At 26.3% G+C, this 58,309-nt stretch overlaps 9 protein-coding genes across 10 annotated transcripts; 6 read left to right on the top strand and 3 right to left on the bottom strand.

Annotated features, from left to right (window-relative positions):
- Positions 1-3,030: 3,030 nt before the first annotated feature.
- On the top strand, positions 3,031-3,854 carry Bma-algn-13 (glycosyltransferase 28 domain containing 1, putative; the record flags this gene model as incomplete). Its single annotated transcript, XM_001893551.2, has 2 exons — positions 3,031-3,268; positions 3,379-3,854. The coding sequence occupies 2 exons, from the start codon at positions 3,031-3,033 to the stop codon at positions 3,852-3,854; spliced, it is 714 nt and encodes a 237-aa protein (XP_001893586.2).
- A 460-nt stretch (positions 3,855-4,314) lies between these two features.
- Positions 4,315-9,095, top strand: Bm6568 (MGC83825 protein, putative; the record flags this gene model as incomplete). Its single annotated transcript, XM_043081410.1, has 14 exons — positions 4,315-4,388; positions 4,644-4,695; positions 4,980-5,194; positions 5,480-5,597; positions 5,726-5,779; positions 6,011-6,097; positions 6,338-6,397; positions 6,509-6,640; positions 7,002-7,238; positions 7,634-7,768; positions 7,988-8,069; positions 8,380-8,495; positions 8,658-8,737; positions 9,020-9,095. The coding sequence occupies 14 exons, from the start codon at positions 4,315-4,317 to the stop codon at positions 9,093-9,095; spliced, it is 1,518 nt and encodes a 505-aa protein (XP_042937344.1).
- Positions 9,096-12,423: 3,328 nt separating this feature from the next.
- Positions 12,424-17,088, top strand: Bma-gta-1 (the record flags this gene model as incomplete). 2 transcript variants are annotated; one of them, XM_043081408.1, is made up of 12 exons in its annotated part: positions 12,424-12,487; positions 12,967-13,091; positions 13,296-13,413; positions 13,522-13,571; positions 13,747-13,827; positions 14,283-14,502; positions 14,875-15,023; positions 15,350-15,514; positions 15,734-15,874; positions 16,096-16,242; positions 16,525-16,636; positions 16,970-17,088. In XM_043081408.1, the coding sequence occupies 12 exons, from the start codon at positions 12,424-12,426 to the stop codon at positions 17,086-17,088; spliced, it is 1,491 nt and encodes a 496-aa protein (XP_042937342.1). The 2 variants fall into 2 exon arrangements, with proteins under 2 accessions (XP_042937342.1, XP_042937343.1); XM_043081409.1 differs by lacking the exon at positions 12,424-12,487 and having other exon boundaries at positions 12,984-13,091.
- An 847-nt stretch (positions 17,089-17,935) lies between these two features.
- Positions 17,936-21,085, top strand: Bm10463 (Uncharacterized protein; the record flags this gene model as incomplete). Its single annotated transcript, XM_043081407.1, has 7 exons — positions 17,936-18,044; positions 18,274-18,380; positions 18,945-19,021; positions 19,473-19,656; positions 19,742-19,904; positions 20,074-20,264; positions 20,849-21,085. 7 exons carry the CDS (start codon positions 17,936-17,938, stop codon positions 21,083-21,085), a joined length of 1,068 nt encoding a protein of 355 aa, XP_042937341.1.
- Positions 21,086-22,564: 1,479 nt separating this feature from the next.
- Bm1094 (Uncharacterized protein) lies at positions 22,565-23,692 on the bottom strand (the record flags this gene model as incomplete). Its single annotated transcript, XM_043081406.1, has 2 exons — positions 22,565-22,708; positions 23,462-23,692. 2 exons carry the CDS (start codon positions 23,690-23,692, stop codon positions 22,565-22,567), a joined length of 375 nt encoding a protein of 124 aa, XP_042937340.1.
- A 12,966-nt stretch (positions 23,693-36,658) lies between these two features.
- Bma-clec-1.1 (Uncharacterized protein) lies at positions 36,659-38,969 on the top strand (the record flags this gene model as incomplete). Its single annotated transcript, XM_043081405.1, has 5 exons — positions 36,659-36,701; positions 37,433-37,603; positions 37,993-38,103; positions 38,449-38,597; positions 38,892-38,969. 5 exons carry the CDS (start codon positions 36,659-36,661, stop codon positions 38,967-38,969), a joined length of 552 nt encoding a protein of 183 aa, XP_042937339.1.
- A 6,448-nt stretch (positions 38,970-45,417) lies between these two features.
- Bm17730 (Uncharacterized protein) lies at positions 45,418-46,980 on the bottom strand (the record flags this gene model as incomplete). The annotated part of the gene is made up of 3 exons (XM_043081404.1): positions 45,418-46,092; positions 46,210-46,641; positions 46,918-46,980. The coding sequence occupies 3 exons, from the start codon at positions 46,978-46,980 to the stop codon at positions 45,418-45,420; spliced, it is 1,170 nt and encodes a 389-aa protein (XP_042937338.1).
- A 2,597-nt stretch (positions 46,981-49,577) lies between these two features.
- Bm8206 (Uncharacterized protein) lies at positions 49,578-52,508 on the bottom strand (the record flags this gene model as incomplete). Its single annotated transcript, XM_001897358.2, has 6 exons — positions 49,578-49,715; positions 49,974-50,116; positions 50,805-50,913; positions 51,386-51,568; positions 51,983-52,199; positions 52,492-52,508. The coding sequence occupies 6 exons, from the start codon at positions 52,506-52,508 to the stop codon at positions 49,578-49,580; spliced, it is 807 nt and encodes a 268-aa protein (XP_001897393.1).
- A 1,625-nt stretch (positions 52,509-54,133) lies between these two features.
- On the top strand, positions 54,134-55,562 carry Bm17729 (Uncharacterized protein; the record flags this gene model as incomplete). Its single annotated transcript, XM_001897359.2, has 2 exons — positions 54,134-54,196; positions 54,354-55,562. 2 exons carry the CDS (start codon positions 54,134-54,136, stop codon positions 55,560-55,562), a joined length of 1,272 nt encoding a protein of 423 aa, XP_001897394.1.
- Positions 55,563-58,309: the final 2,747 nt, after the last annotated feature.

The following is a 58,309-nucleotide window of genomic DNA, read 5'->3' as shown; positions in this document are numbered from 1 at the left end:
TTTGCATTGAGAATGATATGAGGTAAACGATTTGCAACTGAAAGTATGTGGTCACATTTGAAAAAAAAAATATCACACAACCGAATGAGAAAATCGTTTCATTGATTCTTTTGTGAGATTTATTATCAGTTTTTAACTTTCTTTGAAGCAAATTTAAGGATAAGAAATTATCAAATATTGAATGGTATAACCTTATTAATTATCAGATAAAAAATTAAAATAGTTGTCGATTTTTTCTAAAACAAACCATTTTCTTCTCATTGATCAATTAATTGATTTCTCATTGAAGAAATTCTTGATCAGGGATCAAATTCGGGGATTTATCGACACAGAATCTTTTTCAGATTTTGCCTCATGGAATTTCATCATTTCCCTAAGCAGTTAACTCTCTTTCCGTGTATAATCGTAGAACAAAGATATAAAATCAAACTTTGGATGGATCTGATTCTGTCATTGATCAACTCTACTTTGTCGCATTCTTTGTTTATCAGCTATTGTTTATTTGATCAGAGGTGTTATGGAACAATAAGAATATACGATTCAAAGAATATAAACACAAAAATGCTATATGGTAGCCAACAAAGCATTTATGATATTTCCTCAATAAATTCCTTTGATTATTTCATAGACTAACAAACATTCATGGAAATTTTCAAAATAAAACAAAACTGTGAAATGGAGCTCATTAGGTTTTTAAAATGAGTGCAAGTTCTTAGTGCTTTAATTTTCATTAACACTTCAAATCTTTTACTGTGTAATGAATTCTTAATCTTATAATTAAGTAAATTTAACTTTAGCAAAGATTAAATAATCATAGATACTTTGAAATATATTACAAGTAAATGTTATGTTAATATATTTTAAAATAAAAGAACAAAAGTACCGTCAAATATGAATTGAATTATTCTTACTATTTCATTGAATAATCTTTCATGTTTTTCTAAAGGAAATTTTGAAAATATGATGAAAATTATCTTTATTTTAAGACACAAAATCATTTCTCTTGCACAATTGATTCGTGAAGAATTGAAAATGAAAATTGTACTCAATTCAAATGCCAATGCATTTGTCGGTTTTTTTTTAGAGATTAGCCAACATAGCAATTATTCGTTTATACATACCTCTCCGACTGATTCCGCCAATGATTATAGCTTATCTCAAAAGCTAAGCTATGTATATCTAAGTTCATATTAACTTATAAAAACTGAAATAACGAATGGCTCAATTCTAATAACCATAACACTTTGTATTGATTATTCTACGAGAATAACTATGGCAAATTCAGAGCTAATAGAAATATCAAAGCAATGACTTTTGGACGAGCGCACCTGTCACATTAAAGTAATCGATCCGTTAATTGGTGACATTGAATATTGTGCCGTGGACAGATCCGTCAACCTGATTTATTAACATTGGGTGGTATTTGTGGATCTATTATGGTTGTGACCGTTAACGGAGGATATGGGTTTGATTCCGGAAAAAGAGACTAGGAAAGACTATCACATCGAAGGAGGAAAGCGCAAATTACCCATGAGAGGGCCAAGGTGTATAGCATTTTACTGATTATTGAATATCTATTTTTCTTGACTGGAATGTAAATGATTGCTTGCAGGGAAAAACGAAGTTTGTGAAATTTGGACGGAATTTTATTGAGTGATATCAAAAAGTAAAATCAGTTTTTTATTTTCATTTCAAAGGAAATGCATTAATAGCTCAGAAAAAGTTAAACCGATGAAATTAGCGCCAAGAAGTGATTGTGTTAATATTCGATATACGATCATTTGAATATGATATCAAATCTTTGAGAAATATTATTCTAATAAGCTGAATTATTGTATTCTAATAATTCGGAGACTAAAAAGTTGCGCACAATTCTTTGTTGTGCAATTACTTAAACAATTAAATTTTGTGAATTGGAAATATAAAACTTAAAATAAGTCATAAAAACCTACTAAATAACAAATAAGACAATGACTTCAATCAGTGTAACTCAGTTTTTGTTGAAGTCGAAAAAAATTAAATTTCCATTTCCCCCTTCTTTTCAAGAATATACCAATCTATGGCAGCGCTATTCCTTATATTCTTGTTTGCTGAACTGATCGGTTGTGATCTGGTTTATTTTTCGCTTATTGTTTATATGTTTGTAGTGAGAATGCTTATTTGTCTGATTTTCAATGATGAAATTTTGAAATTTTTCAGTCAAATTATTTTATTTCTCTGTTTTCTCTTGCTTTTCTACCTTTTATATAATCATTTGAACATAATGAAATATTTAGCTAATGTGATTTATGCATAAGCTTATATAATATATTAATACGAATTTCATACTCTAAAACTAATAGATCAATTATTTCATATAGTATTTGTTTTTTTTTTTTTTGTCGACTAGTTATAATTCATGTGATTATCATGTGTGTTATAGCAAACATAATAAATGTCCATATCTTACAGATTTTATTTATTCATTCATTCATTATTCTATGAAGCAAATTTAACATTACCATGTTTTTTGATTATTTCATTACATTAATGCTTTGGTTTGTAATGTTTTTTTTTTTCTGTAATGAAATTATGAAAATCGGCCATCTTCATCTTTCTTCTTTTACTATAAACATGCTATTTTTTATTTAGATAGTGAATGTTTGCATAAATATATGTTATTCCATCGTTTCTTATTGCTGTACAAATTCCCCTTAAATGGTTCAGCGGAAAATACATAACTTTATTTTGGAATTTTGAATTTTCCGTTCCTAGAAAGTATGTATATTATTACAGGAGTGAAAAAAATTGGCCCGTAGTAGTTTTAAACATGTTTTATCTTTTGATGTATGTTGCCGATAATCAGACATTATTGCTTTTTCTTTAAATATTAATTGTTTCCTCTGGCGGATATTAAGCTGGAAAAAGCATAGGTGGATACGCCACTATTCATGAGCTTTTTTTGGTTTTCTTTTATATAATTTAATAAAATAGTTGAAATTTCAGAAGGTTTTTCTTGACGATTGGCCGGCATATATTGCTGCATTTTTGATGTCCGATCCTCATGATTTGACAAAAACGTGGGGTGACATAGATTCGGCGGTTCGTCGGATAGCAGCACGCTGTGAAGTTTACAAGGATCCTACCGATCGGGTATTTTCTGAAGCAACAGAAGCAGGAAAGCTAGTAGAAATTAAAGAATCATTTGAGGAAGAAGCGTTACAATTTCGTCTAGCTGTTATTCGTCAACGCTTGAAACAAGAAAAACGTGACAGCTGGCTTCGACCAAGTGCTTACTATTATATGGGTCTAGTGAAGTATTAAATCTCCGAAGTTATTAACTGACCTAAGCTATTTACTTATACATCCTGCATCTGGCAATGCGTTGTTTTGTCACAGTTGGAAGTACAGAATTTGATGCATTAATACGTGTGGTAGTTGAACGGAAATTTTTGGAATCGTTGAAAGAAATTGGTATTACCGATTTACTCATACAAATGGGCAAAGGTAAAATAGAGCTTGAAAAAGGTAATCATTATGGTATAAATATCAATTACTATCGTTACAAAGATGATATTTTACAAGATATTGCTGAAGCAGACTTGGTAATTGGACATGCTGGTGCTGGAACATGTCTTGAAGTGCTTCGATATAAGAAACCACTTGTGGTAGTGGTTAATGAAGAGTTAATGAATAATCATCAGTGGGAACTTGCTGAACGCTTACAAGAGTTGGGCCATATTTTCTGCACCAGACCAAACGATTTAGCTGAAGTTATCAAATCACCTGAAATTTTCAAACGTAGACCATTTGCAGGACCTGATTATTCAAATTTAGCAAATATTATTCTTAGACATATTGGAATAGACATATAATTAATTTCTTTTTTCTTTTCAGATTTTCCAATTTGATACCATTTGCCTACCATTTATTGATTCAAAAATGACTGAATTTTGTAAAATTCTTTGTGTTCACTTCCATTCCTCTCCAGTACTTATTCTTTCAATTTTATTATTTAAAAAAATATCAATTAATCATTTATCAGACGAAAATATTTGCTTCAAAACTGCTGATTTTGTGCTTTGTTAATTTTGATTAATTTTCACATTATCTTAATTTTTTAAAAAGTATCCAGATGAATTTAAAGATATGAGCAGTTGTTTTTATCCTGAACTCGTTGTCAATTTCAATGCTTTGCACTGTTATTAGCCATTTATTTGAAATTTTGCTTTAATTCGGCACGTTGTCATCGTTGTGATATGTTCGTCTGATTGAATTTGGTTATTGTGTCTCAATATTTTGTATTTTATGAAATAAAATTATAGATAAATTTGAATGGTTCAAACATTATTTCACGATAACATCACTGTTTACTCCACTGATACAAATGGACAGACAACTAGTAAAAGGTTTGATTTCTGTTTCATTCATTTTTTTTTTTTTATTTAATGTAATAGATATTACTAGTATGATGCTAACAAAAATATATTGAGTAGTGGAACGTAAAATATTAAAGTACACTTACTTTCCCAATAAGTGCTACGTTTCTCAATTATTTAAATTTCTTATGTATATACATTACACTTGGTTGTTAGATTTGAAAGTGGGATATAATTTACAAAAGAGGATTCACCAAAACTTTGTCAGATATTGTTTTTTTTCAGTTGCATAATTTTGAATCTGAAAATAGATGAACGACAGAATAGAGCAGAGAAGGTTAGAATTTCTTTTTTTTTTTTTTTTTTTTAAATGATCATTCTGGATTGTAGTTCTAGTAACCAAATGTTTATTTTTCTTGATTATGTCGTCATTGTTATAGTTCTGTTTAATTAGATTCCTTATGTAGGTCTGAATTTAGATTAGAGTTTTATGTGCACGAGTTGGGATATACCTTATTTTCAAGTTATTCAAGTTTAAGAAAAGAAAGATGTATATATCAAGCTACTTCATATCATATGTTCTGATTAGTTCTCACAAAAATTGTCCACTTGAATTTTCAGGAATTCATATTTTGTATATCGCGAGATGATGATCCTTTGTTTATATATACACTGTCACTTCGGCGATCTGAATATGAATTGCTGAAACGAGAACAAGAATTAGATGCTGAATTCGATGCATTTCCTAAGAAAATAATCGACTTTGTTTCTTGCCTGGATAGTAGCAATGGATCTCATCTTCGGGGAGGCCTTAACGATAATAATGCTTTATTCAAGTATACTTTTTACTTCAGTTTCACCAAATTATTTACAATAAAAAGATTTGCTGAAAATATATATTAGATTATTAAAACATTAATGTGGTAAAGGAAAGATCAAATCAGCGCCCTCAAAAGTCATAATTCATTGACCATAAATGTAAGAGCAGATAATAAGGAATATTTCAACACATTTTTTGAGATACTTTGAATTAAATAAATATGATTTTTGATGATCCTGTTTATAAGCTGAATAATAAGAGCTGCATTTAATAAAGTTGATTTACATTTTCAGTATTGCAGGTTTGATCTAGTCGGAAAAATGGGCTTTAAATGGGTTACGGTTCTTTCTTTACCTCTTCGAAGAGTAACTGATAAAGCTTTAATAACGTATCTTGTTGAAAAAATCATGAAGTATAAGGTGAGTACTGGTTCGTGTTTTAATTAGATGTTTTTTTAAATTTGATGCTATTGAATTTTTTTTCGTTTCTTTATACATTCTAATCGTATAATTTAATTCGTCAATTTCTTTTGTTGCTCAGTTTTCAGGCGTGTTTAAAAGAGCTGGATACTTTGCGTGATTTGTTATTATCGGAACAAGCGGTATGTTAATATTTCAAATTATTAGCATATTTGTTTGAATTACTGGGTGTTTCTTGTTAATGTTTTAAAACTTTTTTTTTTTTTTTTGAATCATATCTAAAGTAGGATATAGGAGCCTATTGCATATATATATATATTAATATTGTATCTTTTCTTAGTTGGTGTAGTCTCTAGACAGACATTAACTGTCTTTGGAATGAACTAGCTTCTAAATATTAATATTATTTATAGGAAAACAAAAATTTGCGAAATTCACTGCTTTCAAAAGAAAAGATGCATTCAGATTGCCTTCAGAAATGGGAAGAAGAGCGTAATGAAGTAAGAATTTGGTTTTTTTTTTTTTTTATCAATGAAGTGTATTCGGTTTTAATATGTTTTCTTCAGAGTTAATCTTGCGTTTACTTATTGAGAGAAAGAAGAAAAAGGATAAAGAGTTGTTTCCACTGGAATGACACTAATATATAATCGTAATCATAGATGGAAGATATTTTCATTCGATCAAAATTTCTTTATTTTTGGTTTACATCATACTTTTTTTTGTTAATCTTTTTTATTCAGATTATTGAAAGCAAACATAAGCTTAAAGAATTGAACGAGGAACTCGAAGCAGATAAGCAGGTATCGGTTTTTTTTATACCTCTGGTGTTTTAATTATTAAGATTTTCTTCATTATTTCCATTTTCTCTTTCTGTAGTAAATTTCTTACTATAACTGATGTGTGGTTTTTAGATGCTTACACAAGAAGTAAGCACTTTAAAGGAAGAAGTAGTCGATTTTCGTGATAGAATCGATGATCTGATTGAACAGGTTAATCACTTGGAAGATAGAGTGCATGTCCTGACTGAAGAACTCGATGTTTCTGTATGTTTGCTTTATTTGGTTAACTGACTGTATGTTTTTTTTTTTTTTTTTTTTTTTTTTTTTTTTTTTTTTTTTTTTTTTTTTTTTAGGAATATTTATCATATACACATCAAAAGTTTAGTAGGAAACTGCAATAAGTCTTTTCTTCAAGAAATGATAGAATTCTCTAGGAATTAGAGAGGACATAATATCTGAAGATTTCAAATTTAAGTTGTAGTAGATGGAAAACACCTTTCAGTAAGGAATGGAGTTTCTTTGTTGATGCAAAGAAGATAAAATAGGTTTTCAGAATATTTTCTTGATTGGTTCGACGAAATATGTTTTTGATAATATTATCATCCTTTGAATGATTTCCGTTCAGGAAAACCAGTTACATGATTTGGAACAAAAAAAAGAAGAGTTGCAACAGGAACTAAATGATAGAGATGATCAAACGCATAGCTGTATAATACAGATACGTGATCTGAAGGATGCAATAGATGATGCTGACAGAGTGAATAAAGAATTACGCCAGAAATTACAATTTGTTAACGAAGAGATTAATCATTGGAAAAGCGAGCATGATAAAGCTGTTAAGATTATTAAAAAACTTTATAGTGTAAGTTTTTATCATATATAATTTCGTCCTTTGTAAGAGAGGAAGTCATTTTTCATAATTATTGGAATGCTACTGAACACTTTTTTTAGAGATATTGGACTATTATTACTGAGAATTTTTCTCAGGAAGGAAATAATAGTTATTGCTTGTAGGTGGACTAAACTGATTGAAGGATTCTAGTTATCATTAATATCTTCATTTTCTATCCATAAATTTTCTAGATGAGAAACGAAATTTACTGCAACAGTGAATATTTTTGAGAAATGCGTAGTAAAAATCGTAAAAATGTAGTAAAAAAGAAATAGACGCCTATTAATTCTATTAATATTTATCTTAATGTAGTTTTATTTATACTGATAAAAATATTCAGACAAATGTTTCCGTTTATTTTGTAGGAAAAAAACCGTCGTGCTGCTATTGGTGATGGTATAATGATAAATGAAAAAATGAATGATATGGAAAAGGATTTGGAGGAACGTAAAAGAGCTATTGATGCTTTAACTGACTCAAATGCACAGTTAAGAGCAAAGGTTTCATCTTCTCTTTTGTTTTTCTTTGAAAACTGACTGTTTTTTTAATTATCTAAATATCTAAAAGTTTTTTTTTTAATTATCTAAATATAGTTTAGATAACTTTTATGGTTTTTTAAGTTATTTCTTTGATTGTTATATGTCAATCGTAAACATTATCAAATATTTTTTGTTTATGGAAGCCTATACCTTTATATATTCTTTAAATATTTTTTGCAGATGGATAATCTGACAACGGAATGCGAGCAGGCAAAGAAAGATGCGGAAATGTGGAAAGTTAAATGTGAGAAAAAAGAAGCATGTGAGTTTGTACTTTACTTGTGAACACAAGAAAACCTTTTTTGTGGGTACTTTTTCATCCTATAATTTAATGAGTTTCTGGACAGCAATGAGTACAGTTGAATTTTCGACAAGACTAACTTATGTACATTAATTTTATTATTTGTTATTTCTCAGGAAGTTAGATTAATTCTTCGATTGATCAACTTTTGCATTGCGGATAACTAATCATTGATTGATAAATGCAGCGAATTTATTGCTTTTTAAATATTCTCAAAGAAAATGTTTTGCATGTTATCTCTGAAGCTTTGCAAATTTGAGATGTATTTCAGTAATCAGTGATCTTATTCAATGCCGGCGATCACCTATCATTACTCCACCACAGCAACAATCAAATTTAACTTATGCAAATACTCCGCCCACTATCTATCCTCGTGTTTTAGGAGTGGTATGCTAATTCAGACTTTGTAAGACCAGTCGAAAAAATTTTATTATCTGAAAGAAAAAAACTTGCCTTCAGTGGAATATTTTTGAAGAAAAAAAAATTTTTTTAATTTGAAAGAAAGAGTTTCCTTGTCATGCTGTTGTTTCTATAATTAATAAATTCCAGACAAATTGGACTGCTCAAATAACTACACCTTTACGAAATATGGGAACTACCATAAAAACTTCAGATCAGCAGAAAGAAAAGTACATTTTGGATATATAAATTGAATATAATATGCTATCCGTTCATGATTCTTAAAGATTGGATAAAAATAGATTTTAAATGGTCAACTAAAAATAGAACAGTTTGCGCAAATTCTGATATTTTTTCGAGATTTATGATGAAGGAGGTAATGAAAAAAAAGAATAGTTCTGATATATGCATTTATTTTTTTATATATGATTATTTTTGATTTTGTTTGTGAAGCTATTATGAGACTGTGAGGATTACATTTTTTTTTTTTTTTAAATTCCATGTATTTTCAGTCAGCTAAACTCATTGGCTATAACACCACCAACTGAAGTACAAACGTCAGCAGGAATTGGAAGAGCTAAAACTTAGATATTAATGTCGAAATTGTGATTACTAATTGCACTGATTATATTTATGCCTGAATTGTGATCTATTGTATGATATTTTGATGGTGCCATTATTTCGGATATCTTGCAAAAATAAGATTTAATCCATTAACTGATTTTCAAATACTTTCCTTTTTACCGTTACTAATGTTCCTTGAAATTTGATTGCATTCGTTTTCTTAAATACTTTTGATAAGCCATATCCCAATGATTGTAAACATTTTTGGGTGTAGACATAGCGATTCTTCCCTTAATACTCGACTTAAAGCTAATATTCTTTGAATTTACTTGGAAAACTTTTCAGTGTCACTAATACCTGTACATTTATATTAAAAATTGCGCGTTATGATTTCACTACACTGTATAATATATGGAATGAAACTTCTAGAACTTTTAGAAATATTTTAAATGCATTAATATCTTTCTTCATGTTATATCATCAAGAAGACGTTTAAAAAAAGTAGGTATAAACGCTTATTCTGTCAATGTAAATGTTGTTAAGATTTTTAAAAATTCAAATTACAAATTCCAGAAACAGTTTTGAATTTCTATATTTTCAGTGTATGATGCATAGAATGACATATAGTATCTTTAAATTTTATCATTTCCAGATTATTTATCATATTAGCTATTAGTCTAAAATATCATCAGCCATCGGCTACACATTTACTTTTTAGTATATTTTAAATGATACAGAAGAAGTAAAGGATAAAATCATTTCGAATCTTTTAATCGTTTCAGTTTAATTGACTGATCTTGATTTTTATTATGATATCAGAATGATAGTGTTGAATTCTAATTCTGATCATTCCAATATACTATTGCAACAAGATTCAAATGATTAACATTTTATTTCCTTTTTTTTTTTTTTTTTTTCAAATAAAATTTCATGTCTTTAGATATTTAGTCTTTAAAAATATCGAATAAAAATTTTTCTTTTTTTGTTGGGAAATATTTAAATTTTCTACTAATTCCTGGAAATATGTAAAAATATGAGAGCAATAGTAGTATTATCACAATATCCACCAGATAGCACCGATAATTATCAAAATTGTTATTGTAGTCTTGATAGTTTGTCATACTTCTTCCAATACTATTGGTATCATTTCAGCATTCTTAAATGTTGAAATATATTTGGATTTTATTTTTCTTACAAACAAAACATTCTCCAACAACAAAAAAAAAAAAAAACTTTATTTTTTTCTTTGCAACTCTTTTTTCGTTTCTTAATTTCATAGTAATTATCAATTTAAAAAAAAAAAATGAAAATGTTAATGCTATATATTTGATAGATAGATTACTTCGAATCATTAATACCTTGCTAAAGATATATTCGCACAAAAAAATCTAACTTAAACTTATAACTTATCACTACCAGTTTAACATTCTGTACAGATAATGCTATCCTACTAATTCACTTTATCATTATTACTTATTAAATATCTGTATAAAGTTGTTTCTTAAAAGAAAAGATGAAGTAATTTGAATGAAAATAGCAAGACAGAAACTGAAATTTGCATTTGTTATAAAAAATTGAAAAAAAATAAAAAGCAAAAAAACAAAAAAATAAATCAACTGTTTACAAAAATAATAATCAGAAACTCATTAATAAAATATCTGATAACTGTAAAAAACATATTTTGCTAGATTTAATCAACATATAATCCTTTGACATTATTACCATAATGAAGTAATATTTTTGTATGATTTTAAATCCATTTTTATAATTAACTATCAATAAATATATAAATTCTTTAATTGATCGATAGTCACCAAAAAATAAAAATAATAAAAGTAAAAATCTAACAAAAACAAAAATTATTTTGGCACATTATTTGAGTTTGGATTCTTATCTTTCTAATATTTCTATCATAAATTTATCAGTTTTAAAATATTTCAAATGTAAATAAAAGTGAAAGTGAAAAAGAAAAAAGAACAAAAATTTGTTTTGAAAATGAAAGTAAATCATTGAAAACAAAGTGAAATATAGGAATTTGCTACTACTAAATTAAATATTATTTTATTTCTCACTTATCTCCTATAATTATCCAAATGATTTTCAAGATTTAAATCAATAATAACAAAATAGATAAAAATATTGAAAGAAAAATTAATAAAAATACTGTAAATCTTAAACATATAAAATCAGTAAGCAAAAACGATGTTTTTTACTACACAATTTCATTTTTAATTATTATAATACAAAATTTTTCGTTCATTTTTAATTTCTCTTCCATATCACAGTTTATTTCATTTAATTAATTGATATTACTTTAACAAATATTCAAAAAATATGAAATATATATGTGAGATTCTTGAAAATTTTGCTTCTTTCTCCTTTTTATGCTTTCTCTTTTATTTTCTGCCAAGAAAAAACGCTTATTTCAAGTGAACTACATTCCTTTACTTTAACTAATTAATTAATTAGCCTAATTAATTTATCTAATTTATCAAGTTATCATCATCATTTTGCTTATAGCTTCATAAACAACAATTCCGAGAATGTAAAAGTGCTAAATGTCAAAGTTTTGTTTATAAAAAGGCATAGGGTACTGGGAATAATTAATTTATTTCGAAACCTTATCATCAGATCTCCCATATTTACTCTCAGTAGTTTTCAATCTCAGACAACTAATTCAACTTTTAATTTATATCTGATAATGCACTGATGATGATAATCTTCATGTGATCATCTTTACATTATCATTATCATTATCACTATATCATTATTATCATCATTTTCTTGTGATATTATTAATAACACATTTATTTATTATGTTTAAAAATGAATATGTAAAAGATATGATTTAATAAAAAAAGAAGTTACTTTCTCTTTTGTAATTTCTTGAAATATTTTGATATATATAATTCAATATTATTGTTGTTTGTTTGTTTAATTTACTTATTTATTTATTTCAAATCAGTTAATTACCTCCTTCTTAAATGATTAAATTAATTAAACTCATTCCTTCCAAGCATTCCAATTAAAATTAGCGGAATAAGTAAATAATTGAGCAACTTGGTAATTGATGGATGGACGAACTGATAAGAATGATAAGGATGATAATGACTGCAGCAACGGGGTCCACTGCTTATAATGTTATTGTTATTGTTGTTGTTGTTGTTGTCGTTATTGTTATCATAGACTATTAAGACAGAAGATGGGAAAGAGGGAGAGAAAGAGAGAAGCTCTGTTCCTTATCTTATATTAATCTTTATCTTTCTTTTTCATCTCTTCTCTCTGCTTTCCTCTTTATCTTTTTCTCCCTGTCTTCTCCCTTTCTCTCTGCTTTTTTTTTTTTTTTTGCAGAATGAAAACAATTCTCTGTCCTCTAATATTTTCGCGTGCTGGTGGGAATTTCAACTTGTTTTCAGGTAGTTTCTTTCTTTTTTTTTCTTTTGTTCTTCAAGTCTTAATTAACGTAGAAGACTACACTCCAAATTACAATAATTAAAATTAAAGATTAGTAACATTAAACAATGATTATCAAAAAATAATGTTCAGTCATCCTTTCTTCATTTTCACATCCTTTTCTCCCTTTCTCCTTTGTCGTCCTGTTTTCCTCTCATTTTTTAAATGAATCTTACATTTTCCTAAACAATAATACCTGGGAAAATGCAAGTTGCTGAATCTTTTTTATCGGACAATCCAAATTTACTGTCATCGTTAAAAAAAATTGGTCATTTTTTAAACATTCGGGAAGTTTTTAAATTCTGTCTTCTTTTTTCTACCCTCAACATTCCAAATTGCTGATTATAATGTAATACTTGTTAAGGTTAGGCTTAGATCTTTTTTTTTTTTTTAAATTTTGCAATATTTTATAGATATTTGGAGTAATAATGTTTTACTTTAGCTAAATGGATACGTTATATGCAAACAGCAACGACAGTATTAGGCGAACCACCACGACCAAAGATCTGTGGTACCTTTCCAGGTCCAAAGTCAAAACGAATGCAAGTTGAAATGGATTTACAACATGTTAGTTGTTAAATTTAATTATTTCCTAGAATTTGATTTTATTTGTAAATTATCGATCCTTTTTGCATTATTATGTGGATATTTTGTTATCTGTTTGTATAAGAAATCTGCCCATTAAATGTCTCTTTTTCCCCATGTTCTCCACAACTTTTAACTGATCATTAAAATTTGTTGCTAAAATTGCTTAACATTTTACCGTTCCAGCAAGCAGCTTCGGTGAAATGTTTCATTGATTACGAGAAATCAAAAGGGAATTATATCGTCGATGCAGACGAAAATGTCCTTCTTGATGTGTATATGCAAATTTCTTCATTAGCACTTGGTTTTTCTTTTCTATTTATTATTTTTTTGGACTAATTTTTAGTTTCGAAATCATCCAAGGTCAGGAATTTTGTTGAATGCTTCATCACAAGTGCGCTATTTTTTTCAGGTTATAATCATCCTGATTTGGTCAAAGCTGTTTCAGATCCTCGCTTTGTGGTATGTTAATTAACATTTGTTGTAATTATGAAAAAAGCTCTTCATTTTATATTTAAATCGTATTTGTCAATTCTTGAAACTATTTCAAAAATCATAAATTGATTCAGTTGTTACGTTTTATCCTCGAAGTTGGCGAGTTTATCTACGTGAAACATAAAAAAAAAATGAATTTCAGACAACGGCAGTAAGCAGACCAGCACTGGGATCTTTTCCACCTACTTTTTTTGTAGATGCTATGAAAAATTCTCTAAGTTCGGTTAGTGATTTCTTTCATAATAGCCCATCAACTAAAATAATTCCGAAAAATCGGTAATATCCACTACTTTAAGAGATCAAATAAAAGTAGCTTCGTATTTAGAAAATGATAAAGCAAACGAAGCCTAATTAACTCACAGAGATGTTTGAATGTTCATTCGGCTAAATGCTAGGATCAGCAAGGATCACTGCACACATATGTAAACATTTCAGTTACTGGCACCTAATTAATTTTCGTAAATGAGATTTGCTAATAAAGTAAAGTTGAAATTATTAATATAGGTTAGTGGCCGTGAAGTTAAGATTATTCGGGACATGCGTTCTGTCCCCTATTAACAGTATAAGTTCAATGTGCTTTCATTTTCCATGGGCACTTCTGAGTAAGTTTTAAAACAGTATTTAAGAAACTAAAACTTCTTCCGTTTTCTTTTTTATCTAATAATTTCATGTACTTAGATAGCACCAAAAGGATGTCCTGGCGTACAAAATGTATTGTGTGGGACATCATCCAACGAGAATGCAATTAAAGCGGCATTTATGTGGTATCAAGCGCAAAAACGTGGTGGTAGTCCACCAACCAAAGACGATCTGGATTCATGCATGAAGCATGAATTGCCTGGTACACCAAATTTGTCAGTCTTGTCATTTGATGGGTCATTTCATGGTCGCTCATTGAGTAAGTTTTCTTTTTTTTTGGAGATTTTGAAGATCGAAGCATAAAGCACAACGAAATCTAATTAACGTATATTCAGAGTATGTTTAATTATTCGTTCGATTCACCGTACGTTTTGCCTTGAATAATCTTTTTGCTCTATGTCATTTCTGTCGCAGATATTTTTAAATAAAATTTAGGCTACATAAAAGAGATAGTAAAATGGAAAGTTAGAAATAGTGTCATAAGAGATCAAAATTTGCATAAACAGAGAAGTGGTAAAAAGAATAGAACGAAATAATTTCTGAGAAATGTAATGGCTTTAACTTAAAGCCAAAGTTATATATAAATTAACATCATATTGTGATCTGAGTTGAACAGCTCATCGCTTTTCAGCGGCTCTATCAATCACTCATTCCAAAGCAATTCATAAGGTTGATTTACCAGCTTTCCAATGGCCTGTTGCTGAATTTCCACGTTATAAATATCCGCTTGAAAAGAATGTTTCTTATAACGAACAACAGGATCAAAAATGTCTTGCGAATGTTAGTAGATTTTTTTACTTAACTTCAGCGTATATTTGTTTAAGTGGTGATCTCTGGCAATATATGTCATATTGATACCTTTTTTTTTCTTAATATATGAGTAATTAGTTTTATCAAGCCAGATACTTTAGTCATAACTGCATATCGAAAGTGTATAATATCGTATTAACAAACCACTTATTTTCCAAATCTTCTATAATAAGACAAGAATCAAATATTTAGTTGAATTAGAATACATAGCTAACTGACGTATGATGTCACAATATCTAATTTTTGAGTTTTGTCAGAAATGAAATAAAAGCGATACGAATTATTATATGCTGCAGGTAGAAGAATTAATAAAAAAATGGAAAGAAACGAAGCACGATATAGCTGCTGTGATTGTTGAACCGATTCAAGGTGAAGGCGGTGATAATCATGGATCTCCAGCTTTTTTTCAAGGTCTTCGCGATATAACTGCAAAGCATGGCGTTGTTTTTATTGTTGATGAGGTGTCTCATTTTATAATTTTCTCTTTTGTTATATGTTTTAAAGTATTATGCAATAGCAAAATGGAATGGCATAAATAGTTATGTTAACAAGGAAGGTCAGAGTTTGATTTTACTATTTCTTAAATCGACCAATCGATTATCCTCAAAAACTGACAGCATTGGAAAACTAACAACTCATATCTTGACAAATTCGAAAAATGACGAAGTAATATGTTTAAGGTTCAAACTGGTGGAGGTGGGACAGGAACCTTTTGGGCACACGACTCATGGAATCTAAGCAGTCCACCGGATATTGTTGTTTTTGCGAAAAAATTGATGGTTGCTGGTTATTTCTATGCGAACCATTTACAAATGAAAGAGGTTGGTATTATTTTATTATGTACTGTGTTCAAAATGTCATTTGTGACCTACAAAACTGTTAGTAATATTATTCAATTTAATTCTTCATAATCGTAGATTTCTCAACCGTCTTCTAATTTTGTTCGCTCAAATGGTACACGTGTTTGGTAGTTCTGCAAAATCTCTAATTACTTTGTCGACTCAGATTTTAAGTATGTTTATTTAATTTGAAAGCTTTTTAGCCGTACAGAATTTACAATACATGGCTAGGTGATCCAACAAAGGTGATTCTTCTTGAAAAGGCATTAAAAGTTATAGAAAGAGATAACTTACTGGAACAGATGCGAAAAGTTGGAGCAACAATGCAGAGTGAACTACGAAAAATCGAAGTAAATATTTTAAATATTTGGAACATATGCTAATAATAATGGTGATAAGTAAGGTTATGTTACCAGTAAGCTTATAAACCATGCGGTTGATAATATAATTATAATGAATAAAAGGCTTTCATGATATTCATAACTTTTCTTAACGGTAGTATTTTTGAAGTAGAATCTTTGAGTTATATAATTTACTTCGAAAGATGGAAGCGTAGGAATAAGAAAGGTGTACTACCAAATTGGATTATTTTCCATGAATATTATTTTTATAACTGATGATTTGAATTTAAGAGTGCTAATAATTCTATGGTACAAAATGTACGAGGTCTTGGAACATTTTGCGCATTTGATATGCCTGACCGTGTTGTTCGAGATAAATTCCTAGAAATAGCTGGAAATAATGGTATATAAGTCTGTTTGAAGTTTTCCATTTTTTTCTTTTATTTTTTAAATTTAGTTCATGACTGACCGCTTTATCGTTCGAAAGATTGCCAACTTGCTTTATGGATTATGTATGGATTTATATGCATCATTCAGTTAGTAGGCGTAATAATAATTTTAAAAAAACCCTTCAGTTGCTCACTGAAGGGCGTCTTTGTATTATTCTATATATTATAACTAAAAGAGACAAAATACTATATGAATTAAGCTTGTATAAAATGAAATCAAACTTTTGATGAATTTAAAATCTCTTCCAATTTTCTCTAGAATTTAACACAGTATGTATTATTTTCAGGTTTACTTATTGGTGGTTGTGGAAAAGCCACAGTTCGATTTAGGCCTGCACTTATTTTTACTGATAAACACCTGGAAATAACACTGGATATTATTACTAAGTCATTATCAGAACTGTGAACAGTGCTGTCTTTCAGGTAGTTACTTTTCTTTCAAAAAGGAAAAGGAAATATATAGAAAGGATTATAAATTATTCTTGATTCAGTATACATTTATAACGTATTGCTGTTATATAAGACTTATTGGGCATTCTTTTCTACTAATATAATTTCAGAAAAGGAAACTAGAATGATCTCTCAGCTGAATATTACTCTCAGGCTGTAACAATAATTAGTGGGTCGAACTTTCCATTTGAATTATTACACTAAGATAGTTATAGATATTTAGATGATTGTGGCTATCCAATATTATTTCTATGTTTTCATAAGATAATCTAAAAAATTTCTTTGGTGCATATAATGTTGTAATTTTTATTTGCATCATACATTTATTTTGGAATTTTGGTTGATTTAAGCTCTTCACTTAAACATTTATCATATTTATCATTTATTTCTTTGTGTTTATTACTTTCGCTTACAACAGTGGTTGTGATTGTTTCTTTGTTGTTGATAAACGATAATTCTTGAAATGCAAATTTGATTGTTGTTATGGCTAATTCAATTAATGGTAGATAACTTGTATAAGACGACAGTATCTCTAATGTTCTCCATTAAAGAAATTATGCACAGAACAAGTAAAAATTCTTGAAATTTGAACGAAGAAAAGTAAGTGAAAGGAATTTTGAAAAGCTCATCAGTTATTCATCGAATCATTTGATTGTTTATCATATGATATTACAAAAGTAATTTATTTATGAATGTGGTATGGTTATATTGTTATGAATTACACAGTAATTTCAGCTTATAGCCTCTATACAAAAGAAAAAAGAAATTAATTAACTTTAGGATAATTTATAAATTTTGTTGAAATGGTCGACAAACAGCAAAATGCTTCATTTTTTTGTGCAAGAAGTGGTGAACCGTTGAAATGTTTAGAATTTTTTGCTGGAATTGGTGGCTTTCATTATGCTTTAAAAGGTAAATAATTGAACATTATAGAAGTAAATATAACAACTAATGGCAAAGCTAACATTTTTGTAACATAAAGATGAAGTAATTAATCATAGTAGAAATTTTAATAAATCATTTGATTGATTAATTGTGTAAATAAAAAATATATATTAGGAATCTTCTTATTCATTCAATTAATCAATCAAATGATTTATTATATTAACTATAAGTAAATTATATTCTAAACAATTTTCAGAAATTGGATTACATCTAGTCATACGTGCGCTTGATATAAATACAGTTACAAATGCTATTTATAAGTATAATTTTCCCAATACTGAAATTCAGCAATGTAATATTGAGGTTGGTCAATTTTTTTTTTTTTTTTTTTAATTTCTTTCCTAGAGTTATTAACATTATCCACAAAGATATTTGCTGATAAAATTAAAAATGGAGGGAGAATGAATAAATATTGGATAGTATAGTGATAAAGTTTACAATAAATATCCTTCCAAAGTGTTAATTAATTTTGAAAAATTTGATTTTTTCTTCTCTTATTTGAAATATGTAAGTTATATAATAAATGCAACATTTTATCTAGCAAATTTCAATTGGTAAATGCTAATTAAAATTTTTTATCTATTATATCACTCATCCACATGTAAATTTCAGAGTTATAATATAAGATTTTGATATTGTTTGTAATATCACTGTTCATCTAACTTTTATTAACAGCAATAAGAAATGCAATGTGTTATTTTTTATGGATTGATCATTCTGATTTTACTTTTGCATGTTGTAATATAATGCAATTTTAGGTTGAAATAATACTGAACTTTGTCAATTTTCATATAAATACAGTTACAAATGAAAAATAATTCTAATATCGAAATGCATTATTTTTCATTATAGTTAATTAACTTATAGAAACTTACGACTGATTATTATGACGACTACAATGCTGATATATGGACATTGTCTCCACCTTGTCAACCATTTACAAGGTATATTTCTGATTTTGTTTGTTAATTTTTTATATAATTATATATAAGTATATAGAAAATTCAATTATTTCCCTGATCTTTTTAGTCTTTTTAACTTCTAGTTGTTTATTTTTAGTTGGTTAACACATTTAACATATGTAGTGATTGATTAAATGATTAAAATGATTATGTTTAATTCATAATATTGTATTATCTCAAATTCCAAGTAATAGTCGTTTCAAAATCCTTAGTCACTATCGTTTCTTTCTTTTTTTTTTTTTTTTTTAGATTTCTTTTAGTTCTGATCATATTTAGAGTGTATGAAAAGTTTCTAAGTGGTGCTCTATCGTTCATTTTTTATTCCATTTTCAGAAATGCATTACTTTTTTATCATATATATTTATTAAAATTAGAAAATTACAATATACCTATTTGTTGAAAATCAAATCATACAAGTGATAATTATAATCAGGAAAGGATTGAGAAAGGATGTGGCAGATCATCGTTGTAATGCACTTAAAAAGATTTGCAATGCTTTAAAGTCTATGAAAAAACCTCCTCGTTATATTATTGTTGAAAATGTTTGTGGCTTTGAAGCATCTGAAGCTCATCATTTACTCACTGATACGTTGATAAATTTATGTTACAATTTTGAGGTTTGCATTTTTTGGTTAATTTAAAACTTTGATGATGCATAGTTTATCTGAATAAACAGATTTTTATCAATATTTTCTTTTTCAGGAATATATTATTTCACCAACCAAAATTGGCATTCCAAATTCAAGACCTCGATATTACCTCTTGGCTAAACTTGCAAATAACTGTATTGCTATTCCAACAACCAGTAAAATTATCGATAATTGGCCAAAGAATGATATGACAGTTTTGCGCTCAAAAGTTATCGGTAAAATTTGTGCAAAATAATTATCTAAAATGAATATAGCTATTTCTTTATTGTGTTATATTTGTTTTCTTCTTTCTTTTTTCAACATGAAAATTTAAATATTTGACATACTAGCAAAATGATATTTGATTTGTAAATAGTTGTAAATTTAGAAAATGTTTTTTTGAAGGTGAATATTTATGCAATGAAGCTAATGAAGATAATTCTTTGGTCATTTTACCTGAAATAGTTCAACGTTTCGGAAATGTTATGTCATTTGTAACACCATATAACATTCATTCATCATGTTTCACTAAATCTTACTACCGTTATGTTACTGGTACCGGACCTATTCTACTACAATTTTCCAACAACATTCAGGTATGTGCATCAGAGTTTTTGCTTCTTAAAATTTAAAGTTAATCTTTAAAATAGTTGTTGAAATGTTAGCTTTTTAATCATATTTTGTGAAAATACTTTCAAATATGCTGATAGTAAGCTGTAAAAAAATAATACAGTGATCAAATCATTTAAAGTTTTTTTTTTTCTTTTATAAAATGTTTTAAATGAATATACAATTAGCAGCTTCTTGTATAGATATTTAATTGATTATTATGCGCAAAGCAATTAAACAATTTTGGAAATATCATACTTTTTGTAGCATCATATAGTCATTCTGATAGTAAACTATAAGTATGAACTATTGGTTGTATACAGGAATTAATATCTGTTATCTAACGTTAAAAAATTAAGTTGCATTGATACGATATTTACTTTCTACCTGACAGTTATACATTTGTAAATACTTACCATTCAATTTTATGTGCAATGATATTGTACATTTCAATATCGATTGACATTATAAAGTTTAATTTTATTTTTAGAACAAATATACAATTTAAATTTAATTACTGCAACAAAATTATAGTTTATCATTTTGTTTATTGTTATCATCGTTATTTCAGGATCAGTGTATAAGCATCGAACAGTTAAGAGATTTTGTACTCTATGATAATTGTAAAAATTTGAAGTACTGTCAAATTCGCTATTTTTCCTGGCGTGAAATAGCTAATTTGCTAGGTTTTCCTAAAACTTTTGCAAAACCATATGAAATTTCATCGAAACAAATGTATCATGCACTTGGCAATAGTATTACTGTTTCTGGTGTTGCTTTACTTATTCAACATTTATTGAAAATTTAATGTTTTTTTGTTTTTGTTTTTACTTCTATGAAATAAATAAATAATATTTTAATATTTAGTAAATATTTGTAATACATGGCTCAACAATAAATTGAAAAATGTTTCATTTTATATCCTTAAAAATATAAAATTAAATTAAATTAAATATAAAATAAAGAAAAAAAAAATATAATGCATATTAACAATAACCAACTTATCATAAAATTGTTATACATTAAAACAATAACGGTAATAATGTATGGAACTGCATTACTTCAATGAAGGTTTTCTTTTCTTTTTTGTTTTTTTCATCAACCATTAGAAATTTGGATTTTTTTTTTCGTAAATCAAACGGAATTAAAATTAAATAAAGCTAAGTTAGAATTTCTAATAGCTGATATTTATTATAATTACATGATTGTGAATACTAATACTTTAGTATAATCGTAAATATTGCGTTAAATGCATCTATCGATTTCTTTTTTTTTTTTTTTGATTTTTTAATCATGTTCAGCGGTCAAGAAAAAAATTAGTTTCCATCGCGAATTTAATTTCGTCCTCCAGAAAAGTTCAAAGTAATAAATAATTGTTTTTTTTTTTTTTTTACTCTTTTGTAATTTCAAAAATTGCTCGTTCATTCGTTTCATCGAAAATTTATAAATGTCTTTGATCATAACGAGTTAAAATCATAGTGAGATATTATGTTGATGTAATCATAATTTTTTATTTATTACTTTTTCATGTTTAACTGATCAATTTATTTTATCATCTATTAGTCTAATTATATACATAATTATATAAATCATAAGAACATCTCAAGCAGTTATTATATTTAAAGATAGAGTACTTTTTGAAAAGTGTTAAATGATAAAATTAAAACTTAATAAAATAAGTGTTAAATGATAAAATTTAATCTTAGTAGAATGATTAAGGTGCTGATTTAATTATGTTGAAATTGTCGTACAAATTTGTTTGTGAAATATTGCACCCCAAAATGTTACGATTATTTGAATTTAAACAATTAATCAAAAATTGGAATAAATTTGGAGGAATCGAAGAAAGCAAAAAAAGAGAATGTAGTTATTATGAATGTTATGAATTATTTAATTTATTCAAGACATTCATTACTGCTTAATTATAATGATATATGTTTAACGCATTTATGAATTTATAAACAGTTCATTAATGGATAATCAAATTACAATAATATTTTAAAATAATAAATTAAAAAATATTTCAACGACGTTTGTACGATTTACGAATTAAAAACATTTTTTACGATTTTAATAAATTATAAACCCAACAAATACAAGCATATACGCGTCATTTTCTTATACCATAGATGTGTATAAATGATAATTAAAATGAATAATAAAGTCAATCAAATATGTAAACTCTCCTGTCATTATTGTCATTATTATTATTATTATTATTATTATTAATTAACAACTAGTCTTGTTACTATCATCATCATTAATATTATTCATTCTCGTAAATACATTAATCTTTTTTAACTTCAATGGAATACTTTTGTGGTGCACCATTGGGTCCTTCAAAAAGTAGCACCGTTGAATCACGCTCTTGAAAATTTCGAATGCGAAATTTGCCACGTGAGTAATACACTCGTCCCTCATAAAATTTTATCTAAATTTAAAAAATTAATTTTCATAAAATGCATTTTCTATTGTGTTTTACAAATGATCTTGCATACATATATATTATGATGAATTAATATATAAATTATGACTGATCAACTAATCAAGAAATTTTAATAATAATAAAAATAATAACTGATAATGGTAATAATAATAATAAAAATAACAGTAATAATAATAAATGATAATGGTAATAATAATAATAATAACTGAGAATGGTGACAATAATGATAGTAATAACTGATAATGGTAATAATAAAAATAACAATATAGAAATGATAATGATTCTAAGAATGTAGGAAAGGTTTCATGTCTAAGATGCTAATTGATTTGAACATTTGAACTTGCTGTTGTTGTAGAAGATATCTTTTGGAGAAGAAAAAAGAAGCAAAAAGTTTTGTTAGAAATAAAATTATTTATTAAAAATGCTAAAATTCAATTAAACTAACTAAAGTTAAAAGCACAAAAACTTTTAAATAATTTCATTGCAATTCAAGAATAAAATTAAGTTAATTATTCAAAAAAAAATGAGAAAAAATTATTTAAATACCAAATGAAAAGTATTAATTTGAAATAATTCACATTATGTCAATCAAAAAAAAAAAACTAATAATTAAAAATTTTTTGCTAATTATATCAAATGAGAAATAATTTTGGTATTGTCAATGAAGTTATACAATAATTGATAATTATGCTAATGAAATTTAATTAAGCTAAGCAAAGAATTGAATAAATTCATTACCGCTTCTCGAACTAATCGTCCATTTCGAATAATCATCATTGATTGTTCATTAAATTTATCATTTTTTGGAAAAAATGCAATAGCATTACGAATTTTAAATCCAAAATCAATAATTTGTGATCCATTAATTGGAATGTAAATACGAACATTTCTTGCACCTTTTAATTGCTTCTCATTTTCAGCCAAAACAAAGAAAAAGCAAAAGAATGAAATAATAATTATTTGAATCATTTAAAATTTCTGAAATAAAAATAAAAATGAAAAATAATAATAATTGAAGTAATGATTTTTATACAAAATTGAGAAATTTTAAATTAATTAAAACACAAAATATAACAAAAAAAAAAAAAAAAAGAGCAATGCTATAACAGAAATCAAAAAGTTTAATTAATATATTTTTGTGATATTATTTGAATAAATAAATTCATTTTTTTAAAAAAAATTTTTATGGAATTGTTTAAAAATTTTTGTATAACTGAAAATTAGAAAAATTTTTTCGAAATAAATAGTTAATAGTTAGCTATTATTTTTTGAACAATTTGTGATTGTTTATTATTTTATTTATTTTGTTTGCTTTAGTTTTTCTCACCAATAAATGATTGATTCATCATTATAATCGGATGAAAGAAAAATAAAAACAATTTTTTTGAATTTTTGAAAGTAATCAGAATTTTTTTTCCTATTCATACAATTTTCAGATATTATAAATATTGCTGCAATGATTAATTATACTTTTAACTTTAACAATTAAAACTAACAAACACAAATAAATTAATTATAATTTATTAATTAAATTGATAATTACATTTATTTCATTACCAACTTTCTTCCTTTTTCATTTTAAATCAGCTCTTCAAATTTTTACTAAATTAATTGCTTTGTTTTCTCACTTTTCAAATAAAATTTAATTAAATTAAATACATAATTGCATTTATTATCAATTACATATAAATTAGATACACAATTGTTTTTATCAAAAATACAAATTTTTAAAAACAATTTTTTATTGTATTTTTTCTAATTAAATTGGATGCATAATTACATTTATTTGAATTACATTTATGTTTTTCATTTAGAAATTGAAAATGATAAGAAAAATGCAATGTTTGATTTCTTATTCAAATTTATGAAGTTGCAGCAATTTTTAAATTTGAGATATATATATTTTAATTAATTTAATTTATTTTACATTTAATTAATCAGACTAATCCTTAAAAAAAATTTTTTTTTTTTGATATTAATTAATTAAAGGAAAAAATTTTAAAATTTTCACACTAAATGATTGAATATGCATAAAATTACTGTGATATTTATTAAATGTTTCCTGTTAATTTATAAAATTTTAAATTAGTTGAAATCAATTTAAATTTTTTTTTTTGTAATTTGATGTAAAAATAGTATTTATACTTTTTCGCAAACAATAATTATTAATTCATTTTGTATATATTAAATTTCTTAGACTAACTTTATTAGCTTATTTTAGCTTATCGTAGATATTTATACGTTTTAATTCAAACATAATATCCGATTGAAATTTTATTTTTAAATTCTAATCAGAAGGTGGTGGCAAAATGAGCAAATAATTTTATTTCATTTTTTTTCTTTCCTTCTTTCTTTGTTTTTTGCTTTTTATTATTACTGCAATAATTCATATATTTCTTTTTTTTTAGTTAAAATACTTTTTTGTCATAATTTTTCGATCATTTTTCAAAAAAATCAAATGAAATTATTTAACAAAGTAATAAATTTCAAAATTACAATAACCAAATTTAAATTCATTCATTGTTACTAATTTAAATTTGATCCCAATTAAATAATTTTTAATGTGATGTTTTTGCATATTTTATTTTTTGTTTATCTAATTTTTTTTTTCTTTAATATTTTATTTTTGATATTATAAAATTTATTTCATAAAATTGCAATTTCTGATAATAAATTTATATTTTTAATTTTTAAGTGAATTTTTTCTCTGCAATTTATTTTAATTTAACTATAATTTCTTGTGTGTTTTTCGTTTTCTTGCTTTCATAAATTTAACATTAAAAAATTATTATAATTTTCCCATAGTTTAAAAAAAAAACAATCATTCCTAAAAAATTATGATTTTGATAAATTTGAAAATTTTGACACAGAAAACTAAATTATATTTTAAATTATATTTTCAATTTATTTTAATTTGATGTAATTCCAACTGAATGGAATGAATTTAGTTTCCTTTTTGAATATTTATTTAATTTTTCAAAATTTTCTGCTACGTAAATTTTTTTTAATTGTATTAATTCTAACTTAAGCGTTGTTAAATATTTTTATTGAACAAATAAAATTTTTGCTCAAATATGCAATTTTAATAAAAAAGCTGATTTAAATTCAATTTTGTTGAAAAAATCAAATTTTTAATTAGGTTTGGATTATTCATATTTCTTATTTAAACGATAAATATTGGTTTTAAGTTTGGCAATTTTGAATTTTAAAAGTGATTTATTGTTTAATAATTATAAACTGTAGAAGGTAGTTGTTGGATTGAGATGATAAATTGACAAATATAAAATTTTTTAGGCAATAAAATGATTTGAAAAGAGCACGAATGGATCAATAAAATGTTTGATAAATGTAATTGAAATTAACTGAAAATTCGAAATAACTATAAATTAAAATAGTTGGTCAAAGTACTTTATTATCTGTTACATATTCAGAAGAATTATGAATGAAAATTATTAGTTTCAGAATATCCACAAATTTCACTTATTTCTTTTTCTTTGACATTTTAAATGATTATTTATTTAATTTTTTTTTTCAAATTTCAAGGTGCATTTAAATAATTTTGTAATTTAAATGAACTAACTGTGTTGTGGCGGATATTTTTGATAGAAGAAAGTACATTTTATTTGTAAGAAAAAATTTTGAATCCAAAAATTCAAATTATTTACATAGGTGCAATTGCTAGTTCATTTAATTGACGTCCTTCTTCTCAATCCTACTTTTTCAATCTTTAATTTAATTTCATGAAAGTTTCTAAAGTAGAAAAAAAAAAATTTACTTCACAATTTCTCTTTTTCGTTTCTTTTTTTTTTTTCTTGGCAAAACTGTAAAAAGATTCGTCATTATGTAAAATGGAGAGAAAAAATTAAAATTAAAAAATGAATTTATGCTGAAATATGTCAATTTGTCAACTGAAAAGAAGAAAAGAAAAAAAAAAAGCCAATTTTTTTGTTCTTTTCAGTCATTTCATTTGATTATCTTTTGAATAAAAATGTTTATTTTTATAAAATTAATTTTTGTTCAAATCAAATATTTTCTTTTATATTTGTGCAAAAATATATTCTCAAACTTTTATATATTGATTAATTATTGAATTATTATAATTTAATTATAATATATATTGAATAATTATTATATATATTGATTAATTATTATTAAACTAAATCTATAAATGTACTTTTATTTGTAAAAAGCAAAAACCAAACAAATTTAAAATGAATTTTTAAAAATTTTAGCTTATTGAGATAATCTCATCAGCAAATTTTCATTAATAATAGATGAAAATAGCAAAATCATTGTTATTATTATATATTTTTTTGCATTTTCTCACAGATTTTTTTTATTCAAAAAATTTTTTCACACTATTTTGTAATATATTTTATTTTTTTATTTTTTATCATTATTTTTTATCACTTTTTTTTTTTTGAAATGCGAAAATACTTGAATAATAGATCAAAATTATAATTGTTAAATTTCAATTTTCAATAATTATTAATACTGTAAATAAGGCTTGCTTTGTAAATTTGAAATTTGAAATTTTAAAAACTTTTTTTTTTTAATTTATTATATTGTTATACGATTATATCAAATAATTGGCGACATAGACAGTAAACAACAGGTGTAACTATAACTTTGATTGAATTTATAAATGTGATTCACTTTTAATAATAAAAATTTTAACAGTTAAATTTCTATCATAGAAAAATGCTTTAAAATATCAGTGATAAAAAATGCTATGAAATGATAACTTTACATTTGATATTTCATGAAATGCTATAATAATTAAAAATATTATTGAATTTTCACAATAAATAATTTGTCATTATAAAAGTGAATCAATAATATAACTATTGATTTTTTCAAATAATTGTATAACTTATTGATATAATAAATGATTAATTAATTTGTCAAATTGCCTTTGCATCTATCAAATTTTTAATCTAAATCAATTAATTTAACAAATCACGTATGAATTACTTTTACTTATTTAATATCAATTTCATTTTATTCTTTTCGAATTAAGATTAAATTGAAAAAATTCTGCAAGAAAAATGACCACTTGTTACTAATCACTTGCTATTAGTTATCTGCTACTAGTTATCTGGTACAAGTTACCTGCTATTAGTTACCTGGTACAAGTTACCTGCTGCTAGTTACTTGGTACAAGTTACCTGCCATTAATTACCTGATACTAGTTACCTAATACAAGTTACATGCTATTAATTGCCTGCTACTATTTACCTGGTACAAGTTACCTGCTACTAGTTACCTGTTACTGGTTCTTGCTACTAGTTACCTGGTACAAGTTATATGCTGCTAGTTACTTGGTACAAGTTACCTGCCATTAATTACCTGATACTAGTTACCTAGTACAAGTTACATGCTATTGGTTGCCTGCTACTATCTACCTGGTACAAGTTACTTGCTACTAATTACTTGGTATAAGTTACCTGTCACTAGTTACCTGCTACTAATTACCTGCTATTAGTTACCTGCTATTTGCTACTAGCTTCCTATTTGTGTCATTTTGATCAAAGAAGCAAATCGCTTTTTTTTTCCTTTTAATTGTCAAAATCATTTTAGCCATTAATACTGCAAATTAATCAGAAATTGTTTTTCAAGAAAAGAGACAAAAACAAAGTATCATTTGTGTTTAAATCAATGTACTGCTATTAATTTTAATCCATTTAAAAATTCAGCAAATATTTTTAGAAATATTTTGCAGCAATAATAATTTTATCACTAATAACACAAAGGAGAGCGAAAGAAAAGTCATTGAATTACTTAAATTTACTTAAATTTAATTTTATATTTTAAATTTCAATCAAATCATTGTTACATTAATAATAAATTTTAAATTTCAATTTTTAGTTCAGAGGTCAAAAAAAAAAGTGTAATGCAAAAAATTTGCTTCAAATTTTTATTTAACTAATTGCATTTCTAATTTCTGATCATGTAATTAACCAGTTCTTTGTTGCATTTTGTGCATTGTGATAAGAAATGTTTTGCCACTTGTCAGATAATTTAAACCAATTTTTTATTTCATTTACTGAATTTCTTTTTTTTTTTGATAATTTACTGATAAATTACGTAAATTTTAAATAATAATAAATTATTTGAAGACAAAAGCATTTACAACAAGCAATAAAAATGACAGAGAATTGATTTCAATCAATTAAATTTTATTTTAACAGTAAAATAAAAAGGCAAATTTAATGAAATATTTGGCAAAGTATTTTTGTTAAATATTTTCTGCAAATAGCAAAATGGAAAATTTTCATTCCATTTTCTTATCATTGATAAATTACATTGATAAGCTGTATCAGTCATTTAAATTTAAAGAAATTTTTCTTTTAAAAAAAAAGAATAAATTCAGATGAAAGTTTAATATTTTGATTTTTTTTTCGAAAAATATTTTGCATTTTTTTTTTTTTTGTTCATGAAAACTTAATTAATACTTATTCCTATTTAGTACTATTTGCTTTTGCTGTTTTTTTTTTTTTGCAGAAAAATTAAAAAAACGATGAATAAAAGGAAATATTTGAAAAAAAAAATTTGTTGAAAATTTGTTGAAATCAAAACCACTTGTGAAAATTTTATTTAATCTAAAAGTAATATTATAATGATTTCCAACTTTTAAATTATACTCATAAAAAATGTTGAGATTGAAAGAAAAAAAAACGGAAATGACTTGCGCTGAAGTAATTTTTTTGACTGATTTTAAATTATTGTAAATTTTGATATTCATATAAATGTATTTTATTTTTCAAAAAAAAGTTTTAAATTAATATTTTCAATTTGCAAAATATTATGAAGCAATTACAAACTGAAATATTACAATATTTTTCAAAATTACTATTTCAGGATATTTCTGTTATGGATTAATTAAATAAACATATACAATTCATTTCAAATTGTAATTTGTAAAAATATTTTACTTTTAATCATTGATTTGATTTTTTTTTATTTCTGCTCGTTTCTTTCAAACCATAATTAACTGATCTAATTGTATTAATTGATCTTAATAAATTGATCCAATTGATCAATATGTGATGATCTAACTGGATGATCTAATCAGTATTATTTGATATAATTAAATTATTGGCATATTTACCAGAAAAAAAAAGTTCAATGTATCAATATTTTAAGTTACTATTTTCGGACACAAAAAAAAATCCAATTTCCGCCATTTGTTGCAAAAAAAAAAAATGAAATTAAAATTGTTGATTGAATTAAATCAAAATTGCTTTGCAATTTTACTTAAATAGGTAGCAAAAAAAGAATTTTTGTGTTGCTTTCCGATAATTTTTTACTTTTATGTTATTATTTTTTTTTTTTTTTTTGTTTTAAAATTCATTCCTTTCTATTAAAATTATTTTTTTTGCATATAAGATTAAACAATTAATTGATTCATTGTTTCATGACCAAAATATTTCATTAAATTCATATATTAAAAAAAAAAAAATGAAAGCAAAAAGGAAAGGAAGAAATTTAGTAATTTTTTATAGAAATATCGAAATAAGTAAATCATAAATTCATTCACTTTTTGTGTATCTATCAATAAGAGAAAAATGTCATATTTTGATAAATTTTCTTCAAATTTTCAAAAAAAAAAGCTTTTCGAAGTTTTTTTTTTGTTTTTTGAAAAAAAAAATTCTTTCTTAAATTTTTAAGTTTTTGAAAGTTATCGTAGCAAGCAGTAAACACCATTTGAATAATAATCAATATAAATGCAAGTATATTTTATTTGTTTATAAAATAATTAAATATTGAAAATCTCTGTTAAATTGTTCCTATGCTAAAAATTCAAATAATTAATGTATGGAAAAGTTAATTAAAATTTATTTATAATTTTTTTTTTATATTAATATATCAATATTTATTTATAATAACTAAAGTTTATTCATAAAAAGTGTGCTTCAAATTAGATTATCTAATTATATATCATATTAAAATTATTAAAGGTGTAAAAATTTTCAAGTATTAAAATTTTTTTAGCAACATGTATGCATTAATTAATTAATTAACTTAGATGTTAATTACTTCACAAATTTTATGTATTTTTTTTTGGTTGATTTTCTCATACAGAATAATTTATATTTAATATGACATATATTAATTTTATTTCCGGAAAATAAAATTAAATTAAAATGCAACTATTGTTTGCGTAAAAATATTTATTCCATGTTAATTAAATAGAGTTAATTAATAAATATTAATTATCAAATAAAGTTAATTAATATATATATATAAATATTGATTTAATCATTTTAATCTTTATAATTTGCACTTATTTTATTTTGAAAATAAAATTTAAATTAATAACTGCAAGTATTTTGCAAATATAATGGACAGATTTTTGCACGAATAATCAAAAGATATTTTTGCAAAAGTAATCATTGTTTTCGTTTTTTTTTTTTTTTTTTTCATTTTTAAATATTTAATAAAAGAACTGATAAATGGGAAAGTAAATGAATTGTGATAGAAAAATTTTTCAACTAAATTTATTTTCTATTTTTTTTTTCTTTTTTTTGATAAAAGATGAAAAATTAACTTTTACTATTGGAAATTTTTTTTAAATTACAAAAAATAAACTGATACTTTGAGAAATATAATAAGAGAAAGAAGCGCAGACGAAAAAGCAGAAAGAGAGGAAAAAAAAAATAAATAAATAACAATTTCACATTAAATTTCTCTGATAATTTTTTTTTTTTTTTCTAAGAACGGAAAATTTTTTGGTTAAGTTTTAATTTCTTTCGCATTTTGTTTTATTTTTTATTTTTGTTTTTTTCTTGAAAAAAATTGTAAGGAAAATAATGATTTGAGTTTTCAACTTGTTAAACTTGCTGCATTTTATTTTTGTATGACAATTGTCATAGTTTAAATAAAAATGAAAAAAAAAAAAAAAAAAAAAAAATCAATCAAAAAATTGGGTAAACGGAAGGAAGTGAAAAAGAAAATTAAAATACAGTAGAAAAATTTAAAAAAAAAAAAAAATTTTTTTTTTTTTTTAATGAACGGATTGATCAAATTAAAGCACTTAATCAATGAACAATTTTTTTTTTTTTCGTTTTTTAATTTTATTTTTGCTGTGCTGTAATCTACCAATTTTGCATTCAAAAATTTTTCACCACCGGAAATTCAAGTTGACCTATCTTTTGTTTTTTTGCTTTCTTTTTTTATTTTTTTTTTTTTAATTTTTTATAAATCATAAAAATTACTGAACATTTGATAAATACACGTACTCATCAAAATAAATAAATGATAAATGCATTCATTTCTTTTTTGATTATAATATATTTCCAATTTTTGATTCGCATAAATAAAACCTAAAATTAAACGATAAATAAATATGAATGAGGATATGATACATTTATCGAAATAGTAATTTTACACTTTAAATTTGAATTAGTGTAATCATTTCCGTTTGATGAAAAAAAAAAAAAAAAATTTTGTATTAGAAATCATTTGGATACGGTAAATCAAAAATTAAAAAGGAAAAAAGCAAAGCAAAAAAACGATGACACACTTTATCGTTTTGATTTTGTGCTGAAATTTCATGATTTAAAAATTAATTCATAGCTAAAATTTGATGCTATTGTTTGCGAAAAAAGTGATAGCATATCATTTTATCAATTTAATTAGGATAAAAATTTTTAATTTTAACATTTCATTCATTTTTAAAATTTTTTTTTAGCTTTGAAAATTCAAAACAAGTGACTTTTATTTTAATTAAAAAAACTAAATAGCATAAATATATGCTATTTAGTTTTTTCAGTGATAATGTAAATTATTTCAAAATTTGTAGCGAAATAAAGATTTAGTGTTATAATTTAAAACGTATTTAAAAAAAAAGAATTACAGAATTATACTATTCCAAGCCATGTAAATGATAATAGCACTAAAAATTTAATGACAGCACTGCTTTTATCAGTATTATCACAATATTACAAAAAAAAAAATCATTATTGCATGATCAAATTTAATTTTTTTGGAAGAAATTAACACTAAATAAAAAGCATTTCAATATTTGTTGTTTAAGTGAAAATAGTAGTGATAATGATAATGCTGATAAAGTTTCAAAAGATTAGTAGCACAAATATTTTACTTTCATCTTTATCTAAAATGTTGAACAAAATTGATATGTTTCAATATTTACTACAAAATATTTTTGAACGAATTTTTTTTTTACTTCGTACTTTATTAATAAATAATGATAAGTTTATTTTCAAGTCTATTTGTCTATTTTATTAATAAATAATGATAAGCAGTGATAGTATTGATAATGATGATAGCAATAATAATATTAATTGACAGTGATAATAACAATATTAATGATAATGACAACGATATAATATCATTCTATTCAAAATACATATTATTACCAATAAATATGAAAAATTATTATATTCCTTGGAGAAAAATAAAACTGAAATTTAAAATTTATTTCAAAACTTTATTTTACATATTTAATAAATATTATTATTATTATTATTTATGTGATTTATGGTCGTATGGTAATACAGATTATTGCATTAATTGATAATAACTCTTATAATTATTATTAAAATGAAGAAATAAAAACAAATCGATTAAGATTTGAATTTTAATCAAATCAATTAAAATTTAAATTTTAATTTTGCCTTTCTGAAATAATACAAATGGTTAAATTTAAGGCCAAAATAGTTTCCTGCATTTAATCATAATTTGTATTACAAACAAAAAATAGGAGATGGCTTTATTATAATTGTTAATAAATTGTTAACAAATAACAATGACATTCGTAGTAAAATTTTTGATAATTTCATCTTTTAAGTCTTTCAAAATTAATTTTTAATTCCATAAATTGTATCGTTTTTAAATTTTAATGATAGTCCAAAAATGGATGCAATTAGAAAAGAAATTTTTCTGGAGAAATTATCATATAGAAATTATCATTTGAAAATATCATTTAAAATTTCCAAGCAAAAAAAAAAGAAAAATGAATATAATTAAAAAAAAGGATGCAATTTCTTTAGTAATAAAAAGAAGAAATAATATTAAATATATATAAAAAATAAATATCAAAAAAAAAAAAAAATTTAAACGCGAAATAATTACCGTTGCAAATTCAAGCAAAGATCAAAAATTTTTCAGCGATTAAAAGTTGTAGTTTGTAGTTTAATTAATTAAACAAAAGACTAAAGATTAGTTACTTTTCCTATAAACCAGTTTGTTTCATTTCAGCTAAATTATTATTCGTTCATATACAAAAGCAAATACGAAAAAAGAAAGCTGAAAATTATATTAATTATAATATATTAATTATTGTATTAGTTTTGATTTTAATTTAGCAAACCTTTTTGAAAATATTTTTCGTCTAATTTCAAACCACAACTTTTAATCACAACGTTATGTAGCCAATGTAAACAAAAAATTATTGTTAAAACAGGAATTAAATTTAAAAGTTACTCATCAATATGAGACAGAACTGGAATTCAAACTAAGAAATCAAAATGTATTGAGACAAATTTGAAATTAAGTTTGAAACATGATTAATGAAGTACAAAATTTCAGTTATATTTCCATTACTACTGAGTGAATTGATAAAAAAGATGATTTAGATCCAGATCAGTATTCATTATTGGAATTGAATAACTAATTAGTTTTATATTTAGAACTAATTATTTTAAATAATTTGATAAATGCTTTGGAAACATAGGCGCACCATGTTGTTCTTAATATTTCAGGAATTACTGAAGCATTGAATTTATAAAAGTAAGATTTGAATAAATATAAATCGAACTTTTTAATGAACTTGAGTTAATCAACCTTTTGACCTTTCAAAAAATCAACCTTTTGACCTTTCAAAAAATCAACCTTTTGACCTTCCATTTTCCCTTTTATGCTGCAAGTGTTTCTTTTGTTTTTCGAGAAAATAATAGTAGTAATCAGGATAGAAAAAATTTACTTTTATTTACTTAGCTTATTTACTCAACCAAATTTACAGATCAGAACTTCATTCTACATAAACAAAAATAAAAACAAAGAAAGATTCTAATTAAAATGACTAATTACTAGTTAGTAACTTATGATAAGTAAAAAAAAAATCAAAGAATGCTTATAACATTTTCCACTGATTGTTTATATTTATGTCAAAATAATTTAATTATCATAGCAATTATCATATTATTGTTAGTATCGTAATTATTTTAAATATTATATTGTCTAAATTCTGATATAATGGCACTTCATTATCAATGATATTATTATTATCACACTGATAATTCCTACCATCTCATACTTATCATTAATTATAATCATTATGCTAAGAGTTTACATTAGCTGATAAGTTGGTATTATTGTTCAGTAAGTCGTAAAATCGTTATTATTGTTCATTAAGTCATAAAATCGCTATTATTGTTCATTAAACCATAAAATCGTTATTATTGTTCATTAAGTCATAAAATCGTTATTATTGTTCGGTAAGTCAATAAAATCGTTATTATTGTTCGGTAAGTCATAAAATCGTTATTATTGTTCATTAAGTCATAAAATCGTTATTATTGTTCAGTAAGTCATAAAATCGTTATTATTGTTCGGTAAGTCATAAAATCGTTATTATTGTTCAGTAAGTCATAAAATCGTAAGGACAAAATTTTCCAACAAAATCAGCAAATTATTTCAAACTTACTGATTTCTTTTGAATTTGCATTATCTTTCAGAGAATTGATAAGATTTTGAATATCAGATAGTCTTCGCATATTATAATTTTAAAATTGAAATGATAAGAGAGAGAGAGAGAGAGAGGGACAGACAGGAAGATGGGAAGGAAGGGACAGTAGGAGAGAGAGAAAAGAAAGAAGAGAAAAAAGGCAGAAGAAAAAAGTTTATTTAGCGAAACAAGGATTTACATCATTTTTTGACAAAAAGAAAGCAATTTAAACAATGTGGAAAGTGCAGAAGTGAATTAGAGAAATAGATAGTAGCAACGATAATGATGATAATAATGATGATATTGATAGTGATAATAATGATAATGATGAACTGAACAGCAAGAAATAAAATTTCGTAAGTATTTCCGGCTAATAATGATTGTAGCAATAGAAATTATCAAATGGCAAAAGAAAAGAAAGGAAAGAATTTTTTTTTTTTTTGAAGAAAAATTTTTGGAAATGATAAGAAAAACGAAAAACTGGTTCTTTTTTTTTTTTTTTTTTTTTTTTGTTGAGAAATTATCAAAATGAAATTAATGTTTAACGTCGATCACTGATAAATGAAAGACAAAAATTGGACAGGAAAAATCATTTCCGTCCAATCATCTTCTTCCATCTCCTCCTTTTTTCTATCAAATAGATTAAAATGATTTCTACCCGGATATACTATTGGAAAAAAAAAAAGAGAGAGAGAGAGGTGAAAAGTAATAAATAGCAGGTAACGAAGAAAATTAATTCAGTTCATCCATTTCTGATGATGATAGTTTTATGAAATGATTAAATTTTTTTTTTTTTCTTTCAATTAATTCATTAAAATTTACACTTTAATATTCGAAATATATCTTTCAAAAATTGCTACAGTTTTATTTAGTTATAATCATTTGTTATTAAAATTTTTGTATTACTTTAATAAAATTCAAGTTTAATCTAGGTTTCATTGCTTACAATGTTTTTCGATATAAGAATTCAAATATATTTTTTATAGTTTACAAAAATTTTTAATTTTAAATTAATACAATTTTGTTTAATTGCAGTTTTTTTTTGTATTAAAATTTATTTTTGTCAACAAAATATTAATATATTTATTGTGCAATATAAATAGATGTTTCGCAGCAAAAAATGACATATTTTTACCAAAATTTGTCACTGATATACGTACATTTGCGCATTTATAAATAGTTTTGTCAATTTGAAAATTTAGTTTCAGCGAAATCAAAAAAAATATTTGTAAATCAACAAAACGATGAATAATTATAGCATTGCCTTATTTACGATATGTTTTACTGGTAAGATTTTTTTTTTTTTGTTCACTTCTTATTCCTTTACAATTCATAACTTAGAATTCTTTAGTCAGGATAACAAAATAATAGAATATTTGAAAAAAATTTATTCAATCATGCTTTATTCAATGTTTTTTTTTAAAACACATTCAAAAACGCAACTTATCCATGAATAATTGATTAATTAATTAATTTGATCTTGTATAGTGATATAATTTTATTTATTTAGTAAACAATTAATATTCCGAGAAACAAATTTTTTTTTGTTCATATAAATAATAAAAAAAATCTAAATTTGTTATTTAAAATATTTATTTAAATTGTTATTTAAATATTCATATATGGGAGTAAAGTAAAGTTATGTACATGGATTAAATTTCATGTCCACAATTTAAATAATTCAACTTTTATTATTAAATGAAAAGTCAGTACTCCGTTGTCATGCTTTTATCAGCTAGAACTTATCACATGTCACACTGATACTAAAAAAAAACAGTTATTCCGGAAGTGACATCCGGAAGGTCAAATTTAAATAATCAAATTTTATAATAAATCATTTTTATTGGACATTTATGAAACATGTCATTCAATATTTTCACTATTTTATTTCTGTTAATAAAACACTTTGCACTTTTTCATTATAATTTTTTTTTTGAATGACTGATTGTAAAAATTGCCAAAGAATAAAAATAAAAATTGGAAAATTTTTGAAAAATCGATTAGTGAATTATTTTCAGTTGCATTATGCGCTATATGTGATGAAGGATGGCGATTTTCACCACATTCCAAAAAATGTTATAAATTTTTTCCTAAAAAAATAACTTGGACTGAAGCTGAATTTCATTGTCTAATACAAAATGGACATCAATTATCAGTACATAATTCGAGAGAGAATCGATTTGCTAAAGGTAATACATTTGTTTATTTTTTCGTTTTTATTTATTTATAATATTGATAAAATAATTTATAAACCAATCTGAAATACAATACTTGTAAAATAATATAACTACAAAATAATCTTTTTTTTTTTTTAATTTTTCATTTTCATCTACTTTTTTAATTTTTCATTTCCATTTGAAATGAATTAGAAATAAGATCGATAATGAAAATTCAGATTAACGTCATAATTTTAAAAAATGAAAAAAATAAAAACAAAATTAGTGAGAAAACTTCAAAATTTTCAAACTAAAATTATTTCAATTGACAAATATATCATTTCCCATTGATATAATCCCACATTTAAATTTGATTGTAAGATTAAAAATGTTAATTTGATTTTAACTGTTAATTATTTTAGAAATAGCTCGTGATGCGCCTGAAGTTTGGCTTGGTAGTGCAAAATTTGGAAGGACAGCTCAATTTGAATGGTCTGATAAAACACCATTCAATTTTAAAGGCTGGAAAAATGGTTATTTTCAAATTATTTATCGTTTAAAAGTTTTTATTCACCATAATTAATAAATATAATAAATTCGAAAGTTTTTTTTTTTTTTTTTTTTTTTAATATATTTCATAAAGTCTTTGCAAATTTTTTTTATTCTTCATAGTCAAAAAAATGGTTGAATTTTTTATGAATTAATAATTAATATCTAATAGTTTTATCTTATTTATCATGTGATTAATACTGCTTTGAGCGTTAGCTTATAATTTACTAATTTGAATTTATTTTGTAAAAATCAATGTGTCTTTTCTTAATTTGAACTGTAAAAAATTAAAAAAAAAACCTGAATTAAAATATTGGTAAAACTTTTAGGTCAAATACCAGTAAGTAAATTAATTAGGCCATGCACAAAAATGAATGTCACAAGCGGTGAATGGTTTCAAAGTTGTTGTCGAATAGTTGCGCCATACATTTGCCAAAAAGATTCGCAACCTAACAAATCTTATACTAGCAATATACAGGTAACAAATTAATTATCTCAAAATTTTAAATAAATTTTTTAAATTTTTTGGCACAAAAAAAGTTTACAATTGTAAATGCTACAAAAAAAGAAAAAACTATCAATTCTATAATTTTTTACATTATAGAATTATGAGATGTGTATTAATTATGAAAGTTAAGAAAGTATGCGTTTATTTCATTTAAGAAGGTAGCAAATTAATTATCACAGAATTTTTGATATTCAAACTTTAAGAAATGATATTTAAGTGATAATACTTTATCACAGTATAATTTATAATATAATTCTGTTGCAGAAGAGCTATGATACGATTCGGACGAATGACAAATATTCTATTGTAAATCAACAATGGCGATTTTTAGTACGGAAATAATAATAATAATAATAATAGTAATAATAACAATATTAATAACATATTAGTAATAATAATAATAATAATATTAATAACATATCAGTAGTAATAATAATAATAATAATGACATATATTATTAGTTGATTTATTTTTTCTTTTATGTCTAAAAATTTGCTTCATGCTTTAATTCACTACTGCATGATTAATTTATCATTTCTTTTTCAGCCAAATTTATTAGCCCAAATCAAATTAATTTCAGCCTAAATTAATCAGCATAAATTTTTATCAAATATTAGTACAATTGGAAACAAAAATCAAATTACAAAAATTTATGAACAAATTCTAGCAAAATGAAAGAAAAAACAAATAATGGAAGTAGAAATTAACAAAAGCTATTAATTATATTGTTAAAATTAGCAATAAAACTATTTCATATGATATAGCTGAAAATGAAACTTTTAAATTTTCTATTCTTTAATAATTTATTTTGCTAGCAATTTTATAACATATCATTCAATTAATAATTAGTAACGGGTTTTTTCTTCTTTTCTTCGGTTGCCATATTATTTGACAAAATAAATGTACCATAAAATATTATATATCTTTTCTTGATTTTTCTAAATTTTGTGCACGCTGAAAGCTCTTTTTTTCTTAATGCAATTTTAATTTAGCAGTGAAATTGTTAAGTCCTTTTAATAATTTTATTATTTGTTATGTTTGTATTTTTGTTTTATTACTTAATAGTTATATACGATAAACATATTACTTAGAAAGAAAATGAATATATATGTGTATAACACAATGTTTTGTTTTATATATATAATATAAACAATAATATTGATATGATAATATTTGATAATATTATTTATTTTTTTTAGGTGCCTTACTTAGTTAAATAGTGTTGACAACTAATATTTTTACTGTTATACTGGTTACATGTATATTTGTTATCGTTTTTCCAATTTTCATTCTTGTGTCTGTATTTGGATTTGTTTACTTAATGGATATATATTATATTTAAAGGATCTGACATTTTCGTCTTTGTTGTACTAATTATTATGACGAAATGAAATGCTTAAATAAGCCATTATCACCGTATGCTTCGTTTTTAGCTTAGCTTCATTAGCTTCGAGAATGAAAATTTGTGTATTAATCTATGTTTGTTACAAATGCGCCAGTGGCTAAAAAGGACACTATGAGATAAGTCAAATTATGTTGCAAAAAATGCAAAGAAAAGTCTCATCGGATTCAGTTCTTAATGCTTGTCCTTCCGTCATGACACTTAACGATATTCATTTTCAAAGACGGCGACGTCCTTATGGGTGACAGTTTTCATGTGTTCTGATTTGAGGTCGGGATGGACTACTGATGTAGTCAATATAACTTTGGCCAAGAGATTTCTTCAATGATTGTTAGCACCTGTTTTTTGGGATATATCTACTACAGTGTGCTGACTGATCATATAGCAAAATCTTAGGGAGAGGATATCTGTCCTCAAGACTGACTTGCTAAATAAGGATTCATATCCTAAAGTAGGAAAACTTCAATAGTGTGGTCAATTGCTTGTTAGCGTAATGAACTATTAAAGGAGATGGTGACAAGTGGTGACAGAAAACCATGATTAGAATCGATATAGAGAGTAGACGATGAACAGCTCTGTAAACATTGATGGTACTTCTATTAATCAAAAACTGCATTGGCTCTTTGATAAAAATGCTTCTGCAGTAGTAGATACCATTCTAAGTGCATAATAGCTTATGGAAATTAAATAATTGACCTCTGCTTTCAGATTTCACATGGAATTCCATCAAGCCTAGATGTTTTGGCTGTTATGTGGATTTGAGAGTTGTTTTGCAAATTTTTTTTCACCGATTATTATATGTTATCTTTAATTAATAGGTCTTCACTTGGACTGAAGAGAAATTGAAAGTGTCCAGCTATCAGTTCAGAATGAAAATGAAAATGAGTTGAGTGGAAGCTTTGTACCTTACCTGTCGTGAAATGGGGTCTGATTTGAGTAATTTATAGAGCCAAATAGGGAGTACTTTGTGAAGTAGCAATGTTTAACAGTAATCTTAATTTTATTGAGATAAAATTATCATTAATCGAAATTATTATTAGAAAAATTGAGGAAGTACATCTGAGGGAGAGGAGAGAGTGTACAACTTCCGAAGTGCAATCGAGAAAAACTACCTTCATTCCTCTATTTAACTTGTAGAATAGGAGTGGTTTATAACCAAGCACTGATTACCGTATGTAAAGAGCTTCCGTTCCGGATAATCTTTACTCTCTCATTACATCAATTACTCATAAGACTGAATGTCAAAATAGCAGACTCTTACAATTTTTAGATGTTAAAAGTTAAGTCTAAGTTTGGCTGTTAGGTTCGAAAATCTTAGTAATAAAATTGGGAGCAATTTTCAACATCTTTGTGAATACAGTAGAATTCCAAACAATTTAGATGAGTTTTAGATAAAGAATTTCTTAACTGAAACATTTATCTAAGAATTATTCAAATAAGACAATCTTTAGTCTTATGAATTCAACACAAATTTATTTCGACATATTCGATTCTTTCTTCAGGTAGTTATTCAATGCATTTCAGAACTCTCTAGAGCCTTCTGCAATTAGAATTCATGTTAGAATATTACTGACTCATCATCTGTTCTTGATGTTCCGAAATATCTATAAAGCTTGCAGTATGTAAGGTTGCTTTTCTTGCAAGACGGGTAGGTGAGCAAAGAGTTCAGAGTACCTGGACTTCTAGGTCCTTTGAATTCCTTTGATGAGCACTCTAGGCATTTTATGGTGAACTAAAGGATGCTATTTTTAATTTGCAAGTTTGGGCCATAGCAGCGAAATATTGAGGTAGTAGGTCGATCTGTTAGATGAATAACTTTAAAGGGTTAAATGAGTTCCATCTGCCCGCATCCGAAATTGTCACTGTTTAAAATGACTGCCCAAGGGCTGCTGGTTAGTCCATTCTGCCCGACACGGTCGTAAACATATTACATATATTTGATAACTGTTTTGTTTGCATTACTAACTGAAATAATACAAAAATATTTGATTTTATTCATATTAAATGATGAGTAGTAATGTGAAATCAATCTTTGATTATAAATATTGAATTACCATTCTGATTCACATGCAAGGAAGTATTCTTCGGTAATACTGCTGGACAGATTTTCAATGAATTCTTTATGGAGAACTGCTGATGCTACTTTTTACGTTGTCAAAGTGCTGCTGGAAGGGAATACATTGAGTAATCTGTATGTTTGGTTTAGAGTTTAGACTGGGAATTATCTCATTGCAGCAATTCTGAGATTGTTGCTAGTATTGAAAACAAAGGAAAGTTTATTGAAAGACAAATATCTTTGTGTCATTTATGTTCATTGTTTTACATTTGCACCAGCAGAAGCCGCCATAAAGAGACTAATTCTTGTGATCTTATAGCGAGACTGTTCATTTATAGAAATTTATTTGGGTTGGATGTTATTATCGATGTCGTTATTACAGCTGTCTTATTGAGATCCTAATTGCCAAATTCATTGCAGTATTAAGCATTTTATAAGAATAAAGGTTTGACAAATCGAGAACTAAAAGGGAAGAATTGACTCTCTCAGTCTTTCCATCACGATAGAAAGAATTGTTGACAAATTTGACGTCACAAGCCAGGAATGAAAGCATCGGTAAGTAATTCAACCAGATGCATAAACAAGGATGAAAAGCTCATGTTATACCTTATTAGAACGAATTTAAACAAACTTACGCCGATAGATAAATTAGTTTTCGAAAAGATAGAAAATGTTTATGCAGAAGAAATACAAGAATTAAGTAATCAAAATAAGTCGAAATCTTTAGAAAGAAGAGTACTCATGAATAGAAATTTAAAAATAATTGAAAGAATCATTTCCAAGGCAAATATATTAACAAAGAAATGCAAAGAAGCATTACGATCTGTTAAAGACAAAAAAGTTTGCGAGTCGAATGCTTATTCAGTAATTGTCACAAATCGCTTTCTATTCGATCTTTTCTAATTGAAATAGATCGGATACGCTCATTGTGTGAGAAAAATCAGCAAATAATGGATAAAACGCAAAATTAATTAAAAACTTTAATTGAACTAATCAAGAAATTAGTAACGACAAGTAAGAAACCCTCCAGAAATGAAGAAAGGATTTGATGGAAATCATTTGTAAGTCAATTTGAAGATGCAATTGATAAAAGACATTACAGCTATAAATGAATTTGTACACTTAATTGGAGGTTTCAAAGCAGAGACATTAGAATACGTAAGTAACTTACTGTCAATGATTATTGGCTTAGAATACGTAAGTAACTTAGCTGTCAATGATTATTGGCTTAGAATACGTAAGTAACTTAGCTGTCAATGATTATTGGCTTAGAATACGTAACTTAGTTGTAAATGATATTGGCCATGAGAAATTTGAAAAATAGTGGAATTATGCAGTTGCGTTACAGAAATTGGGCAGGATTAGACAAAAATTTGATAAGGGAACTACCGAATATTCTCTCCAAATTAAAAACATTAGAGGAGAACAATGAGATAAATAAGCTGTGGACTACCTTAACTGATAAGCTGCCGGATTATCTCTTTTGCAATCCTGATAAAGGAGAAGTGGACGAAGTCTCGATAATGGAAGTTATAGTAATATTAGAAGGGTAAATAAAAGTTATACAGTTCTAGAAATCACGAAAAAATCCAGCAAATGGAAATTTGAAAGAAAGACATCATGAAATGAGTTTTTAGCTTTCAGAACACAGTCTAAATTTATTTATCAATAAATAAAAATGAATAACTATTTGTGCGACAGCACTCAAACCCTCAGTATATAAGATTATGTAAAACGACCGGAAGAAAGGCAAAAAGTCTTTGGCATTTTCTGCTATTTATCAGTTCAGTTGAATGATAACCGAAAAGTAGTAGCGAGACTAGAAAAGTTAAAGGATTCGAGATGATGCAAGCAATGCTCAAGTTTCATCCAAAGAAAAATACTATTAAATACTTAAATATTAAATATTTCACAGATCAAAACAGTACGCTGTGTCGCGTACTGAGAGAGATGCAGCAAGACGGAAATTCCATCGAGATGGAGAAGCAATCTCAAGAAAAGTCGAAAATAGAAGTAGAATTTGGTTAAGAGGACAAAACATGAAGAAACGATGTTAGTTATTCCATGCGACCGAGAAGGACATTAATGATTTTGGATATGAGAAGCGATTGCAAATTGGTCACTGAAATAATGGCCAACAAATTAGGTCTGTTGTTAGACAAATCTAGTAATTAAGTAAAGATTACAGGTATTGTTAGTAACATTAGGAACTAGAACATCATCGGGAACTATAAAGAATACTCAAACAGATACTACAGAATTGATTATAATCTGGAAATGGGCCAAGATGAAAATGGCAATCAGTAAAATAACGAAGTCTGAAAGATAGATTAGGAGAATGAAGAGAATCATGATAACTCAGTGAACTAATAAAAGGAAAAGTGTAAAGTAGAGATTATTGCAATCGAAGAATTGATGACAAAACAGAGGGAAGCACTGAATGCTTTCAAAGGTTTATACTATAACTAAAGATGAAAAAGGAAGATGTGTGAGATATGGTTCATTCTTAGAGTATTCCATCAATGCATTAGGATTCATTGAAGTTTAAAAGTGTTTGGTATTATTCATGGCACAAATTAGAATGAACAATTGTTGGTCATTAGCATGTACACTTTTATCTTATAGAATTAAACTAATTGTTTGAAATCGCTTTTGTTTTTCCTTTAGTTTTTATTTGCCATCTAAGTTACACAGAGTTACTGAATATGAATATGAATACTAGATATATACGATTTTTATATCTTTAAAAGAAATTAGTATATTTCCAATATTCATATTATTAGGATCAAACCGATTTTTAGTTGGTTTACTCATAGTCAAAGTTTCTCATCAATTATATCAGCTCGAGATACTGTGATATTAGATAAAATTATTGTGCTGAAATTGCTGAACCAAAAATGTTACTAAATAAACAAATTATATTGCACAAATGATATCTTTGCTGTTATATAATAAAACTGTCAGATTGCTTAGATCCAATAGCATAAACTTAAATTTAAACAACACACTGAAAATCACATTCAAATGTAAGTTTTCTTTCATCAAAATTTCTACATCGAAAAATTTTATATTTCTGTATAGATTGCTTATTTTTTTCCATTGTAAAATTTTATTACAGAAAGTTAGTTATTGTTTAGATCAGCTCGATACTTCGGTTAGAAATTAGTAAAGCAGGAAATCACTGAACAAGTTCATGTGGAAATATCGAAAAAGAAATTATAAATTGCGGCATGTTGACATGTGAATTTGATTTAGAGGAAATGAAAACAGAATCAGATTTCCCAGAAAAAAAGAAATCATTTATTGTTGATGCTTGGTTGTTTGAGAAATGATTATTTTTGGAACTGGACCAAATAGTTCAATTGTTGTTTTAAACTTTGGAGAAGACTTTGCTTGCTTTTCAGAAGTTCTTCAAACACAGACTGTTGTTGTTGGAGATCCTGCTGAAGTGAAGGCTGCTTCTGCTGTAGTTGTTGGAGAAGTTGTTGTTGTTGTTGCATAAGTTGTTGGAATTGGACTTGTAGCTGGAGAAGTTGTTGAAGAAGATTAGGTATTTGCTGAGGTTTTAGAAGCATTTGTACAACAAGTTGTTGTTGTTGCTCCACAAGTTGTACTAGAAGTTGTTGTTGCTGGAGGAGCTGCTGAATAAGTAATTGTTGCTGTTCATATTGCTGAAGAAGTTGTTGTTGTAGCTGTAGAAGTTGTTGAAGAAGAGATTGTTGTTCTTGAAGTAATTTTTGATAATAAGGCGGCTGTTGTAGTAATTGAATCAGTAGCACTTTATGTTGAAGCTGTCGAAAGAGTTGTTGCCCCTGTTGTTGAAGTTTTACAGATATATTACGGAGTTGCTGAAGCAGTTGAAGATGTTGTTCTTGCTTCTGAATTTGATTTTTAAGATTATTTTGATCTTGATTTCGAGATTGCTCGTGATTTTGTTCCATTTGTTTTTGAAGGTTAAGCGCTTCTTGATGCAAAGTCGATGGCTGCAGTGTTTGTTTTAGTTGCTGCTGCAAAAATTGTTGAAGAATAGGTTGTTGTTCTTCGAGTAATTTTTGCTGATCAGGTAGTTGTTACAGTAAAGATTGGACAGTTTGTTGTCGTTGAAGAAGTTTCTGAAGAATAACACGCTGCTGGTGCTGAAGTTGGTTCAGAAATGGTTGATGATATTGAAGTTGTTGAAGGATAATCTGCTGTTTATGAAGAAGTTGTTGTATATTTTCACAGCCATACTGATGTTCAAGTTTCTTACTAAATTCCTGCTGCCGTTGAAGACGCTCCTCAAAGTGCGAATGGTTTTGTTGTAGTTGTTCGAGTAGCTGTTGAAGTTGTTGGTGAGGTGCAGGGTTTTGTTTTTTTAGAAGTTCCTGGAGAAGAGACTGTTCATTTTCTATTTGTTCGACAAGTTGCTTTTGTGTGAGAAGTAGTTGAGAAGGTGATTTTTTCTTATTTTCGGTTGACAATGCTGTCATTGTTGTTGAAGAAGAAACTGTTCTTGCTGCTACTGTCTGAGTTAATGTGAAAAAGGTTGTTACTACCGTAATTCCTGGAATTGTTGCCTAAAAAAAAACTAGAAAATAGAAATTACAAAATTAGTGAAAGTGAAAATATTGATTTATAGAAACTCACAAAAAGATACCTTAATCTTCTATGGAACGCATGAAACTAGAGCCTATCTCAGTGGAAAAGATCATAAAAAAATATTTCATTCAAAAAAATCATTCTTATTCAGATGTGAGTTTACTAGAAGTTTTACTGATTGAATCAAGCTATTTCAAGAAATTACTATTTCAGCTGAAACATAGATTCCCAAAAAATTGAAATAAATTTAATACCTTTGTACAAGATGAAAAAGCAATGATAAGAAGGAAAATGATTCCTTTCTTCATTTTCACCATCTCGACTAATCAAATTTGAACTAAAAGAAAGTAATGGACTGTGAATCAAAACAGTAAAAACTTGCATCTTTGATGTTTTCAACTGAGTGTAGCAATTTTAAACATTGACTAACAATCATTCAAATCAACAATACAAGTGTACTATATGGATTACCAAGCACCAAGCAATTTATGAATCGAGAAATCTCGGTCAAATTCTTTTCTTACTTTTTAAGGCAGTGAAATTCTCCCTCCAGAATCGCATAATATTTCTAAAAGGGTTTCATTCTACAAAAGAACCTTCTCCTTATGTAACTTTGAGAAAGTATGAAGAAGCATTAAGTTTTCTAATTTTTGCCCAGTGGGAAAGCCCTGGAATTGTTGTCACACTGAGTAATTTGATTTTTGTTGCAAAATTTAAAGACATTTATGTGTCACTTGTTTCATTCTGCTTCTACAGAATTTTCTAGTTGAAATGGAAATTGAATTGAAGGCTTTGTGTTCCGAAATTATATTTCTCATCCAAAACTTGGGAACAACATGCATTGCTTTCAGAAGATTCACCGCATTATTGTTCTTTCTATTAAAATAGATGAATTTTTTTACAATAAAATAAATTAAAAGAATGCTTTGATTTCTTAGTTTGTTATAATACAAACTTTTCTGATATTGAAAAACGGTTTTTGTCTTTACTCAATGCTTCTGCCTCTTTCTTTACTTTAAAGGTATTACCAAAAACGATTAAACGGGTCGCCCATCAATTTTGGCATATCGGTGACAGACTGTTAAAGGTGAAATAAGGTTGCTAATTCTGAAATAGTGTTGTACATACACATTACATTAGCATTACACAGGTGTTTGCATACTTGCATGCAGTTGAATATTTAAAATTTATTATGGGCAGTTGGGATTTATCAAACTGTGCGTAAGTCACTAATAATTTGGAAATGAAATGGGCGATGTGCTCTACACAAATTGAAAATTTGAAAAAAAGTTATTTGTTTCTTTGAGAAGCTTATTTCATCACTGATCAGTTCTGAACTTTTTCCTTTCTTAATGTACTGTCATTTGAAACATCTTTTTCCGTTTCATTTGCTGAACGACCGATACTTACTACTTGCTCTCCTTTTTTCTTATGCATTCTAGAAAGTTCAGTGATAGTTTGCTTTGTTCCCAGAAGTGCATAATAGCTTATGGAAATTAAATAATTGACCTCTGCTTTCAGATTTCACATGGAATTCCATCAAGCCTAGATGTTTTGGCTGTTATGTGGATTTGAGAGTTGTTTTGCAAATTTTTTTTCACCGATTATTATATGTTATCTTTAATTAATAGGTCTTCACTTGGACTGAAGAGAAATTGAAAGTGTCCAGCTATCAGTTCAGAATGAAAATGAAAATGAGTTGAGTGGAAGCTTTGTACCTTACCTGTCGTGAAATGGGGTCTGATTTGAGTAATTTATAGAGCCAAATAGGGAGTACTTTGTGAAGTAGCAATGTTTAACAGTAATCTTAATTTTATTGAGATAAAATTATCATTAATCGAAATTATTATTAGAAAAATTGAGGAAGTACATCTGAGGGAGAGGAGAGAGTGTACAACTTCCGAAGTGCAATCGAGAAAAACTACCTTCATTCCTCTATTTAACTTGTAGAATAGGAGTGGTTTATAACCAAGCACTGATTACCGTATGTAAAGAGCTTCCGTTCCGGATAATCTTTACTCTCTCATTACATCAATTACTCATAAGACTGAATGTCAAAATAGCAGACTCTTACAATTTTTAGATGTTAAAAGTTAAGTCTAAGTTTGGCTGTCAGGTTCGAAAATCTTAGTAATAAAATTGGGAGCAATTTTCAACATCTTTGTGAATACAGTAGAATTCCAAACAATTTAGATGAGTTTTAGATAAAGAATTTCTTAACTGAAACATTTATCTAAGAATTATTCAAATAAGACAATCTTTAGTCTTATGAATTCACTACAATCAAATTTATTCGATTCTTTCTTCAGGTAGTTATTCTATGCATTTCAGAACTCTCTAGAGCCTTCTGAGGTTAGAATTCATATATTACTGACTCATCATCTGTTCTTGATGTTCCGAAATATCTATGAAGCTTGCAGTATGTAAGGTTGCTTTTCTTGCAAGACGGGTAGGTGAGCAAGGAGTTCAGAGTACCTGGACTTCTAGGTCTTTTGAATTTCTTTGATGAGCACACTAGTCATTTTAAGGATGCTATTTTTAATTTGCAAGTTTGGGCCATAGCAGCGAAATATTGAGGTAGTAAGTCGGTCTGTTAGATGAAAAACTGTAAGAGGTTAGATGAATTTTATCTGCCCGGATCCGAAGTTGGCTGCCCGAGGTTAGTCCGTTCTACTCATCGACACACTTCGACTTTCGATTCTTTAGTTGAAGACTATCTGGCGTGGAGTGAAAGGTACGTAAGTTCCTTTTGCTAGCATACACAAGGAGGAGTCCAATGAGGATATATATATTTGATAATTATTTCATTTGCAACAATATTTAAAATAATACAAAACAAAAATATTGGATAATTTTATTCATATTAAATTGTTAATAGTAGCATAGCAGCAATTTTTAATTGACAATTATCAAATTACCATTTTGATTTGCATACAAGAAAACATTCTTCAGCAGCACTGTTATGATATTTCCGCATTTCATCCAATATTTTGATAAGCTCTATGCGATGCTTTTCTTTTTTAGATTGAATTGTACCTAAAGCTTCAAAAACCTGCAACAATTTAAAGTTATTATTTAATAAAAATTTCCATAAGATTATTTTAAATGATAATAAAATAACTAAATTTGAAATTTGTTACGCATGAAAGGAAGGGTTATTAATATGTCATCCATTTGATCTAATAATATTTAAATAATAGTAATAATCATACTCCTTATACTTTGCCTTAATTAAATTTCAATTTAAATGTGAAATATTTGTTTATTTAATTTTATTTCAATAAAAATATTTAAATTCCATTTCTCTAACCTCATCTGATTGTTCCTTAAATTTTGCAATTGCTTTATTGCAACTTTCTTTTTTTTGTTCCGTTGGATTATTCGCATATTCATGTTTTGCAAAATCCATTTCTTGTCGACGTTTGATGAGTTCTTGACGCTGATTATTTAATACTAAGATCATTATTATTTAATAATTACTATTTACGCAAAATATTTTAACAATTTTTTTTCTTCCTTATCAATTATTATTATTTTTTTTTTTGCTTAGGTATCAATAATATAACATTCATTTAATAATTAGCAACTATTTTTCTCTACACAAATTATTCACTAAATAATTATTAATCATTTATGTCGTTCAATTTTTCATTGATATTTTTTTGTTTAACCTAACCGTATTTCTTGGTTTAAAATTTTTGTTTAATTAATTATTCTCATCCATTTATTGTTTTCCAATAATTTTCATTTATTTACCCTATGTATTTGTTGTTAACATCCAAAAATTATTTATTACTTATGCAATAACTTTAATTATTCTATTTCAACATTACTAATATGACAATTAACTTATTGCAGATGACTTTAATGCTAATAATTCCATCATTTGTTACTCAACCCTTTCTTAATAGTTATAATATAATGTCATATTAGAATAATTATAAATCAATGATTGATATAGTAATTAAAAATCAATTATTGGTAATGAATAATAATCTTTATTATTATTCATCATCATTCATCAATATTATTCACTATTAATCGTGATTTCATTTTTCAGTAGAATATTATGATAAATGATTATAGTTAGCATATAATTATTAAACTTATAATTAGCAAATATAAGAAACGCATATCTTACACACATAATCAACATTAATAAATGTTCGAATAAAATGAATAGCTCGACGTCCTCGTTTGCAGTAAGATCGACGTAACTCGGCTAATTTTATGCATGCACGAATGCATGCCTGAAATTATAATTAAACTTGCAAAAGTTCAAAACAAATGCCAAAAATTGTAGAAAAAAGCAAAATGCAAAATTATTATTATTATTATTATTATTATTATTATTATTATTATTATTATTATTGAAATATCTTTTTCTCTCTGTTCTAATTGAAGAACTACTAACGAGCAGTAAATAGCATTAAGTTTAAAATTAAAGCTCAATTAGTTATGAACACTTATGCTATATTGATTTCCTTTTTATCGTATTTTAAAATTTTCTTTGCTGAATTTATAAATTATTTTTTTGTAACTATACGAAAAATATTTTTGATTTTCACTAAATTATTAAGTTATCAAAAGTGCATCTAGCATATGTAATGATAAATAAACTTTAGTGGCATAATTAAGTTTAAAATTTTTGACATATCTAATAATTAATAATGGTAATTATAATTATATATGATTCTGTTAATTATTTTAGATTATAGAAACCTCAAGTGCTGGAATATGAGCTGAAAAATTTTCTCTCATTGCTTCTAATGAAACGCTTAATAATTCCGTAGGATCTTGATTTAATGGACATTCAAATTCCATTTTTGATTCTGCTTCAGGTACTAATTTCGGATTTTGTTGCAACACATGCATAATGCTTTCTGCTAATTTGCATAACATTTCCTTAATTAATAATACTGAAGGCAATATTTTAGCCTAAATCTGCGTTTTTCTTTTTTTTTTTTTTTTTGTTTTTTAACGAAAATATATTTTCGAATTTAGCTAAGCTAAAATGATTATGTAGATATTGATTAATTATGATAAGAATTAATTTTTATATGGATAAATGGAAAAACCATTCAAAATTGCTTAAATTAGCATACAAATATTAAGCATACAAATATATATATATATCTAATATTAAGTTACTAAGCAAAATAAAAAAAAAAAATATTTTTAAATTTTTTTGAAAAAAATGAAAAGTTCGGTGAACATTCTTTGAATTAGTCATTCGTAATTGATACATTATGGTAATTAGTAAGTACATCATTTTATGTTATATGAATCAGATAAAGTTATTGCTGAAAGTTTTTTTACCTTATAAGTGTCTGCATCTTTCACTTGATTCAAATAATCCGGATTAAGCTCAGAAGTCTTAATGGTACCAACTTTTTCGCCTAATTTCATAAATAGCTTCCGGAATGCACCTCGTCCTTCTGGTTCCGTTAGTGGTGAAGCCATTTCCATTGGTTCTTGAATTTTATTTGTATCCTTATCTGATTGCTTCTTATTTTGGTCATATTTCTTAGTTTCGCTAAAATTAAATTTTTCATTCAAAAAAAAAAAAAAAAATAAATAAATAAATAAATAAAAATTGATAAATTACTAATTTATAAACGATATCAAAATTGGAATTTATCAAAGAATATTTAACAAAAATTTAACGAAAATCATGCAACGTTTATCATAGATCAATTAATTTGAATCAATTTACACCAAATAATGACTCGGAAACCATATCATTCTTCATTTAATTTTAGTAAAAAAGTTACTTCCATTTGATAAAAATTCAAATCATTTGATAATTCAAATCAATTATCATTGACCTTCTTTTTGCTGCCATTCCGAAAGCAACCGAATCGTTTGATGAATTTACGCAAAGTATAAATAATGATAATAACGGTTGTTTAGTTGTATTTATAGTAAAAATTATTTTAACCAAAAAAAAAAAAAAAAATTTATAAAGAAATTTTTAAATGGAATCATTTTTTATTTAAACAAACAAAACGGTTTATCTAGTGTTTTTATTACATTCTGATCAACTAATCATTAATTTCTGTTCATTTTATCATTAAAGCTTAAGCAATCACCAACTAATCAGTGTCACAAATAATTCCTTAGAATTTCTCTTAAAAAGTAGCCTGGATAATGAGATAAATGTTAGGTGTTAAGAGATAAACCGCATGAGCATTAAAGCAATTTCAATAAAAAGAAGAAATAAGAGTTTGTATTTAGTATGCTGAAATATGTTAATTCGAATTTCAAATACTTATTTCGACTTTATAAACTTTAGTTCAAAAAAATGGCTTAATGGATTGGTTTAACAAATTATATGAAAGTTACAATAATAAACCGAAAAGATTGTTTCGAGTAGCAGTACACTGAGGAAAATTTTATTTATTTTATCTACTGATCAAAATTGATGGCAAAATTTTGGAATTTTCTTAAGTCCTTTGCCCACTTCATTTTTAAATCATTAGCGATCCAAATCACAATTTAACAAATTCCAACAATATTGTCAAATATTCAAGTCCTTGTAAATTATTAGTATTTTTGCAAATATCTAATTTAATAATCAGGAAAAAAAAACTGTAGTGATGTTAGCATTTAATTCACACTGCACTTTCATTCAAAATTAGCATCCACCTTCAATAATCGAACATAACCGATTACTATTGTTGAAATGCTCAGACTGGTAAGCAACTTGTATAATTAGTTTTTTTTTTTTTTTTGGTAATGTCTTTCTTTAGAGAAAAGAAAGGAGCAAAAGTTTTGAATAAAGACAAAAAGCTGTTTTTTTAATATCAGCAAAGTTTCTATTATACAATCAGTATGCTTATTTTAATTTTACAAAATAAGAAAACAACCCATTCTTTTAATTTATTTTATTGTGACAAATTCATTCATTTAAATAGAAAGAACAATAATATGGTGAATTTTCTGAAAGCAATGCATGTTGTCCCCAAGTTTTGGATGAAAAATACAATTTCGGAACACAATGCTTTCAATTCAATTCAATTCAACCCATTTCAACTGGAAAATTCTGTAGAAGCAGAATAAAAAAAGTAACACATAAATGTCTTTAAATTTTGCAGCACAACTCAAATTATTCAGGCAACAATTCCAGGGCTTTCCTATGGACAAAAATTAGAAAACTTAATGCTTCTTCAAAGGTGGCATAAGGAGAAGGTTCTTTTGTAGAATGAAACCCTTTTAGAAATATTATGCGATTCTGGAGGGAGGATTTCACTGCCATAGAAAGTAAGAAAAGAATTTGACCGAGATTTCTCGATTCATAAATTGCTTGATGCTTGGCTAATCCAAGTAGTGTACTAATATTGTTGATTTGAATGATTGTTAATTAGTGCTTAAAATTCTATACTCAATTAAAAACTTTAAAAATGCAAGCATTTACTATTTTGATTCGCAGTCAGTTACTTTCTTTTAGTTCAAATTTGATTAATCGAGATGGTGAAAATGAAGAAAGGAATCATTTTCCTTCTTATTATTGCTTTTTCATCTTGTACAAAGGTATTAAATTTGTTTCAATTTTTTGAAAAACAATCTGAAATAGGCTCTGGTTTCACGTTCCGTAGGAAATCAAACTGCCTTTTTGTGAGCTTCTTTAAATGAACATTTTTATTATCACAAATTTTGTAATTTTTATCTTCCAGTTTCGTTTTTTTAGGCAACAACTCCGGGAATTACGGTAGTAACAACAGCCTTTTTCACATTAACTCAGACAGTAGCAGCAAGAACAGTTTCTTCTTCAACAACAGTGACAGCATTGTCAACCGAAAATAAGGAAAAATCTTCTCAACTACTTCTCATACAACAGCAACTTGTCCAACAGACAGAAAACGAGCAATCTTTTCTCTACCTTCTGGAACAACAAGATCCTGTGCCTCACCAACTTCAACAACAACAACAACTTCAAGAACTACAACATAAGCAGCCGCACCTTCAGCATCTTCTCCAACAACAACAACAACTTCTTCAGCAACTTATACAACACCAACATAAGCATAACTGTAAACAACAAATACAAAGTCTTCTTCAACAACAGCATAGTATCCTTCAACAACTTCAGCATCATCAACCATTTCTGAATCAACTTCAGCACCAACAACGTGTCATTCTTCAGCAACTTCTTCAGCGACAAAAAATTGTCCAATATCTACTGCATCAATTGCCTCATCAACAACAATTATTTCAAAAACAACAACCTATTCTTCAACAATTTTTGCAACAGCAATTGCTTGCTGTCCAGCAAATGCTTACTGTTCAACAACAAATGCAACAAAATCTCCAGCAGTTTGAACATCATAATCATCATGATCATCAAATTCAACAGCAACAACAACTTATTCAACTGCTTCAACAACACCAAACTGTATTAAAGCAACTTCAACAACAGAAACAATTACTTCTTCAGCAGCTTCAACATCAAGTGCAAATACTTCAGCGACTGCAACAGCAACAACCTTTTGATCAGAAACTTCAAAAACAACAATCTCTTCTTCAACAACTTCTACAGCTACAACAGCTCCTTCTTCAGCAATTCCAACAACAACAACCACTTATTCAGCAGCTCCTCCAACAACAACAACTTCTTGTGCAACTTGTACAACAACAACAGCAACTGCTTCTACAAATGCTCCAGCAACCTCAGCAAATACCTAATCTCCTTGAAGAACTTCTCCAGCTACAAGTCCAATTCCAACAACTTGTGCAACAACAGCAACAACTTCTCCAACAACTCCTGCAAAAGCAACCTTCACTTCAGCAACTTCTTCAACGACAACAGCCTGTCGTTGGAGAACTTCTGAAAAGCAAACAAAGTCTTCTCCAAAAGTTACAACAGCAATTGCATTATTTCCTTCAATTCCAGAAATAATCATTTCTCAAACAACCAAGCATCAACAATAAATGATTCTTTTTCTTTTTTTCGTGAGATATCTGATTTCTATATTTTCATTTTCTCCAAACTCACCATGTCAACACACACAACATCACTTACAATTTCTTTATCGAAATTTCAACAAGAACTTTCTCAATAATTTTTTTTTTTCAGTAATTCCCAGCCAAAACAGTATCTACTTGATCTAAACAATCATTAACTTTAGAAATAATATTGCACAGTGGAAACAAACCTGTGGAACTACTATTATCTGCGCAAAAAATTTTCCGATATGTAAATTTTGATGAATACAAATCAATTTTGCTTCATGGAAATTATGTTATTTTAACTATTATTTTTCCGTTTTAATGTTCAATACCATATCATAGATATCTATTATAGCGTTGAATTATTCGCTGATAACGTATTCGATAGAGATAAGACATTAAACAAAACAATAAAACATGAAAATAAGAGAATAATAAAGCATTTACGAAGTGATTGTAATTAGACAGCACTAACACGGAAATATAGTGACGTCTAATTCAAGGTAAAGTACTCCAAGGTAAAGCAGAAGAAAGCTCAATAGACTGTGTTGCAAAATTATATATACTCAACTCTTTGCTGACTTTTGTAGTTATCCATATTATCACTTCCTGAAATGTTGGTGCTTAGACTGTCACAGATGTCCAAGTTATTACTTCCCAGAAGTTAGTGTTGTTACCTTTTCCTTTTCTTCACTTTTATTACTTTATTAATACATATTCCCACTTTGTAATAATTAATGATATTATTGAAATGTTAAAATCAACTCGGAAGCAATGCATTCTTTTTGCCATTCTGATATTTTGCTGTCATTTATGAAATCAGAAACAATTTATAGCGATAATTTCACGCCCACTTTAAAATCTGCAAATATTTCACTTTTTAAACTATTAAACTATTTTCAAAGTGATACTAAAACGTTTCTCATATTTGAATTTTCAGTCTTTTGGACTTTAAAAAGAAATTAATTTGTGTGCAAAGTTTAATCAAAAACCTTCAGTGATATCAAATTCATCGATATAATCCATCAACTGATCTATTTTGCTATCCATTAGTTTAATTAAATTTTCCATTGCAAAATTAGGCAATATCCCATGCAACGATAGAAATAATTGTATAATCTAAGAGTGAAAGAAATTTTGCTAATGCACAATTTATTATTGATTGCAGTGATATTAATAATCAAAATAAATAATAGTTTTTACTGATAAGATAAGTTATCTGAATTGCATTTCGACTTAGTTTAGTATACGACATTGCAATAAGACTAAAACTTGTTTTTAGGTATTTTTCCTGCAATCTAAGAGTATTATTTGAAATTGAACCAAAATATTTCATCCTGTCTCTATCGATTTCTGAAGCAACTAAAGGCAATAATAAGAAATTAATTATGGACAGTATGATCGATCTCATTTTTTGATCTGAAATATTCATTGGTTAGCAGGTCATTCCTACTTGTTAATAATTAGTTTGTTCAAATATTTCCAGTGATGAATTATGAATGCTTCATTCTTAAATAGAATTACGCAAATTTTTTGAATTATGTTCAGAACAAAAGTTATGAAAAGAACAATAATAAATGACAGAGAGCATAAAATACTGAGAAAGACAAAAAAAAGTTACCAATATAAGGAGAAAACGAATCTTATCAGCAATGCTTGTGCTTATCACAAATTTTTTTAATGTATGTGACCAAAACATCACTGCTTGGCAAAAGATTAAAGGACAAATCGATTGCTTCAATTATAGAATTGAACTGTCACAGTTCTTTTGGGACATCAGTTTTGCAATCATTAAAGATTTTTAGTTTCGATAACTGAAAATATTCAGTTCATTAGTTTCCAGTGATTGCCAAAATCCCTGAAACTTTCAGCAACCGGATTCGGTATTATTTACGTTGCTATCTTTATCACTGCTATGTGATATATCCATAGCAATTTCTTTTAATCTTCCAACGTTTCTCCTTCATTTTAAAGTGCTAATTTCTGCAAGATAGCACATTTAGTCCTTCATTTTGAGTAATTAGAATTTTAAAATTTGGCATTTAGGCAAATGAATGGAAATATTTACAAAATTGTCTTTCAAATATAATAGAAAGTATTATCATTTGAAAGTTACATTAGAGATGGAGAAAATTCGAACAGTTCCGTTAAAAGAGTATCTTCAGGACGTGAATAAATCATGAATAGATTTTTCACACTGCAACGAGTTAATTCTGACGATAACAGATTGACAGAGTTCATAACATTCAGCCCAGGACTTTGGTCACTCGAGAATGACATAGTCTTGTCCGAATGACCAAGCAAAGAGCGACGAGAAGTACTGCTTCTTCATATGGAGGAGTGAAGAGTACAAAGGGGTTAGATCTCTAACCAAAGCTCATCTCCGGTTGGCTAATCGCAGTCAACGAAAGTTTTCTGCTACAGTCGAATTAGAATAAAGAAACAAAGGCTTCAAAATTGTGTTCAAATTAACTCATTCACATTGAAATATCCGAACCAATCTTACACTGAGGGTATGAACAACCCGAGTTTTCTGGGTTTAATTGCCCACGAAATGCTACGACTTAACATTGACATTGTCGTCCTTAGTGAAATCTGTCTCTCAAAGAAAATCATGCCAGCTGAACACTCTTCTGGTCAGGTAAACCAAGAATTGAACTTTCCCAGCTAGAACTGGTTTCATGATTATACCTCTCT

The sequence above is a fragment of the Brugia malayi genome (assembly GCF_000002995.4).
Source record: "Brugia malayi strain FR3 genome assembly, contig: Bm_v4_Chr4_scaffold_001, whole genome shotgun sequence".
In the NCBI taxonomy this organism is placed as follows: Eukaryota; Metazoa; Nematoda; class Chromadorea; order Rhabditida; family Onchocercidae; genus Brugia; species Brugia malayi.
Note: the sequence above shows the minus strand (reverse complement) of the source record. Positions and strands in the feature narration are given on the sequence as shown.